The following is a 72,089-nucleotide window of genomic DNA, read 5'->3' as shown; positions in this document are numbered from 1 at the left end:
GACCCGCTGTACCCGGACGAAGCCTCGTGGCTAGCTTCCTGCATTTGTACGTCCTCTTGCCTGGGATTCGGGTCCTGGGGTCCCAGACGCTGGCGCATCTCTGGTCGGAGACGATCGAAAGCTACCGCACGGGCAACCTCCTCGGGGTCCTCCGCTTGAACGGCCTGAGCTGGTGCCTCCATCGCATCGGCACCCCCCGACCCCAACCGCGAATGAGCCGAGCGTCGAGCCCGGGAAGTGGACTGACGCTGCGGCTCTACCTGTGCGATTGGTTGTACTGGAGGGGCGGCGACTGGAGCTGTATAGGCAGGCGTATATGGTGGATAACCGACCGGGGAAGGGTAGCACATCGGTTGGCCTGGCCAATACCCGTATGGTGGAGGTGGGACCGGGTACGGGTACTGGGCGGGATACATCATCGGCTGCTGCTGGTATGGCAGACCGGGTGGTGGGTATCCCGGTTGGATGTAGTTGACCGGCTGTTGGGCGGCCGGGTAAGCATTTGACGGATGCGGTGGTGAAAGGTTGAGGTTGAGGTCCATCGTCTGACCCTGCTGTTGGGTAGCATAGTGGTCGGAGGAGCTCGCCGCATCCGCCTGGTCGTCGGCGAAGTTGTTGTGTGTCCACGGATACATGCTGGTGTGGTGATCGGGTGCTCGTCAAGACGTTGGCTTGTTGCACGGGTCCCCACAGACGGCGCCAAAATGATACTGCTAATTCTACGTAAGCAATATAAATAACACAAGACCAAGTAAAGCAAGTAAGTCTTTATTGATCAAGGTAGAGTTCCTAAGTACAATCTACTTGGTTGCTCTGAGTACCGACTGACTGCGGTCGGGAGTCTCTAATAACAACCTATCGATCGTCCAAAAGTCCTCCACACTGTAGCTACTGTGGGCATTTATAGCCGCTGTGCCGGAGACAAGATCCCAGCTGCTCGGCATGTCTTCCACGTAGCCACCACGTGCCATCCTCCTGGGTGCCCTGCCTGTCGATGTAAAGAGCCGCCACGTGTCTTTAGTCAGCTCTCTCGCCGCAGGACTACCGCTCGGGGTTGACACCCTCGCTCGGGCAACTCCCGGTCGGTTTCCGACCGGGTTTTTCTCAAGGGGCCCGGCCTGTTACCTGCAAAGACAAGGAGAAAGAGACAAAGACTCCTCGGTCGTGGTGAAGCTATGTCGGTCGGGATATTCCTTACCAGATATTATTCACACTAATCTAATATTTTCTCATTTGATATTTTGTAAATCAAATGTCTCCCTATGATTTTTTATTACTTTTTTTTTCAACAATGAATTCATTAATCAAAGTATATGTTAACAAACATGTAACACATTCTTGATATTCATTTAAGGAGTGTAGTTTTTGGGTGGAAATTGTATACGTTTTATTTAGTGTTATTGTTATTGTATAACTTAATAGGTATTTGAACAGATACTATATGTAACCGGGCCAATAGTACTAAAACAAAAAATTAATATATATTTAATATGTGAAATATTTAGCTTATATTTATGCATTTTCATTTTAATAACAAAACTTTTAAAGAATTTGGTTCAAATAGATCTTAAACCATACTTTCTCAATTTTACTACTTCTTTCACTCCTAGACTATAAAATGTTTCCTTTTAATGTATTGAACTAATTTCAAGTTGTTAAAAAAAAAAAAAAAACTAATTTCAAGTTGTAGAATGACTTATTATAGTAATAATTTAGGCTCAAAATAATGGTAATTGTTAATCATTACTAACTTTGTGCATGAATTGTACTCAGAATAATGACAATGATTTATGTTTAAAATAGTTAAAATTATATCAATGAATGAATTATGCTCAAAATAATGATAATGATTTATGTTTAAAATATTTTAAAATAGTTAAAATTATATCAATGAATGAATTATGCTCAAAATAATGATAACGATATTCCTTGTAAAGAATCTTATATTATCAATACAACCTAAAAAACATACTATTATATTATCCAGTAGATATATTGTTTAACATTTACATAGTAAAAGGAGGCTTAAGGTTTTAAGTATGCTACCAAAAGTTTAAATGATGAATAGGGATATTGTTGAATTTTAAATATCATTTTAACTTTGGTAAGTATAAATCAAAATTATTGATCAATTGAGCAATTCAGTTGATATAATTTACAATGGAGTATTATTTTTTGAAGTCAGATGATAATTTGAAATATGGTGCTTTAATCTATATATATACAATTTCTATATAACCTCTTAAAACTGTCCATGAATATATTAGTAATTGGAAACAATGTTTTGAGGATTACAAAAATCGAATAATCATATGATATTACTTATTTTTTCATTTGTTCATCTACAATATTAATTACAAAATATTCTAAATTGCTACTACATTTAAAAAAGTACACCTGCAAACTTAGTAAGTGCTAAATAAAGTAATAACTTGCCATACTAGCTTGCACTTGATGATTTTTTTTTAAAATTCAAGGAAATTTAATGAATTTTGTTATAATCCATGTTTTTTATATTTCGCCATACTACATATTTTAGATCCATAAATTCAGTTTTAGGCCCATTAGCAAGCAAATTATTGTATGGACCATGGTCCACACAATGTTATGTGGACCATAATAAAATGTACATTTTTAATATACTAAATGTACATTATTTTTGTACTGAATGTACATTATAAAATATAATGTACACTCAGAACAAAAATAATGTACATCCCCTGAATATAATGTACATTATTTTTGTATTGAATGTACATTATTTTTGTACTAAATGTACATTATTTTATAGTAGACAAAATATGATCCACACAACTTGTGTGGACCATGGTCCATACAATAATGATTGCATCACCGTTGTTATACCATGGATTAGGGTCTACCTTGCAATGTGGATCCTGGTCCTAAATTGTGTATTTTTAATATTATAATTGTAAACATCTAGAATATACATTGTGTTTCTAAATTTTGAAAATTTGTGAATATAATACAAGGTCATCACAAATTGTGAAATTTTAAAAGGTAAATTGTAAACATTTAATATGTAAATTGTGTATCTTTGGATACGGGTCTATATTGTAAGGTGGACCAGGATCCATAGAATAATATGTTGAACTCAATATAGGAGGCTTATTTGATATTTTTTCTTTTTATTTTAAGGATTAGGGGTGACAATTGTATATATTTTATCTAGGCAAAAGTGTCAAATAAGTCATGTCTTGTTCATCCAACACCATGAATTAAAATATGGTCCATCTAAGCTATTATAATCCCTATTATTTTTCATCTACCATTTTTAGCTCGTTTCTAATAAGTAACTCATCTAATTTGCTGACATGTAAAAATAAAATAAAAACAAAATGCTGACATGTTATTTATATGGATGTTTTGGATGATTTATACCCTATTTCATTACAAAATGATTGTGCACCAATCTTATTAGAAAAATACTTCATGTACTCCCAAAACTTTACTCTCAACTTTTTCTCTTACTTGTGTTCAAATTTGATTGGAGGAATAAAAAAAATATAAAAACATAATAAGTGTGAATGAAAGTTATACCCCTGATTTATGTTCGTTTTTTCCGTTAAGTTTTTTTGTACATTATGCTATAAAGGTTGTACATTAAAATATTTTGGACAAACATACCCCTACCGTTATAACTTCCGTTATCTTTTCCACTATTGTTACCATACACATGCATCCACCATATATTTTCTTATCTTCTTCATTAATAATAATATATACACATTAAATATTTGAGTTATATGTTAATTATTACATAAATATAAATATCAAATTTATAAAAATGATTTACATTATTATTATTATTATTTAGAATAATTTAAATATCTAAAATCTAAATAAATTTAAAATTTTAATATAATGTATTAATATTGGGCACCTATTTTTTGCGCATCGCGCATAAAAAATACTAGTGAATGGATAAACATCAAGGCCCCCCCTACTAAATTGAGCAATCAAAACATACCAAATCATAGGGGTAGAAAATGGATGGGAGTATGAATTGGGGATACATGTAGAACTACTCTTCTTATTATTGGATGATTGCCGACTTTGCTTGATTATTGGCTAAGCTATAATTATTACTTTTTCAGTTTGTTGGAGATGACATGTAAATGCTTCTTACTGCATTAAAATCATTCAAATAAATTGTTACACCATTGATCATTTAAATAGGTAAGCAATTAAATCACTTTATTATAGAAAAAAATATTGTAAGAGATTTTTATAGTGGAAGAACATTTTAGGTCATACTAAATTCTTTTAAAATATTTGGTAAAGTCAAATCTCATACATTGTGTCATAAAATCTAATACATTCATCCGTGAGGTTGAGACAATTTATAGGGATGAATGATGCCAATAAATAAATATATGCTAAATAAACTTTGAGGCCGGATCATAATTTTATGTGTAGTTTGATAGTAACTTTTTGTATAGGCCGGGGTGTTTAAATTTTAACATATAAGAAATGTTAATAACAAATTTTAACATATATATGTAATATTAATAACAAATAAAAATGTTTCTAAAAAGATTTCTTGATCACGAGACAAAAAAAAACCACTTGCACATTTTATCAACACTCTACAGAAATTAGGGACTTTGGTTTACATTTTATCAAGCATTTTAGCAATCACATTTTATCAAGTATTTTAACAGGGAGCAGTGGCGGAGCCACAATGGGGGCAGTGGGGGCCACTGCCCCCCTCAACCCTCTCTACTAATATATAAGTACATAGAAAAATTACTAAAGTGTTTAGTAGATCAATGGGTTGAATCTTGAATATGAAGATGGAGTGTCCAATGTTCAAAACTCACTTGTAGCATTTTATATGTTTTAGCTTCTTGTTTAAACAAATTCTTCAAACAAAATTGTGAAAGATGCAATTTTTTCTTAGAAGTGAGATCTTAAGTTTAAGTACGCCCCCACTGACATTATTTTCTGGCTCCGCCACTGACAGGGAGACTACCATCTCCTGTTAATGACACATTCTATCTAGCATTTTATAAAAAATATTTAAAAAAAAAATACTAGGTAAAAACTAATTGAGGGTATAATAGCCTATATAGACCATATTTTAATTTAGAGTGCCGGATAAACAAATAGTGGTTAGTACATGAGCCCATTTGACTATATTGCCTTTTATCTAAGGTTTCAATGTGTTAATATGCAATTATTTATACCCGTTTTTAACCAAAAAAAATCATGAAGAATCTGGTTTAAATACATCTCTTAAACCCTATACTTTCTTTTTCTCCATTCCACCGTTTCAAAGACTTCTTTCATAATGCGAGCCCTTCACTTCTTCCTCTCAGCCGAGATGCTATTCCTTGAGCTATACCGGGGCCACGTTGAATATGAATGCCGACCATCGCTGGTGGTAGCCCTAGCCATAATTTTTTTTTTTTGTTGTCCATGATTAATACCTATTTTGCTCTGGTCTGACCCAATTAAGGGGTAAAGTACTTACAGTTATTATATACAAGAAGAGGTTCGAACCCCCACCTTCTTTTATGGAGGAGAGTGCAAGACCACTAACGCCAACTTCGTGTAAATTGGTAAGAAAAGATTGAATCATAAATTATCAACCAGGGTCATGGAGAATTGAAGTATGCATGTGTTTCATCTCAATTAAAAACCTAAATTGAGAGTTGGATTGCACATTATATTTATGTTTATATATATTAGTACTAGACGTTTTTATGCGCAATGTACAAAAATATATGTCTAATATTTAAATTTGTTGAAATAATTAACAAATCTTTACTAATTAAAATTGATATGAAATCAAATATATTTATTTATTGTGTTAATTCAATATATAATAGCTACAAATTTTATTATCATTAAATAATATAAAAATATATATATATATGGTGGATAGATATGCATGGTAACAATAATGAAAAAATAACGGAAGTTATAACGGTAAGTGTATTTTTTTCTAAAAAATTATATAGTACAATTCTAAAAAAATAACGGAAGTTTGCTAATTAATGGCTGAAGCTGAATGTGGATGGAAGTTGCAAGGGGAACGGCGTGGCGGGATGCGGTGGTTTACTCAGGGACGAACACGACAACTGGTGTGGGGGGTTCATTTTTAACATAGGACGGTGCCAATCGATTGAAGCGGAAGCATGGGGGATTTTTCATGGGCTACGCGCAATGGATTACGGCGCAACAAAACTTGTAGTGGAATGTGACTCAAAGAGGCTTATCAACAACCTCCACATGGCAACAACTGAACAAGATATAGACAGTAATATCATGTGGAGATGCCGGCGAGAGGCTGTTCAAGAGATGGAATTCGTACATGTCTTAAGAGAGGGAAACAAGGCAGCGGATTGTTTGGCTATGACGGCGCTCGCCGTTGGTTTTCGTGCTCCCCGGAAGCACCCCCAGAACTAAGAGAAGTAATTAGGTACGACGGGCTGGGAGCGACGTTTCCCAGACGCTTATGATTTGCTGGGTGTACCCCTCCTTACTAATTCAAAAAAAAAAGTAATTATATTTCTTTAAATTTTCCCCATATTTGTTAACTTTATATATATATGTAAAATAATAAAATAAATTACGGAGTAAAAGATAATACAAATTCATGTCGTTTGGTTCATAGATGATTGATGGGATTAATGATCAGCATATTCTAGAGCCCTCTTGTGGATCAGAAAGTGCATTGCTGAACCCATGCGACAACTTTTCACGTAAAGGTCAGTTGAAGATAAATTTATGAGTTCGTTTACAACTTTAAAAAATAAAAGATTTTTTAAAAAATTAAAGAAATTGAGAAGTGAAAAAAATAAAAATGAGAGAAATTGTTTACTAAAATCATTTCTCCAATTGCTTATCTCCTCTTCTTTTTTCAATTTCATCTACAATTTTGGAGAACTCCTATTTGGATATTTCTAAATGGAGGAGTGGATAATGGATATGGGTGAATAATGTACATTGTGGGAGGTTGGCACTTCAACTCTATATTGATGCATAATTATTTTTGCTTCTTCACTTTTCTTAAGTTGCTTGCCTTGCTTCTTTGGCACCTCTTTTTCAAATTGTTATTGTTTTTATAGTGGAAACGCTTCTTCTTCAATTTTTGATTATTAATTGTTATTATTATTGTTGTTGTTGTTGTTATTATTATTATATTATCCAAACAAAACACGTTAGGCGCTCTTTAGGCATCGATTTTTTTTAATTAAAAAAAAATTAAAATGAAAATTTATCAAAATTCACTAATAAAACATCAGGTTTCCATAATTATTTCATACAAACTATTTACGTAAGTGGTTGTAAAATTGTACAAAAGAATGTTTAAACCATCTAAATACATTAAAAAAAAAAAAAACTAACTAAAATTAAGAGCTAAAGAATTTTTTTTTTTGAGAAATTAGTGGTCAAACTGCCTTTGGCTGTTTGAGGTGGATAGATCTAGAAAGAATACGCGATTTAATTTTTTTTTTTTGTCCAAAACGGACAATCGAGTCAAAAGTTATGCCTCAACAAAGTTTTAAACACTAAACCTAAAAAAAATAAAAATAAAAAATAAAAAATCAGCCAAACCGGCAGGCCGCGGAGGAGGCCAATTCCGGCCTTCCTCGCGGCGGCCGGGGGCTGCCTAGCGCCTAGCGCGATTTTTGCAACACTGTTATTATCATTATTATAGAAAGAGAGAAATAAGAAAATTAGAGAATTGAAAATACAAATTAGAAAATTGAAGAAATGGAAAACTGGAGAAATGGATAAAGAAAATTTGAGAAATGAAAAACTGAAAGAATGGAAAAGGAAAATTGGAGAATTCGAAAAATGAAAAACTGAAAATGGAGAAACAGATAAATGAAATAAACGACCCCTATGTCTTTCAACAATGACTTATGGTGTCGTATAAGTTGTCTCGTTTTTTCCTTTTATATATATATATATATATATATATATATATATATATATATATATATATATATATATATATAGAGAGAGAGAGAGAGAGAGAGAGAGAGAGACACACACACATACAAGTTACACTATAACTTATTTTTCTTAAACTCTCAAATTATTGGGCAAATAATCCAAACGTCCAAGAAGCATTGCATGTCGGAAAGGTTTGAGAATTACATCTACTAATATTTTATATATGAGTAAATTTTCAAAATGGTCCTTCTGTGTATGATATTTTTTAATTTGGTTTTCTTGATTTTTAATTGTACCCAATGTGGTCCTTCGACTATTGAATTTTAAATCAAAATGATCATCTTCCGTTAGCTTTGATGTTAAGTGAGTGTTAAAATGAAGGACAAAAGGGACAATTTATATTGTTTGTTGTTTTAAAATGGAAAAATTGTAATTTATGTCCTCCATAATATGTCAATTATCAATGTCACTTCTGAATTATTAGTGGTGTAAATGTTGCCCCTCAAATTTTAAAACGGTACATATAGTGCTCTCTCACAGTGTAAATGTTGCTCATCATTTTCAAAATGGTACATATATTGCCCCTGTCGTACGGTACAGGAGGGGCAATATATGTACTATTTTAAAAATTTAGGGGTAACATTTACACCACTAATAATTCATGGGTAACATTGATAATTTACATATTACGGAGGGGCATAAATTACAATTTTTCCTTTTAAAAATCATAAAAACTAGAGAAATTGCATGCAGTGACCTCTCCCATGTGATAGGTCATGAGATCGAGTTTCAGTGGGGGGGGGGGGGGGGGGGGTTGTTGACTCTTCGTGCTTCATTAGGTTGAGAAAGTATGTTTGAACATATACTACAATACAATGTAATACAATCAGTAGCATTCAAAAAATAATATGCTATAATAGCAATTGGACTTGATGATTTTTTTTATTTATTATTTTTGAAATAAAGGGTGAAATAGACCATCGAACTGCACACAAAAATGTAATTAGATCACTGAACTTAAAAACCTACAATTGGATCCCTAAAATAACCATTTTCATACAATTAATTCAATTTATAGATTTTTCAGGTTTCTAGCAGGTCACCTCTAAATTAAAATATTTTTTAAAAATTATTATTTAAAATTAAAAAAAAAAAAAATTGTCTCCGGCCATGGAGACGTCTCCATGGCCGGAGACGAAGAAACCTTCTTTTTCTCTTCGGCGAGAGACGAAGACGTCTCCATGGCCGGAGACGATTTGTTTTTTTTTTTCTTAAATTTTTTTTTTAATTTTTTAAAAATACTTTTAAATAATTATTTTAAATGTTAATTTTTTTAAAAAAAATATTTTAAATTAAAGGTGATTTTGCTAAAAATCTGGAAAAATTATCAATTGGAATTGCATGAGAATGTTTAAAGGATCCACTTGTAATTCTTTTAGGTTCAGTGGCCTAATTACATTATTATGTGTAATTTGATGGCCTATTTGACATTTTTTTTAAAAAAATTTAAGAAAATATAATGGATTTTGTTATAATTAATGTTTATCCTATTTCGCCGTACTATATTTTAAACCCATAAACTTAATTTTAGGCCCATTAGGAACTCAATGACAAATTATTATGTGGACCTGGGTCCACCTTTCAAGATAGATCCAAGTCCAAAGTACACAATTTACATACTAAATGTTTATAATTTAATTTTAAAAAATTACAATTTGTGATGATCATGTATTGTATTTACAAATTCTCAAAACTTAGAAATACAATTTATATTGAAAATATTCACAATTCAAATACAAAAAATACACAATTATAAAATGTGGACCATCATCCATGGTATAACAACTGGAACTCAATATAGGAGGCTTATTTGACTTTTTTTTTTCTTTTTATATTAAGGATTAAGGGGAGTATATTACTATATTTTATCAGAATAAGGGTCAAATAGGCCACTGAACTGCACACAAGAATGCAATTAGGCTACTGAACTTTAAAAACCTATAATTAGGTCCTTAAACTAACCAATTTCATTCAATTTGTCCATTTTTTAGGTTTCTCAAGTTACTAACAAGTTACCCCTCCACCTTGGATGCATGTGTGGCATTTAAAAAAAAATTATTTAATTTTTTTTTTGAAAACTTTAAATTAGTTTTTTTAATGTTTAATAAATAAAAATTAAAATAATTTATTTTTAAATTAAAATTTTTTAATATTTAATAAATAAAAACTAAAATAATTTTTTTTTTTGAAAATAAAATCCAAGCCATGTACGACGTCTTAACAAATTATTTTATTTTCAATTTTTTTTGTTTTTATTTATTAAATATTAAAAAAAACTAATTTAAAAATAAATTATTTTAGTTTTTATTTATTAAATATTAAAAAAACTAATTTAAAAATAAATTATTTAAAAAAAATGACACATATGCATCCTAGGTGGAGAGGTAACTTGTTAGCAACTTGAGAAACTTGAAAAATGAACAAATTGAATAAAATTGGTTAATTTAGGGACCAATTGTAGATTTTTTAAGTTCAATGGCCTAATTGCAATCTCGTGTGCAGTTCAGTGGCCTATTCGACCCTTATTCCTATTTTATCTAATGTTTCAATGTGTTATTATTATAAATAGTAAGGATTAGTATGCAATTATTTATACCCGTTTTTAACCAAAAAACCCGTGGAGAATCTGGTTCAAATACATCTCTTAAACCCTACTTTCTCTTTCTCTATTCCACCGTTTCCTCAAGACTTCTTTCAGACTGCGAGCTGTTTCCTCCTTCCCCTCAGACGAGATGCTATTCCCCGAGCTGTATCGGGGCCACGTGGAATATGAATGGCGACCATCGCCGGTGGTAGCCCTAGCCACCAGCGCCGACAACTTCCAGGTCGCCGCCGCTCGCGAGGACGGCTCTCTTGAAATATGGCTGGTCTCTCCCGGCTCCGTTGGCTGGCACTGTCAACTTGTACTGATACTTCTCTTTTATTTATTTTCAATTTTCTAAAAAAAAAAACGTAGTTTTGCTCTGGATTTGATGTATTCATCTGTTATTTGCATAGAGAATACATGGGAATCCTAATTCAAGGATTTCTTCGTTGGTTTGGTGCCGGCTGGGGTCAAGAGGCTCGCCGTCAGGAAGGTTGTTCTCGTCGAGTATTGATGGATCAGTTTCGGAGTGGGATTTATTTGATTTGAGACAGAAGGTGACCTTCGTTGCCATTTAGATTGTAGCCCTTTCTGAATGAATATTTTATATCAGATATGCAAATGTTAACAAAATATAAAGATCCAATTTTGCTTGTGTATTTATATAACCTTCATTTAATAATTTTTTTACAGTTAGTTTAGTTTGACATTTTATTCCAAGTTACAAACGTAATTAGTGATTTCTATAGGTCATTGTTTATTAGCCTATATTACTCTGTATTTTTTAGCCCAGCATTTATTTTTTCACCAATTATTTATATTTATAATCTGTTGACTTGCATGGCATTTTTATGTCTATAGCTTTCATCTCCAAGATTAACTGAATTGTTTTGTAGCACACATAAAAGCTTGCCTAAGAAAACACTATGAAGTCTAGATTTTTTAAAGATTGGCATTTTGAAGTATTTGAATTATTTAAATCATGGACTTGATATTTCTCCACTTGTTTGTTGTATCTAATATTGTTTTGTATGACTTTCTGCAGGTTGTTCTTGATTCTATAGGCGTATCTATATGGCAGATGGCTTCACAACCCTGCACTAGTCGGCAAGATAAGCCAGATTCAATACAGTATGAAAATGGCAATGCCAGTGAGAGTGAGGACAGTGAGGACAGTGAGGACGATGACAACTCTGTTGAGCTTTCTGAAGAAGAAGATCATGTTAATGAAGAAAGTCACATAGCTTTTGCATGTGATGATGGATGTGTCCGAATTTATAGTGCTTCTAGCTTAGAGGAATTAACACACAAGAAATCATTGCCAAGGATAAGCGGTGAGACAGCTGCCTGCATACACTGTCAAGAAGCTTTTTTTTTTCTTTTTTTCTTAGGGTTTATGAAAAAAACTTTACTTACTTTTGCAGGGAGAACATTAAGTGTCACTTGGAGTCCTGAAGGAAATAGGATATTTTCTGGGAGTAGTGATGGGTATGTTTTTTTACTATTAAACATGAGCATTTTTAAAAGCATGGTTCTGTTCAAGATGTCTACTTTTCAGGTTTATGAGAATTGAGTTGATATTTTGCAGGTTGATAAGGTGCTGGGATGCAAAGTTAGGTCATGAAATCTATAGGATTACAGTTGGTCTTGGAGGTTTGGGTAGTGGAACTGAACTTTGCATATGGTCCTTACTTGCTCTGAGGTAATACTGGATAGCTAGCCTGCCCAATTCTTTGTCCTTAATTCTCCCTCCTTTCTTGTGCATAAAATGGATAATAAAGGATGCATGAAAGAACACTGTTTTTGGATATGGATTTCTTTTTCTGTGTGGCTTCTGATGTTACCCTCACATATTCAGGTGTGGAACCCTTGTAAGTGCTGATAGTACTGGCAGTGTTCAGTTCTGGGACACCCAGCATGGAACACTTCTGCAGGCACATTCTTATCATAAGGGGGATGTGAATGCTTTGGCAACCTCTCCCAGCCACAACAGGGTATTTTCTGCTGGCTCAGATGGTCAGGTATATGGATCACACACCACCCTAATACTTGAGTGTGTTTGTGTTTGTGTTGATGTAGCCAGGTCCTAAACTTTTAAGTAGTATTCCATACAATGGTTTGGTATACAAGTATACCATTTAGTGCTTTTGAGTTGCACTTCACCTGTTTGACTTCTAAATTGAACACAGTATTGCATTGGGAAAATGAATTTGCCTATTTTAGTGTTAGAAGGTCAAGATAAGTGCTACACACTTCTTCGAGTGTTGAACTGAATACTGCAAGAATGTGAGACCCTCACACTATGTTTTTAGTCAAAACTCAAGTTTGCAAAATTTTAGAGATAATTTTTCTTCTGAAGTCACAAGTTTTCTTCACCTTCACTCATCTTCTCTTTGAATGTTGACGTCAAATTTCATAGCACCAGCAATATTTTCCCTTCATGATATACCCAGTTATTCTTTATTTCTTCTTACTACAGCCATACACCTAGTTGCTGCTACATGTCACATGTTGCATTTCTCTTACATAGTGCTAACTTGCATTGTTCTCCAGTGAGGTTAATTTTGTAAAAGCTATCACACATTTAGGTATAATTGCTGCTGACAGTTAAGTTGATTTCACTTGTAGGTTATCCTCTACAAGCTCTCTATTGATGGAAATGAGACTGATGAAGTAAATATTTCCCCTGTAGTGACCAAGAAGTGGGCTTATGTTGGTTATGTTAGAGCTCATACACATGACGTGAGGGCCTTGACAATTGCTGTTCCCATTAGTCGTGAAGGTTCATTTATATTGCTCTGCTTTTTCTGAATCTTTTTTTTTTTCTGGTACTCGTCAAGGTTTATTTATATTAGTTTATGTATTCTTACTTTTAACAGACACATTGCCTGAAGAAAAGGTGAAGAGGCGTCGTGGTAAGGCGAAGCCTCTTGATTTTAGTTACCATAAGTGGGCGCATATAGGTGTGCCAATGCTTATCTCAGGCAGTGATGACACTAAGCTTTTTGCATATTCGGCAAAGGAGTTTACCAAGTTTTCTCCACATGATATTTGTCCGGCACCACAGAGGCCATCTATACAGCTTGTAACCAACACTATTTTCAACCGTGCTTCATTGCTCTTGATTCAGGATTCATATCGGATAGATATTTTTAGCGTTGGTGTAAGAGATGGTGTTGTCTCCAATAGTGGATCTAACCCTTCTGGTGGGGCTGCAAAAACAGATGTAGTTGTTCGGATTAAGTGCCAGGCTTCTCGGAAGATCACATGTAGCTCTATTTCTCCTTCAGGCGCATTCTTGTCTTACTCTGACCATGTTAATCCCAAACTTCTCCAACTTAACCGAACTGGCACTGGGACACATACATGGCAAGTGAATAAACGAAAGCTTCCTTTGGAATTACCATTTGCTCATTCCATGGTATTCAGTTCTGATTCTTCACAACTGATGATTGCAGGGTGTGACAGAAGGATATATGTGAGTCCTTGCTTTACATTTTTCTTGTTTAAATTAGATAAAAAAATAACTCTTTTTTGCCTGTCCTATGGAGCTTGGTGGACTCATTTAATTCGTTTTTAAGTATTTCAGATTTTTTTCCCCCATGTAATCAAAGCTTAAACAACCTGACATTACCCGCCCTTGCCAAATCTTTATCAAAACAGGACTTGGAAAAGAATAAAGCTGTTTGATTTCTCAAATATTTTTGGGAGAAATAGGATTCTCATTTGCTTGATTGTATGTTGTGTGTTTTACTTTTATATCGAAGTGATGGTTTGTTGTTAGACCTTAACTAAAATGCTTAAAAAATAAATAAAATACCAGGAATTTGAGATTAAATTTTGAACTCTGAGATGCTTCATGTTCAGCAATCAGCAGTGAAATATGGAACTTATTAAGTTGGACTGTTGTATTGAATTTGGATTTGAGGTGCTCTTATCACCATTTTTGTCTTAGATTCACCTGATGTTTTGCTTAGACAGCTTATTAGTGTTTGGTCATATCTGAACATGTTTTTTTGAAGTCTTCACTCTAAATGCCTGCAGGTTGTTGATGTGGGAAATTTGGAAATTGTTCATGTATTCACACCTTGCAGGAAAGATTATGATGAAGAGTTGCCACCTACTGAGCCTCCGATAACCAGAATGTTCACCAGTAGTGATGGGCAGTGGCTGGCTGCTATCAATTGCTTTGGAGATGTGTATATATTCAATCTAGAAATACAGAGGTGTGCAACGTGATATGCATTCAATTTTTACATCTTTTTCCTTTACCCCCGTTTTGAATAGCTCTTTGGGTAAATAAGATCTGATATACTATCAGTCGGCCTGTGGTCATGTGTTCCTGAGACTTGTGTGTATGCCTCACCACGTGATCTATTAATCAAATTAACTTGGCGAATAAGTAAAAATGTTTGTAAATTTCAAAATTTTACTTCTTTTAGTAAATTTCTTTGCTTTACGTTATATCCTCCATTGAACCACAGGTGAGCACGGTGGTTGTAAATAACTATGGGGTTAATGAGTAGGATTATTTTATGTGCAACAGGCAACACTGGTTCATATCAAGGCTGGATGGATCATCAGTCACGGCTGGTGGGTTTACGCCCCGAAATAGCAATGTCCTTATATTATCAACATCTTCAAATCAGGTTTATGCATTTGATGTGGAAGCCAAACAGCTGGGAGAATGGTCCATGCGGCATACATTTTCTCTTCCAAAAAGTTATCAGGAGTTTCCTGGTGAGGTGATTGGCCTGTCTTTTCCACCATCAGCCAAATCCTCCACCGTTATTGTCTACAGTCCAAGGTATTGATGTCACTGTTTATGTTTGTCGGCAAATATTTTATCTGCCTGCTTTACCTTCATAGTGTTCTTTCATTTACCATCTTCTTGAGCACCACGTTCGCATTTTCAGATTCAGACTCAGCTGGAACTTGTCTAAGTTTCACGTTTTTTGTTGAACTTAATTTCTGTTTATTGAAAAAGTTTTGCGTATTTCCCTGCCCTAAAAAAAAGGGTTTGTGTATTGTTTTGTAGGGCAATGTGTGCGATTGACTTTGGGGTGCCGGTTGAAGTAGACGATAATGACCTGGCAAACAGTCAGGAGTTGCTGTTACGGAAGATACAGGGCACCCCTCTGAACGGAAAATTGAAGCGGAAGTTGAAAGGAACGGAGTTAGAGATGAGTCATCAACATTACGGTAGGAATAATTTTATATTTGGTGAATTCCGAGATCCTGTTTTATTTCTCGGACATCTATCAAAAAGTTCAGTCTTGGTCATAGACAAACGATGGATTGACGTGGTTAAAACATTAGACGCACCGCCTGTTCACAGACATATTTTTGGCACGTAGTTACATCAATACAGGCGGTGGTTCTATTAACACATCACAGTAGTAGGGAAAAGCTTGCTCTAATGAGGAAAATCAAAGTACCTTTACTCTCAGCTCTTATTCCTTGTTGTCTGTCGGGGGTGTTGGGTGAAGGGGGCATTTTTCGTTTCTTTTACAAAGCCATGTTGTGTAATGTATTCCTTTGTTAACATCTGAAATCAAATTTTTGAGTTCAATATAATTCTTTTGATTTGCAGGTTATCTGCTCTGCAAATTATTTAGATTTTATCTGTTCAATATATACACATTGATTTTGCTGTAGGTTAGGTCTTCTTCTGCTTAGGCTGTGACTCAATAATGTTCTATAATCATTAGAACATCATTGATTGGCATGATGCTTGTTTGCTGGTTTGTATGATCCACGAATTCATGCCATTGGCTAAGGTATAATGTACCTTCAAAAGCTATGGGGTCTAAAGTTAAAAGATAGAATTTCTGCATTATGGTATGATGATATTGACATTAGAATCCAGCCAAAGTTCAATTATTAAACCTAGTAGCTTGAATGATGATTCGAGTGGGCATCTCAACATCTACATTAGATTTCGTTGAGGCCTCTAGCAGTAAACTGTGCAAGTTGTTCGAAATAGTATAAATTGTTCACATGTCAATATCAAATGATTTCATTGAGGTTTTTATCGTAACCGAGCGTAATGGTATACACTTCTTAGATAGTGAGATTGATTGTTCGTATAGAGACAAAAGTCCGCCATAGTAATGGTATATATATATATGCTTGTCATATTATATTGTGAGATTGATTGGTTGAATAAAGACAAAAGAAGGCTATAGTAATTCGAGAATTCAACTGATTTTACTAAGAGGATCAAAGGTATGTCGAGAGTAATAGGATTACTCTCAAGAGATATTATGACCCGAGACTCAAGGAGTTGACCGGACCAAGGTAGTTCAGGCTAAGGAAGCCGATCCAGACCAAGGTGGTTTGGATCGACTTCCTCGAACCTGACCAATGTTATCCAAACCAAAGAGTCAACCCGAGTCCGATGAGGGTGACTCAGACTAGGCGTGGCTAGACGGCCCATTGTGGTCCGGACTGAGGCATTTTCGACCAAGTTATGGGCCCAGTCCGTGGGCTTTGACCCATTCTTGCGGCTCTTCACATTTTTAGCTAGATTAGTTGAGCTTCTATTCCATCATGTTCAATCTCAAGACAAGACATTCTATGTTTTATTATTATAGAATATTTCTTGTAATCTTCTTACATTAATTCATCCACTATCATTAAAATCCTTTACCATTTTATCTTTATATTTGATGCGAATTAAGTTGATCCACGCATATCACAGGTCAATTAATTGCATCATGAAGCATGATTCATAATGTGTATGGTGAACATTGGTCCACTATATAATGACTTGTAGAATGACAATTGTAATTGGTCCTTGGCTCCTTGCAGTTGCAGAGTTGCAGTCTTATGTGGGAGAGGCTGATTTGACTGTCTTGTCAATATCATTTGCTCACCACTATTGGTCCCTTTTCTCACGTCTTTGTTGGATGTCCACTTTTAACTCAAGTGATATCAATTAAGTACTCCGTATTTTTACAAAATTAGAAAACATACATTATAAATTTTGTGCTACTTTGAAACATCGATTCAAGTTTAGGGACAAAGTTATATTTACAATGTGACTTTAAACCATTATAGAAGTTACGGAGTATTATATTAAAGTGTAAAATAACTTATCACAAGAAAAAGAAAAAATTACTTCGTATTTGCTTTAAGAGTTTAAGGTGGTGGCTAAACATTCCTCGTACCTTTTAATATTTTGATGGAAGATAGGCCGGGGCTTTTGAGGCTAAGGCGTGTGTCGAAGTTGGTGAATTAAGTTTGTAGTTTGGGTTACCCATCCTCTTATAATTTAAAAAAAAAAACAGTAAAAATATTTGATGTAATTTTGTTTAATTAATTCAGGATAGTATTAGTAATTTGTAGCTGTAGTTAATAATATGAAAAATTATAGCACTGATAGCATATTACATATTATTTCTACTTATTAACATTCTTAGTTTAAATCGGTCAGTTATGAACAATCTAGGGTATGGATTATGGTTTACCTCACTGTGACATTTTTTTTTGGTTAGGTTTACAAGATCACCGACCTTACTCAGAGCGCATATTCGGATAGTAGTTGCGAATTTTTTTGAAAAAAAAAAAAACTAGTGCAAAAATAGTTAAAATAACATTTTTAGATGACAAATGGAAGAATACATGTAGAAAAACAACTCCCACATGCATAAAGATGATTACAATAATGAGTCTTTCCTGCTATATATTAATACAACTACTACACAAAAATTTTGTACTTGTGACTAACATTATATTGCTATTACACATACATATGTAACACATGCCTGCATTATTATATTTTAAAATTATTCTTTTCAATACAGACCATATAACATAATGTAAAACTCATATATACCACACATTTTATATATCTACTTTCATCACACTCTAAAGTGTTACTAGCTATACTAGGTTCAATTATTAAATTGGAATAGAGTTTACAAACTCCATAGATGCACAGTATATATTTTTGTTTCTTTTCAATCACTATCGGTGTCACATGAACCAAATTGGATATATTTACCAACTTAGCTTTTACACAATTTTGTAGCTAGCTGCAGATCGAAAATGTGATTACTTGTACATTTTCTCGATTTGAAAACAGGAAAAATATTATTGAAGCTTAAGTGTTGCAGTCCTTGGTGTATTATTGGGATTGAGACTAGAAACATATTCTTGTTTGTTAAATGGCTGTTAGCTGATAGCTGTTTCTGTTAGCTGATTGAGTTAATTAGAGGATATAACTAGTTGATAACATTAGCTGATTGTAGAAAAGTATTTGGTAAATTAGCTGTTAGCTGATAGTTGTTTGATATAATTTCTTTTCTCAAAAAACTAATTGAAAAAGTTGTTTTGAGTAAATTTTTGAATTTTAACATTTTGGAGTTATAAAAAGCTAATTAATCAAACACTTATATTGAATTTTTAACCAAGGCAAAGAGCTAATAGTGGTCAAATAAGTCAAAATTGACCTATAGGCTAACTATTTTACCAAACAGGGTCATTAATTTTTTTGTTGAGTGACGAAGAAAACTCACAGCTACTATTTGAGAGTGTGCAGTGGATAAATCCAGGCCCGCATTGCGATCATAGCTGGTAAAGGATCCGCCTTGTGACCCTAGCGGGCACCACAAAGAAGTAAATTAACTAGCTTATGTTACCTATAGCTGATCGGCTCAAACTAAGAAGGTTCGACCCATAAGCCATTACTGCCGGAAGTAATATTGTGATTACCAAGTTGATCAACGGCCTGAAAACTCGGGAGGTGTGAGATATAATAGAGACAGTAGTATTTAATTTGGTAGTAGTACAATACATTGAGCTGAGAGAGATGCTTCAATGAGTGAAGACTATGTTCATAGCATGAGGCTATATTATGAGGTCTGAATAACGTACTGTTTGCAATCAACGTAACGAACGTAACGGCACATGAAAACGGGTCCATTTGTCACTTTCAATAGCATCTTTACTACCAAGCATACTCTTGACTTGAACCTCATCTGTCATATACACTCTGCACCTCAACGTGCAACTTAATTGCCTGCAACAACTAACATTAACAGACCCAAAGTGATTGACCTTGACCCGTGTTAATTCCATTATAATTCAACTTATATTAAACCTGTCAAAACCCATTAGATATATATTTCCAGGTGATCTGAATGATCTGGGCTTATATATTACTGTGCATTGAACTTAATTTGATCAACTTGAATAGATAGATATAATGATATAATGCATGCCCTTTTGGGGGCCGGGATAGATAGATGGTGCAGCCAGACCTAATTAGCCGGCCTCGTACGACCAAAGATTCTTTCCATAGATTATGCAAACAGGAGGCAAAAGTTTTCCTTAAATTTTTGTTTGAGAGTAGCAAAGTTAGTCTGTAAAGTGAGGTGGTTATTCTTTATTCTCACTGCATTATATTATTGCCTTTTCCAGACAGCTTGCTACTTGTTTATACGCACTGTACTTCAACTCTTACATTCTTGCTAGCTTCCATCTGTTTTCTCACCAATAAATCAGATAATCACCATCATATCTATCATTGTTCTTAACAAAACATCCTTAATTAATTGCAGCAGATTAATTAACATGGTACACTTAGTCTTCTGCCGCAGTACGTACGTGTTGAGTGTTTTGCTTCTACGTGTGCACACACACGTGTGCGTGTGTGCAATCAATTATTGACGCCATTGGATTAATCAATATATATATATATATATATATGTATGTGGATGTTTGTTATAGCAATAATAGAGATCGACAAGGGTTTGTGTCAGCATTGGGCTAGGGTTTGACTTTTAATGGAAGAAATAAAATCAGATCAACTCAGTGCTTCACTTTGGTAAATAAGGATTTTGGGAAAATGACCCTTGCCCTAACTTTTTCATACAATTTGTCGGGTTGATGTTAAGTCGTTTCGTATTAACTGTTCGATACGTATAATCATATCGTTTCGGATTTTATTATAAATTAATCATTTTTTTTTGGTGTTCATATATAGAGTGCATATATAATTTCTATGATTCATGCATTATGAGTTAATCATTATATACCATACACTCTATGACTTAAATTTTTTGGGCACAAATTATTATTGTCACAGCTGGAGGAATTGTCCTCTTCTTAAATCCCAGTTCATTCCTCAAGTTTATTATGGGTGGGATTTCCAGTATGATAATAATAATTCATGAAACCGACCTTCCACTTGAAAACTCCAAAGAAATCCCCATTCAAACAAAACTTCAATAATAACATTATTGATATTGTTGTTATTTATTATTCTGGACCCGAGGCTTAGAGAATCAAACTCAATATTTTGCTATCGATAACTCGATAAGTGTTGCTGACTGTTATGCAAGTATATAAAAATAATGTTACGTTCTTGACTTTTTGTTACTAGCTAGCTCTAATTTTTGACGTAATGAAAAGAGTTTAATCTTAATAATTAGTATTAAAATAGATCAAATGTATTGAGTGGGGATTGTTACCCCCAAAATTATACTCTGTCTTTCCCTCTATATAACCATGACAAAGCACACCACATTGTGGAATTCTCTTATTATTAATATATGGTTCTTTCATTTTTATTATTATTTTTATTTTATTTTTTTGCATGGGCAGCTGTCAAGAGTGTGGGGTTCTTGGTTTTGGTTTTTGTTGATAGAATACGACAGCATTAGGTCTATATTTGGAAGTAGTAGATCAATTTATTAATATTAAAATAAGATTTATTTATATGTTTATGATATTATTCTTTGCTAAAATTTGAACAAAAATTGGATAACCACTTTGATTTTTGCCTTACCCTAATCATGTAACTTGTTTTGTTAGTTTGATGTTAAGCCCCACATGCAGATCAGACCTGTTGCATGCATATATTCTTCAATCATTTTTCAGAATGGAAAGTTAGTTAATCATCATCTATCATTAAATCCTTTCAAAGCATGCAACCCCTCTTCCTCATTTCTCAATAATCCATTCTTTCATTTACGAAAAAGTCCGCAATTGCTGTTCAAATGTGCAGTTTGGATGAAGCCCACAATCTCAAACCGGTTTATAAACAACATATGAGGAGGTTAAATTTGTAACTTTATAGTTATCGAATGAACTGCTCCACCAACTCAGTTAGGATTGTCCCAACCATCAATAATCCAATTTGTCAATCATTGCACACTGCTATGAGTTACTTTCTTTCCTTTTTTTTTTTTTTTGGAGTTAGAAAATATGTAAAAAGTCAAAAATATTGGGTGATGGGTAGGGAAATATATATAATTTTTGTGGTTCATTAAGAAATAATACAGATTAATATGAGATCTCTTGTGTTGAGTCTCGAACTTATGACATGGATAGGATAAAGCCTTTTGGTAGGATTCTTACTTCTTAGTTTGGCATTTATGTATTCAGGTTGTTCCCAACCTTATAGGCAGGAATTTAACAAAAGAAGACTAATGAAGAAGATTAAGAAAAAGATGAAACATAATCTTCACAAATCTAATGTTTTTAGCATTTACAATCTCACCCCCCCCTACCCCACCCCCTCCCGGCCCCAACCCACCAATCATCTCCTTTCTGGCTTTCTCTTTTCCACTGCAGCAACAGAGAATGAACATATACTGACTGAAATACCATATTTCATTGCCAGTTTCTTCCCTTCACACCATCTGCCAAGAAACGCAGGCATAAGTCAAAAACAAAATTTGTTTTTTGGGTTTTTTCAATTAGGCTTTAAAAGAATTACTGTGAATTGAAGCAGTATTTGGAACAAAATGCCAGGTTATATATAACTCACCACATTTCTTAGAAGCAGCTTTGCCAGAAGATTTCAAGAAACCAAAATGCTTCCCAAGAACAGATTTGCCCTGAAACAGTAAAGCTAGCTAATTACTTACAGAGTACTTAGACAAGATATATGGAAAAACAGGGAAGATGGTAAGATCAAGAACCTTAAAATGTGTCTCAGAGATGCCAGGAACATGTTCCTTTGAAGGTCTGTCATTATATAAACTTGCATTTTCCTGAGAAAACAAAAAACAAAAACATCAAATGTAAACTATCCGGCCAACTGGAAATCAAGAAACTGATAGATGATTTTACCAAGATTGATATTTGATTGAACGAACTTACCACGGGGAAGGTGGTGGTAGGGGAGCTAGCAGTATCATCAAGATAATAACTCTGATTTTTACTGCCTCTTTGCTCCTCACTTTTCTTTTTCTTCTGCTTTCCCTTTCTGGGCTCAAAAGCTGAAGAATAACACACATAATCAGACTGAACATAGCATTCATCAACGTCGTGGAAATGCGGCGGCCCTGAGGATGCATCAGAGACCATAGACAAGTCCTCATCTTCACCGGAAAACGCCACCTTCCCGGCGTAAACTCCGGCGCCGGCGGTGGGATTACTGTTGTATTGATCTGCAGAGCTGTTGGTGTGTTGGTCCAAATACATTGTCCACCCGGATTCGCAGCCGCTGCTGTATTGAGAGCCTGATATGTTCATTCTTCTTTCTTCTGGTTGAGGTAGTGAAAGAATTAAGCAGAAGAAGATGAGAGGATTGAATTGAAGTGAGATGAGATGAAGAGGAGAATTGTGTATTTATAAGAGGGAGAGAGGGGTGTATAAAACCAAAAGTAGCACATTCGAATCCTAGACTGGTTTTGTCCTTTGCTTTATCCTTTGGCTTTAGTTTTTATATCTCTTTTGTGAAGAATCAAAAATTGCCAGTTGGCTTGGCCATGGTGGAGAAGGAGAGTTTTGGTCTTTTTTTTTTTTTTTTTTTTTTTTTTTTTTTTTTAAATTAATTTCTCAAATACCCTTAAGTATTGTAGTGTTATATTATACATCTACTAATTTAAAATAGGCATATCTTCTGGAGGCTCTATGGACCATTCTAAAAAAATGATTGATTTTGTTAGGGTATTTTCATGGAAATTTTACATAATTTTTGCAAATCTGAGTGCATATGTGAGGAGAGATACGAAAGAGAGAGAATAGGTTGGGCGTTACAAGAGAACTTTAGTTTTTTTTTTCAGAATTGTGGGTCCCATTAAAATAAAAAGTAGTTGCTTCACTGTACCGTAAGCTGCACAGCACGCTCAGTGGGGGGCGTTAAACTTCAAAATTTTTTTTTCCTTTCCCTTCCATCTTTTCTTTCCTAGTCATACCTGCAAAAATCTACAACTATTGAGGATGCTCTAATATGCCATGTGCAGATTAGATGATGTGTTACATTACAAGTGTTTGATAAACTATCTTATAGTTGGTCTTATAAAATTTTTCTCACTGCATATTACGTACGCTAGTCAAAAAATTAAATCAAGTATTGTTTGAGGAATCAAACCCTTATCATCAACCCGACCCAACCTTAAAGATCATTGATAAAATTGTCATTAATATTTAACATTTACAATATATTTTAATCAAGGGTCACAAGTTGTCCACAATCTCTAGGCTGAATATACGGTACTTTACAAAGGATGCATTTGGGAGATTGAATGGTCAAAACTGTTCACATATCCCATTCAGTCACATTATTTCCATTTTAATTGCTCTAATCTCACTAGAAAATCTAAAAAGGCCACGTACTAATAAATAGAAACTTTGGTATGTCCATTTTTTTCCTTTACAATTACGTCTATTTGACAAGGAAAATAAAATGACATTTCATGTATACATGCACTCCACCAGCCATAAATGCATGTTTCATGAGATAGTTCTGAAAATTTGTGCAACTGCAACCTGCCCCCATCCATTACGGATACTGGGACATCATAGTACAACAACTTGTGAGAAACGAGTCAACAAATTGTTGTCCTATCTTCTGGTTCTTGTATGAAACTAAGAATTGAGTACCATATTAGTAGCAGCAAACATGGAAATGTAAAAGCATGGTTTAATGCAAATTGCTCAATGAATCCTCTAGATATTGACTTGGGAGCTCTCAACTGCAAACCATGTATGTACAGTTGAAATATTACTGGTATTACCCAACAACATTTACAAATTATTCTCGAGACTTAAATTACAAATTCGATTAAGTGTCAAATATATAGCCAGTGTTACACTACAAAGAAAAGCTAAGATACCATGTGTCTTCCAAAAATATATATAAGATTATGATTTAATTATACTACAAGAATGTCATTATCTTACCTAAGCTAACAAAAGGTTACAAACAAAATAAAAGGATAACATCAGTTATGGGACTTCAACAAAAAGAGTGTTGCAACTTAAAATTTCTTCAACAATGAAGATTTTATCTCCATGTTGGGCTCAAAGAAACACCAAATTTCAACCCAGGAGAGAAATGCAGTGCCAAAAATGTTGTCTGGCAAAGAGAATTATGGATATATGATGAAGTTCACAGTAAAGTTGATAAGTCATCTGGTCCCAGGCTCTATTATTTTCTGTGTGCACATGCACATTTTTTTTTTTTTTGTAATTATATAAATGTTTAAACATTTTTTATTTGTATAGATTATAATTGAAAATGTTAATCACCTTTATGATTATGGCTATCACTCCTTGATTACAAATATGTAATAACTAAATACCCTTACATCTACAAATATGTGACAAACTGACAATTGCATATGCGGGTAATTATTGCATGTTTGTGATGTGACACTTACTACATCACTAGTTGTTTGTGAGTAACAATTATAAGAGTTTTACTACATGTACTCCCAAATCATATTCTCTCAATTTTACTTCTTGATGTAACGGACTCTGATAAGCTTTTTTTTTTTTTTTTTTTTTTTTTTTTTTTTTTTTTTTTCATGATAGGTCCTAATACAAGTGTTAAAATCACAATTTTGTGTGTGAGGGTAAAACTTAGAAATAAAAAATAAAAGTTCAAATAGCATATTCCCAATTATAATGGTGATTAGCATTATTGTCCCTACCCAAGCATGCAATTGTCACATTAAGGAGTCACTGTCTATGAGTTACAAATGTGGATGTACGTAACATGGTGTAATGATTAATTTATTGGCCGGAGTTTAAGTAAATTAATGCAAGGGTAAAGGTTAAAGTAGAAAAAAAAAAGGGAGGGAGGGAAGGGGGGAATTAAGTGTAGTTATACACTAATACTCCTTTATAAAGTTACCTATATACTTTTTGTAAAGAAAATGTTTTTTTTTCCCTCATAATTTTTACTTCCAAGATTTTTTTCTTGATTTATCTTTCATTCATTGAATGCCAATAAAATGGTTAACTCACCACTAACTAATAAATAAATTTAACTACCAATCACATTATGACATTTAAGAGAAAAAATTTGTAGAAAGAATACATGAAAGATTTCTACACTTACTCGTTTTTCAATTTACATGCAACTTGACTAAAATTAATTAATTAAATTTAGTTTTCCCTTTAATTTTTTGTTTGATTTCTTTAATTCTCAACCCAACTTTACATTATGGGCTTTCGAGCCATGTCTTTTTAATGACCCACAAACTAGCTATCAAACAAACATGTTTTAAAATTTTTTATTTCAGAATTCATAAAAACAGTTTCTTATATGGTACAAATTTTCTTTTGGCTTATTGGTGAAAAATATTAAAAATTTATATTTTATGAAGATTATACTTAAATCTTTAAAATTTGAAAATAAAAAATCACAAATTTTAATATTTTGGGACAATTTGATTTTTTTCGAGCAGCTTTTTGAGAAACTCATTTTGCATGTATGTAATCAGTTATCAACTAACAACTAATTTATTAAACATTTTTTTTACAATCAGCTAATGTTATCAACTAGTCAAACCCACTAACTACTAACAACTATTTGCCATATACCCCATTATCCTACACTATTGTCCCATGCATGACCGTATCATTTAAGCTCATTCTCCATAAATCTAAAGGACTGTTCTCCTTGCGGTGGAGGATGATCTTTATCCCATGAGAAGAATAAATAAAAGCCTTCATCTTGTCACGGAGTAACATATCAATTAGATTATATACCAGCATTACTTAATAATGTATGTAGCAGCCGAATAAGGCTGTATACTAGGACATGATTAGTATTGTAGACGTTTTACAAATATAAATGTTCCCGTGTTCGGTGTACCCTAGAGCATTTCCCAATGCTTCCATTATTGCTCACAGTAATAATTAAAACAAATATGAATATGCTTGTGCTAACAAAATTTTATCCAAAACAAAGATACAAACACCATGTAACATAGTTAGCTTATCAACTAACTTTGACTTATTTAACAACTATTAGGACATCCCTAATAAGAGAGTTTTACACAAGAAAAAAATAAGTATGTGAAGGAAAGAGGAGAGAGAGGGTTGAGATAGTCCTGCTAATTGTGAATTTTGTCAGGGATTTTGGAAGTTTTGGGAATTTTGTCAGTTTTTTATTTTATTTTTTTTTTTCATTTTCACTCATTTCTCTTTCCTAATCACACCTCCACAAACTTCTCAAAAACTACACCAAGATCCTCACTATTGAGGATGCCCGTTGATTAACTTGGTTAAACAATCAATATGAGTGTTTCTTATAACAACTTATTGCTCCAAAATGCTAAAATTCAAAAAGTTATTTAAATTAACTTTTTCAATCAGCTTTTTAAGAAATTCATTTTGTATGTAATCAACTATAAGTAAGTTAATATTATCAATTAGTCAAACTCACCAATCCAATCAGTTAATAGCTATTTACCAAGCATATATCTTTCATATGAAACATTGATAATGAGAAAGACAAACTAAGATCGACTTCAAGACAAATATTAAGGTCATGTTTAAGCATGTGTAAGATAAGTGATTGCATAGTACGTGTCCTGAATTTTTAAAGGTCTATGGACAGACATACTAAAGGTGGCCCTATGGCTATATATGATACAAACAATATATTAAGACTTACTTGTGAATATATTATATGGGCGGGGATTTCATGGCGAAAGGGTTTGGTATCGCGGACCAGCCACTCAGCCAGCCAGCCGGTGGATCTGGGGGGCTACACCTGAACTCAACGTACGTACCATGCCACAAACATTAAAATAAGGCGGCTGCAGTCCTGTCCTGGGCTATGTTACGTAAAAGAATACTGTACAAAAGAAAATATAATACCAGAGGTCCAGAGCCCCGGCCTAGCTTGTACAAATTAAAGCTAATTAAACTGCCACGTATCTTTCACCTCAATCTGATTTTCTTAGAAACGCCTACAGAGCAAAACACGCTATTAGTTAGTTTATAAATATACAAATGACCAAAATTTAAAATTACACTTTAATCTCGAAAACTTTCACTCTTCCTGTATGGTGAAACTGAGACTTAGACAGAAGAAATAGAGCGTCCAAGTTAGTAACAATATTCTCAAGTAAATAAATTACTAGAAGTTTGAGACTGAAAATTTAAAGCCTGGCGAACTGTTCAGACCAAGTACTCCGCTCCTAGACTATGTTGGTTTGGATACTGCACGCCAGATGGAGAAAGTTAAAGAAAATGGAAATAACGTAGTACGTAATAATTAAAGAAATATTAAATTGATTGGTTGGTAGAGATGGTGATGGGGTTCGGTCACATGCCACGCGTCGCCATAGCAGGGAATCACCAACACCACTCCCTTCAATCGGTCCCAGAAACTTACTGCTCACTCCAAGCAAACCAAGAAATTTTAAAATTAAAATAAAAAGTCACTGCAGATGGAAGAGAGGGGCAGTAGTGTAAATTGGAATATTATCCAAACAAGGCATGCATAGGTGTTGGCATGCATGGAGTCCAAGTTCACACGCGTTACGGTGGAAAAGGGTCCCTTTCTTCGGTGCGATGAGATGAGCGCCCACCGCTTGATTGGTAGCCTACCCCCCTACCCAGCTTTTGCATCATTCCCATTTCTACCCTCATTTCCACAAAACAAAATTATGATAGATTTACCTAAATTTAAACCATCATTACTTGGTACAAATGACACTAATACGATCAATATAAGTGCAGACAGTACACAATATAACAAAAAAATTAATATATAATTATTTTAATACTATCAACTTTAAAAAAAAAAAAATATTGTAAATACGGAGCATATGATACATGTTTAAATTTTTGCAGAACTCTATAATGCTTATCACCCATGTTTCTTGTACTGAATTCAATCATGTATATTTTTGAAATTATACAAGGAACTATTAATTTTTGTCTATACAATTATATCAGGCACACGTTGTATGATTGACCCTTTAAAATTTTTCTTAAGTTTTTTGTAATAATTTGATTGGAACAGCCTATCCGTAATTATCATATCGAAAATTAAATTAGATTTTGATTGAGTTTTGTGTATAGGTTGGTTGTAACTTGTAATAATAGAATTAAACAATGGGGAGCTGAGGGGATGGTATTGTTGATTTGTAGATGGTATCACCGAACAGGAGGGGTGTGATAAGTGTAAGCATGCATGTATAAACCCACATGTCCCGTTTCTTTAAGGTTCTCAAACACGTACCTGCCAGAGTAGATTTCCAAGTGTCAATTCTTGGTCTCATGTTGCCTCTTTCTCATTGGTTCACCATCTCCTCTTATACCACGCCCAGCCCCCACAAACTCATTCAGACTACCTCCAACCAGATCCTACAATTCAATTACCTTTTTTTCTCTCTTCTTCCTCGGCTTCTCTGTTCTGCGCTGGTGGGGAGCTTCGAGAGAGAAAGAGAGTGATAAAGAAGAAAGAAAAGAGATTTGGAAAAAACCATTTCAGCCAAAATGATGCAAACACTGAAGCCGTATTCCACCACTGCAAAAACAGCTGAAATCATGGCTAGGTATAGGCCTATAGCCCCCAAGCCTGAGGCGTCTGGGAGTCCCTCCTCGCCGGAGAATTCTAATGCTTTGCCGCAGAGCATTAGCAAATCTCCTTTCCTTAGAAATATATGGCCTCACTTGCAGGCAAGGCCTACGAGGACTAGGAAGAGAGGGAGGTCTGCACTTGCGCCACCACCTCTGAAGAGACCCAGGGCTTGTTTGCAGGGGCTTTCTCCTCCTTATAATGTAATGGCCTCCCCTGCCAAATCCTGGTCTTTACGAGGCTTCGTTCATAATCCAAATGGGTTGCCCCAGATTCCTATACTCCCAAATCTCGCGCCCCTGAAATGTGGGTTAGATAATCCGGTTTCTACAATTCCAAACTCCATCACCGTTCCTTTTCTTTCCCGTACCTCACCACCCTCCATCCCGGCCAAACCTCTGGAACCAACATCTCCACGTAACCGTGCAGAAAACTCTAGAGCTGAGAGGGGCATAGATTTGAACATGGCCGCCGAAGTTCCTGAAGAAATTGATTTCATCTCACAATTCCGAGCACCCGCTGTTATTACCCCACGGCCTGTTCGTCCAGTCGGTTCCAACATTTATATAGGCTGTATCACCAACGATGATCGCCAACCCGGGGAAAAACTGCCCAAAAAACCAGAGGAAGTGGAGAATGAAGTCGAGACAGAGGAGTTGCCAGCCGTTGTTTCCGACTCCAACAACAAAGTCCGGCTGGCCAATTCTGCTTATAAAGAAATGGTGGGCCAGCCGGAATGTCGCTGGCTTGATTACACGGCGTATGGCGACGGAAAGGGCGGCGGCAGTGCATGCAAGAGGATCTCCGGGGAGGTTATTCTTCAGTTCTTGGATTCCTGTGATGTGCCACTATCATCAGATAGATTCACATGCTGGGTGAGGATAGAATGGAGAAGCAATGACAAGAAGAATTCAGTAAGGGCTCTCTGTGATGCTGTGAAGTTGGCTTGCCAGTCCAAGGACTACCTGTTCCAATGGAGGTTCCACACCAAAGAACACTCATCAGAATCTGCCTCCAACATCAAAAGTACCCAAGTTTAAATGCTAAGTATCTTGATCCAAAGTACATCTCAACCTTTTCTGCACAATACTAAGATGTACATAAAATAGTAGTAGAAAGGCTGTAGCAGTAGTTTTTTAAATACAGTCCTTGCAAAATTAGGGAGCCCCGGTTGAACTTTCAAGCAGTAGACCTGCGCTCTGTAATTAGTAAATAGTAATGGAATTAAAATTTTGCATGTAACTACTGTTTCTCTTCCATTTCAGTTTTTCTTCAACATTTTATTTTTCACCAAAAAAAAAACCATTCTTTTGAATAACGAAAGAAACTCGTAACCAATATCTGATGAACTTGTAGTTACCATCACAGCCATTAGTCCAAAGATTGACCTACCATACCATTCTTGTTTACTATCTACAACAAGTTGATGTTAAGGGGAGATATTGGTTGCAATAATATGATGAAGACATGATACAATGCATTTACTGTGCTTACTCTCTGACGTGCAAGTGCAACATCTCAGTACGTGGGCAATTAAAGCAGCTAGCAGCTGGACGACGTTAAAATTCCTAGGACTCTGCAGGCCCCCTCCATTCTAAGTTATCTGTCTGCATATGATTTACGGCTGCAAACAAAGCCCCAATAAAATGTTAGCGAAGAAAAATGCATATGGTGGGTGGGGCTACTGTCATTCGTCAACGATGCCGTGCTAGTAAAGCCCATAGCAAATCATGTGACTGGGTTGATTTACTTTAGAATGCATAAAACCAATCACAAATTGACAAGACTAGGAAGGAAATATCAACGGAATTTCCCTTTTCTAGAAATTGGATTTGACATCTTCTCTACAAATATGCAGACTTATATGGTTACCAAAAAAACTAATTATATCAAGAATGAAAAATCAAAAGGATATTTGGGGTCCAAACAGTTTGGTAGTGCCTGAAAATTGTGAAAAAAGTAAGGGTTTATTTGAGTTGAACCAGAACCATGAATTTCAAAAGTCCAATTACCAGAAAGCTAAGAGTAAACCAAATCTGTGAAATCACATACTTTTGTGAAGACAGAAAATTTACTTTTCCACTTCCCAACTTTTCCAGAACCCTGTTGAGTTGCTGTAGCAGGTGAATAGATTATAACCTGAAGTGTTCATAAACTAGAAAAAAGTTGCAAGCTAAAAAATATGAAGACAACTGGTCCAACTTGGTACAGAAGGTAGAAGATAGAGAGTAGTTTCCAATGCTTAAATATGACGGCCTGTTTGGTAAAATGGCTGTTAGCAGATAGCTGTTTGCTGTTAGCTGATTGTGTTAATTAGAGAGTATAAATACTTGATAACATTAGTAGCTAATTGTAGAAAAGTGTTTGGTAAATTAGCTGTTAGCTGATAGGTGTTTGGTATAATTTCTTTTCTCAAAAAGCTAATTGAAAAAGTTGCTAGGAGTAGCTTTTTTAATTTTAACCTTTTAGAGTTGCAAAAAGCTAATTAACCAAACATTTATATTAATATTTTAACTAAATCAAACAATTAATAGTGGTCAAATAAGCCAAAATTGGCCTATAGGCTAATTTTTTATCAAACAGGGCCGACATGTTTATAGAAGTGAACAGCCAGCTATGCATTTTAATAATGTTTGCTTGGTTCCATACTTCCATGCATACATAAATGTGACATGTCAATATTCAGCCATAAAGCTTCACAAATAAAGGGTCCATCCGTCCATGCAAACCAAAATTCAAAGTAGGGTCTAGAGTACTAGATGAACAGCTAAGTATAGCGACTGATCTTTTCTTTTATTTATTTATTTTTTTACGAATTAGATTTCCCAACTTTCTCAGTATATACTTAACCTCGTGAACAGACCTCTAAGGCCATGAAAAGTTAAACTAAGTCTTCCTAGCGTTGACACCCACACCATTTTCGAATATAAGAAGTCCAAACCTAGTCTAGCTATATAAATCAAAATATGAATATATGATCCTATCATCATCTAAATGTAGGAAGATCATCCTTAGTTGTGTGGTTCTAGACACATGAACCATTTATACGTCCAAAAAAGATAAACAGTATTTAATATTTAGATCTACACTCAACTGTATGTTCATGCACACAAAGAGTTCAAACTTAATCTAATTATATAAATCAAAATCTGATCCTATTATTATCTATATGTAGGAAGATCCTCTTTAGTTACCTCTAAAAAATCATATTGACCTAATCATATACAATTTAAATCAATATCTAAATACTGTATACAATTTTAACCAAAACGATTTACAATTTAAAAAGTTTTGCTGACCCTCCGGCTTTTTAATCATCTCATTTTCTAAGCTATACATTTCTACAAACATATAAACTTCAATATGGGTTGTCCTCCCATAAATGTACCAAATCTAATATAAACTTCAAAACCAGGGATAAAATTGAATCGACCAAATCAATGAATGGTGAGAGAGCGTACTCTGCGGCGGCGGTGTTCCTAGGGTATTCCCAAGATCATGCCGGAATCGCCATCGCTATGCTCTATCCGAATTTTGAATGTCTTCAGTTTTCTCGGTTCTTCTGTAATGTTGATCTGAGCGGGAAAATTGGACAGTTGTTTATATACGGGTGGAGAATAAAGCAACAGAGCTTTCGAGCTCGTTCTTTTGTTTCATATTGGGCCCACGCGTTACCCAATCCCAAATATACGGAGTTGACGGTTAGAACGATAAATGGGCCAAACAAATTGTATTTTGATAAACATGAATTTTCAGAAAATCATTAAAAATTTGGGCCTAAAACGTCTCACGTAGTGAATCTTGGCAAATTATGTTGTGGACCCGTGTTTACTTTGCAAGGTGGATCCGTGTTATATTCATAATTTTTGAACTCTATATTCATAATATTAGAATCGAATATTCATAATTTTAGATCTCAATACACAAAATTACAGAACTCAATATTCACAATTGGGTAATTCTATATTCACAATTTTAGAACTTTATATTTACAATTACAGAACTCTATTTTCACAATTTCATAACTCTATAACCACAATTACAGAACTGAATATTTACTCGCTGAGTTGTTTTTAAATTTTTTTTTAATCATTGTTTGTGAATATGTAGTTCAAAAATTGTGAATATAGAGTTTAAAAATTGTGAATATAATCCGGATTCACCTTGCAATGTGGATCCAGATCATGACATAACTATCCGTGAATCTTTGAAAATTATATTATGGATCATCATGATCTACATTGCAACTTGAACTATGAATAAATATACATTCAATATACTGAATATACATTATTTGTGTACTGAAAGTATATTATTTAGTAATATATCAAAAGATATACATTAAGTACTCAAATAATGGACATTCAAAAAATGTACCTTTAGGGTCCGTTTGGAAAGCAGGAAAATGACTTGTGGAAAATGAGTCATTTTCTGGAAAAAATTTTCCTTTCCAGTGTTTGGTTGCATTATGGAAAACTGTTTTTCTGTGTTTGGTTCATTTTCTGGAAAATGAGTAAAATTGTATAATTAAACATTTTAATTATTTTATTTAGAATATTACAACATGTATAATAATATATAATAATATAATATTAATTTTAAATATAATAAAAAATAGCTAAGTTTTTCAAAAAAAAAAATTAATAATATATCAAAATTATTATGGTGGTGGTGGTGGTGTAGGGGTAGTTGTGTTATTCGTTATATAATAATAATAATAATAATAATAATAATAATAATAATAATAATAATAATAATAATAATTGGTGGTGGTATGACGGTGGTGGTTGCGGTGGTATGGTCGTGGTGGTAGCGGCGACGGCGGTGGTTGCGGTGGTATGGTGGTGGCAGCGTCGACGGTGGTTGCGGTAGTATGGTGGTGGTGGCGGCGTCGGCGGTAGTGGTGTTGGTGTGATGGTGGTGGTAGTATGACGGTGGTGGCAGTGGTCGTGTGGTTGCGGTGGTGGTGGTGGTGGTGGCGTCGACGGTGGTTGCGGTGGTATGGTGGTGGTGGTGGCGGCGGTGGCGGTGTGATGGCAGTGGTGTGATGGTGGTGGCGGTGGTATGGTGGTGATGGCGGTGGCGGTGGTATGGTGGTAGTGGTGGCGGCGATGGTGGTGGCGGTGGTATGGTGGTGGCGGCGACGGTGGTTGTGGTGGTATGGTGGTGGTGGTGGCGGTGGCGGTATGGTGGTGGTGGCGGTATGGTGGTGGTGTTGGTGGCAGCGATGATGGTGGTGGTGGTAGTGGTTGCGGTGTTGGTGGTGGTAGTGGTGGTGGCGAGATGGTGGCGGGGGTATAGTGGTGGTGGCGGCGGCAATAGTGGTGGTGATGGTGGTATGGTGTTGATGATGTTGGTGGTGGTGTGAAGTTGGTGTAAAAGTTGGAAAATGACTTCCCCCAAAAAAAGGGGAAGTCATTTTCCTCCAAAACAAGCCTATTTTCCAAAGTCAACGAAAAATGACTTCCGTTGACTTGATTTTCCAGGCACATCCAAACACTGGAAACTTGGAAAATGATTTCCAGAACTCATTTTCCAAGTTTCCAAACACACCCTTAGTATAATAAAAATGTATCTTTATGTCAGTGATTTACCTTACAATGTAGATCATGGTCCATAATGATTGGTGAATTTTCAAATGTTATATTGTGGACTAGGCTTCGCAATGCGATAGTAAACTTTGGTCCATGATATAATTTGTGGTGAGTCTTTCACCTCCTACCTCTTTTATTTTTAATTTTTTCTTATATCTTAAAAATCCGTCTCAACATATTTCAAATCAAATATTACTTATTGAAATAGTGAGCAAAGCCTGTTTTGACAATTTTTTTTTTTGGTTACTTTGACACATTACAACCCATTTATTACTTTAATAACTAAAAATTTAACAATTGATCAGTTACAGTGAGTTAAGAAACACGAATTTCAGGTCCAACTGGAAGTATTATTGGAATGGTCAAAGTCAAAGCAGTTACAGTAGTAACCGTCTGGAGTTTGAAGTAATCCAAGCATTTAATGCAGGAACCCTTACACTTAATATAAGAACCGTTATACTCGCAAGTTAATTCAAGCAATTACTAATCTAGTATATGTACCCTGCTAATATAAGAAGTAAGGGGTACACTTAACACTCCAAATTTGTATTAAACATTATCAGCACTACAATCATCTAGTTCACTCTTAATTATTACGAATAACTTTTTAATGTTAAATCTCATTAAAGCTATCATTCTTTAAAAAAAAAATTGTATCTTCAAATATAATTCTATTATTTTCCTCGTTTCTTTTGTTAAATTAGATAATATCGAGCAACTATAAAACAATTGAAGAGGTGTGAAAATTCAGAGAAAAAAAATGTTCTGGCTTCTTGTTCGAATGATTAGTGACATATTGATACTAACTACCAAATGAATCTAAATTGTCACTAAGGAATCATTGTTGGTTTATTTAGTGACATTAATACTAAGTACCAAATGAATCTAAATTGTCACTAAGGAATCATTGTTGGTTTATTTAGTGACATATTAATACTAAGTACCAAATGAATCTAAATTGTCACCAAGGAATCATTGTTGATTGCAACAATCATTGTTGATTGCACAATGAATTTAATACAGCTGCACTACTTTTATTATTAATATTATTATTATTATATACTAATAAATTATATTAGAAAGATCATGTGTAACCAATTCAATTCAAAAGGTGTTAACAAGCACTGGACTCTTGATATTTTAATACAAGAATTATGCTCCACTTATTCTCTAATTTGGCAACTGCAGTCCGACACAATGACTAATCCCAAACACCTATTTTAGGTGGGACAGCTGACCTAGAGATTTAAGGCTGCTTCATTTTCAAAATCAAGAATTGAACCCTTAATCTTTAGTTAAGGATAGATGAGTCATTTCACTCAACCACACCCTCCAGGTCCAGGTTATACAACTGCACTGACCAAACACTTTGTGTGCCAGCCGGTTTGGATGCTGGAAGGTTCGAAAAGAACAGACAACAAACCTTGGGATTTTCCGTGCCCGTTTTGTTGCCATAGAACCTGCCATTTGTATTCCCATACGCATAGTTAACGTCGAGACTTAGTCCTTCTCGAACACTTCTCTGTGTCTTGTCTCTACCTTGGCCACATTCTTGTCCATACCTCTAAACCTCTTAAGCTCCCCTTACTTCCCCAACACAACGCCATTCACAGCTAGCTCCATCTCCAAATTAAAAGTTGATCGAGAATTGAACATGCCTAAAGAGGACTGCCTCAGCGACCATCCGACAACGTCGTCAACGGATGATGTTAAGGTTGAAGACGGCGGCGGCAATGGTGATGACGATGATCAAACACTTGCCAAGCTCCAACAGGCCTGTTCGGATCTCAAGAATCTGCTGAAAGCTTCGGCTAACATGAACGCCAGTTTAGGAGAGATGGACAAGAAGTTCGACGCCATGCGTGAAAATCTAATCATGGCGTCGAAGAGAGTGGCGCCTCTACAGTCTCTCTCCATTGCTAACAAAGCCTTGGACGCGAGAATAAACCGCGCCATCTCTCCATCCCTGGCGCTCCTCGACGGCTTCAAGCTCTCCGAGTCTCTGCAGCGCCGGCTTCTTGATTTGGCGGCGAAGATCTCCGGCGAGAAATCGGGCAAAAGGAGGCTGAGGAAGCTGATCAAGTACATGGAGTGCGTGGACGACCTAAACGAGGCGATCCGGTCCATTAGCCAAGAGTGCGAGCCGGCGATCCAGAAGTTGCAGGAAGTGGTGGAGTTTCTGAGCAGGACTAAAGCTACTGATCAGTACAGGACGCTCCGGCTGAGGGAGACTTTGGTTACCCTGAAAGCTCTCTGCGAGACGGAGGTGGATGCCATGAAGTTCGATGGATTGGTTGATGAAGCGTTGATCAATCTGCAGGATGAGTATGAGAGCTTGCTGCACAAGCTGAAGCACCAGAACATCACAGGAGTGATGCAACAGGATGATTATGGGGAGGAAGTTGACTTGGGAAGTGAACTGGAAATTCAAGTTCTCAGAAGAATTTCTGAGACCCTGGCTGCCAATGATTGCTTGGATATATGCATTGATATTTTTGTAAAGGTAAGAGTAATTAGATACATGTTAAAATGCGGACATGGCTTCCTGTGCGAACTGGAAATCAATCTGGTCAGCACTTTGTCCCTTAATTGGGTCAGTTCGGTGTGAACTTGAATTAGTCTGAACAGGCTTAAAGATGCCTCTTATAGTTAGGGTCTGCTCAGGACAAAGGTACCTCTTATAGTTAGGGTCTGCTCAGGACATCTCGTGGCCTGGTGCAGCTAGTGCAGATTGACATAAATGCACCACGTTCAGAAATGCACCAGATAAATGCAGCACAAAATGCACCACACACCCAAAAAAAATGCACCACACATAATGGTGTATTTCCAAACACTTTGTGGTGCATTTTCACATACCTAATGGTGAGCTACTGCACGGTGACACATGAAGTCCTGTTCGCATGAGAACTGATATTAAGGAAAAATTATATTTTTGGTCATCAGTTATACCCGTGGTTAACATCATAACTGTAGCTCTCCCAAATAGGAGTTGATGCATATAACTGTGCCACGGGTATAATTGAAGTTTCAAAAATGCAAAATTTCCCTTATATTAATTGCAAATTATCAGGAGAACATTCTTAAACTTGCTTTTGATTAACATTTTTTTTTTCTTTTTAACAGGTAAGATATAAAAGAGCAGCCAAGACACTGATGAGATTAAACCCTGATTACCTGAAAACTTATATTCCTGAAGACATTGATGAGATGGAGTGGGAGAGCCTGGAGATGGCAATAGGCCTTTGGACCCAACACTTTGAACTTGCTGTCAAAAATGTGTTTGTATCAGAAAAGAGACTGTGCAGCCAAGTTCTTGGAACCATTGTGGATGGAGCAATATGGGGAGAATGCTTTGTGAAGATTGCAGACAAGATAATGGCAGTCTTTTTCAGGTTTGGAGAAGGAGTAGCAAGAAGCAGGAAAGAACCCCAGAAGCTTTTCAAGCTGTTAGACATGTTTGAATCACTAGAGAATCTGAAACCACAACTCTCAGAGATTTTCGAAGGTGAACCTGGAGCAGGCATCTTTTTTAGATTCAGAGAGCTAGAAAAGCTTGTAGTCCACTCTTCTACCAAAGTTTTCTGGGAACTTGGCCTTCAGATTGAAGGAAGCCATGATGTTTTGCCTCCTCAAGATGGCTCGGTGCCAAAACTTGTTCGTTACGCGATTAACTACCTCAAATACCTTGCAACTGAAGCATACAGTGCAACAATGGCTAAAGTACTCAGAACTGAACAGATGTGGAAATCCGGGGCACTCTCGAAACCAGAAACAGATGAAAATCTACTGAGAGATGCAGTTTCCAATGTCATGGAAGCGATTCAGAGGAACGTTGAAACTAAGAAATCGAGTTACAAGGATAAAGTGCTTCCCCACATATTTGCCATGAACACTTACTGGTACATTTACATGAGGACTAGAAACTGTGAACTTGGGGTTTTATTAGGGGAGCAGTATATGAGAAAGAGGTACAAAGTTGTTGCAGAAGAGTCAGCTTATCAGTATCAGAAGCAAGCATGGGGGAGTCTAATCAAACTTCTGGAAACCGAAGAGCTGAAGAGAGTTAACAAGGAGGGGATAGGAGCAATGACAAGAGGAAGGATGGAAGCTTTCATGAAAAAATTTGAGGATATTTCACAGAGACATAAGAGCTCTTACAGAATCCCAGATTCAGATTTGAGAGAGCAAATCAGAGAGGCCACTGTGAACCTTGTTGTGCCTGCATATTCAGACTTTTTGAACAGTTTCTCATATCTTCTACAGGTGAAGGCCTACATGTCTCCTGAGTCTTTACAAAGACTGCTGGAACAGATCTTTGAGGATGACAATCAGATGGCAGGTGGCAGATCAAGGCGACGAGAATCTAGAGAGCGCTTTGAAGGAAAGAAATCATCATTTTCTGTTGAGCAATCTTATGAGAATCAAGAATTCTGATGACCCAAATCTCATATCAGGGTAGTACTATTAGACAACCACCATAGTGCATGCAATTGGTCAAAAAGCCAGAATCTTTATCCACTTTGTGGTTGTTTTATGGTATGAAATAATGTACAAGATGAACTTTGTATTTAGTGATTTGAGGTGAAAAAGATTTGATCTTTAAGGAGATTTGTGTTGTTTTGTCTTGACCCATAACCCATAATCCATAACACATGAGAATTGAACTTGAATCATCACACTTTGAACATCTCAATATAATCCCTTGATACAAAACAAGAAAGGCAAGGCAAAGTAAACAACCAATATGCATATGTAGATTATGATGATGGACAGGTACATTGAAGGAAATGCACACTGCAAAAACTCCACAATTTTAAATAATAAAGCATGACTCCATTTTTCAGGAGATGCAGATCGAAACAGGATTCGAATTAGGATTCTGCAGCAACCTCTGTGACCATAGGAGCTGAATTCTTCTCATTGTCTCCTCCCTCAAGCTGGCTCAAGTTTCCCTTCTCCTTGATGAGTTGAAGATGGTGGTGTTTGCAGTAGAGGCGGCCCTCGTGTGCAATATAGTTGGACGGGCTAATAACGCAGCCTCCATGGGTGCACTTGAAGCAGCTCTTATGGTAGGCACTCCCATTCACAGAAACCTATCAAGTTACCATTCCAACCAATCATGATTTGGGCATTTGATGTCGAAAACTCACTCAGGCATTCGATTTGGCTTTACCTTTTCGGTTGGGTACACCGTGTTCTTGCAGCCCACACATTTCTCCCTTGTCCCACCAAACATACTTGATGCTTTAGCCGCCAGTGGTTTCTGTTTCAAATGGAACATTAACCTATGAATAATGTCTTTTCACACCCATGATTCAATCAATGTCTTACCTCACTCAGGTCTGGTTTCTCTGGCTTCACAATCTTTGGTGTCCCTGAAGATATTTGTCCAGATAAATTTTTTTAACTCCAGATATTTATCAAGGTAAATTTTTTTTAAAGCTCTAGATATATATTCCTCTACCTTCAAAGCTTTTGTCCAGACTCCCAGTTCTCTTGAAGAGCTGATCAAAGTGAGGCCTGCAATACAGAACTCCCTCAAAGGAGTTGTAATTCCCAAGCTGCAAATTAAACAAACACATAAACAGTAAAAACCCATGGAACATGAAGATCCAACAACAAGAAAACTAAAGAACTGAATCAAAATTTTAAACCAAAAGTTGAAATTAAAGAGTGAACCTTGAGAGTGCCTTTGCAGTGGTGGCATCTGAAACAGGCTTTGTGGTAGACTCTATTATCTGCAGTTAACTTGTCCACCAGATACACAGTCTTGTCACAGGCCATGCACTTCTGTGTGGTTCCTGCGAACGACGCCATGATCGACTTTGAATCTCTCAAGAAAAATAGATATATAATTATGGTTGTCTGTAACTATATATATATCTCTCTCTCTTCTTCTCTTCTCTTCTGGTTTCTGCTCCAGAAATGAGGTATGGAAGATAAAGAGAGTGGGGAGATAAGGGAAGGAGGGAGAGAAACCAAATGCAGAAATATAACTAATCGAAAGAATGAAATGGACACATTCACAATTATTATCCCCAGCTTGAAAGCACCACCCTACCCATCTTAGACCTTTTCTTTTCATATATCTGCCTGCATTATTTTCATTTATTTTAAATAATTATTGATATATAATTATTAAAAAAAAAAAAAAAAAAAAAAAAACCATTTATTCCATTTTCTGGGAATAAAATATATTTCCCCAACTTGGAAAGAAAACTTTAAAAGTAAGAAACTTTGGTATGTAAGGGGGGAATCAAGAACACCTGTAAGAAGAAAGACTCATAATTGTTCCTTGCAAACTCACCAAAAGTGCACATGCGTTGTTACTTTCTTTTCACAAATTGAATTGATACCCTACTGATAGAGTTCTGTGTCATCATCACAATGGAATTGTAAAAAAAAAAGTAGAAATATAGCTAGGCATCTTAGATCGATATTCCTGGGATGTTTGAGGGACAACTAATTAACAGTGTTTTTCTTCATTAAAAATGTTTTTTAAAAAACATGGAATATAAAGTGGAGGACCATTTACAGTAATGTGCTGCTGCTGTATATGGTTTGCAGATCTAAATGCCAGTGAATCAAATTCAAAAGAAGTGGGGCATAAGGGAACATGCAAAACTGCACACAATGATGGTCAGAAAATAATCATAAACTCGAAAATTAGATTTCAAAATAATTTGAATATCGGGTTTTATGATATAGGCAGTTAACGGCTAGCCAATTCGTACGAAACAACGAAGATATAGCTAAGGAAAATTGGAAAAATATGATATTGCTTAGGTTGAAAAAAATTACAAACCTTCTTTTTGGATATTTATACAACTTAAACTACCAAGTAAAGTGATCGGACTAAATTTGAAAAGTAAATATCTAAATCAAGGATATTACTTACAAGTTGATCTTCAAAATTATAAGGGAAACAATTTTCTAAAATCGAACAAGGATCTCGAGTCTCGAATCAAAATAGACTAGGCCAGCCACTTGGGCGAGGGCGAGTGCTGGACCATCAATATTCAACTTATCAGTCACAAATTTAATAATTTGTCGTGTTATATGTGTCAATTTGTTTGAAAACAAAATTATTAAACTTGACTTATTTTGGATAAAATAAATAATTCTTTATCACCATTATTGACTGGATTACTAGGGCAAGTCACAATCTCACTATAGCAGTGATGAAACATGGATCTCTGTTTAAATGAGTTTTTATTGTTCCTGTCTGGGTACTAAACTACTAATCAAATTGAGAATAAGAAATTATGAAAAAGAAAATTTAAAAATCTTTGTTCTTTTAGAGAGTTGTTGAGAGCCCTTAATGATTCAACCATCAAATAGTTAGCTGGCAATCTATCTTGGACCACTATAATTAATATTAGTACCCACAATCGAAGGAGAAAAGTGTAATAACATAAAGTAGGTAGTTTGATTAGTGTGGGAATGAGAGAATTTTTGTGCTTTGTTCACTGTCCAGAGAAAATGTTGCAGAGGGAGAGAGATCAGAGTGCTTGCATTGAAAAGGAGTTGTGTAGTTATTGATTTACGGAAAAATCTGTAATTACTGTTGAATATCTGTTTTAAGTTAAACTTGTCTTTGCGATCTTAGTCGACAAAAGATCATAAGAAGGTAATTAGCATAAGTTGTCTATAGTTAATATGCTTAAACCAAATAGATTAATGGGCGAGTCAAACTTGAAACCTTGTGATTATAAGTTAACTGTTTGGCTATCTTAGCTGGGGGTTGTTTTGGGATTGTGTAGCTCTTGGTTGTCGTCTACTAGTTGAGAGAGGGTGTGAAGTTCCTTTTATAGTCCAATTGTGCATTGATTGATTTTAATTTTACAACTTCCCTTTCATTTGTTGGTCGCCATTTTCTAGTAATTATGTGATGGGCCACGATGTGGTCTAGTGCGGAGATTAATTCATTTGTGCTTTAATAGGTTGAGTAATTATGTGATGGTTGAGGTTTAATGCATTTATAATTGCTATCACTTCACTTAAAGTGTTGTCTCCTTGATGGAATACATCTACTATCTACTATATATATATATATATATATATATATATATATATACACTAATAAGAGCCCAAGAGAGTTAGGTCTATAATGGGTAAAAAAAATGGCGGTCACAGATTTTAATCAAATGAATGACTCAGATTAATTAAAAGATTGATCAGATTTAAATTTTACACTAAAATTTCCTAAAATACCCACACACCGTTACTAATTCCGTTAAAATTTTAAGAATTGCCGTTAGTTCACCGTTAACTTACTCATTGATTTCAATAAAAAAAAAAAAAAAAATCTTAGGTTCGAACCTCATCCCAATCAAAGTTGGCATAATTAGTACTCTATTTTACTCTTCTTAAATTATATAAATAATAATTTAGTAGTTACAACAAAAAATAATACATATGCATTTCTTTAATTTAGAATTATGTGTCCACAATGCCTTTATTCAAAAAAAAAAAATTATTCATTATCAATCAATTAAATAAGACATATAATTTTATTAGTTATATTGTCTTTATTTTTCTTCAATATAAAAATTCTTTATATTCAAATTTATTAATTGATTATATTCGCTACATTATCCTTATAATGTCTTTATTCAGTGAATTTTTTTTTATTAATTATCAATAAATTAATTAAAAGAAATATTTTTATTAGTTATATTGTCTTTATTTTTCTCAAATGTAAAAATTTTTACATTCAAATTCATCAATTGATTATATTCACTACATTATCTATTATCTTTTTTTGTGCACTATTTTTCTAATTAAATATCAAAGTTATAATACAAAATAATGCTATATATATTTATTTACCAAGTATTTTATTAATACCATGAAAAAATTAAAAAAATATAATTAATAAAGTCAACCATATTAACTACTTGAGAGATTTTTTGACAACGAGAGTATTCAAATCACACAACAAATTGAAGTGAGAACTACCTCGCAATGTTCTTGTTTGACAATCAGCAGTTAGCGGTTAACGTTAGCGGATTATACTAGCGGATTTGACCAACGAATTTATTTAATTATTAACATTGGGTAGAAAAAATGACGGCCAAATTATTAAATCAAATGAATGGTTCATATTGTTCAGGTTTTAATTTTTTCTTTTAAGATTTTCTAATTTATCCTTAATTATATGATTATCTATTTAACTTTTCCGATAATTCACCGTTAGTCTAATTCTAATATTAAAGTCTAATATAGAATTATAACTACACCATTAATCTAATTCTAATATTAAAGTCTTAATAGAACTTAACCACAAATCCTAATGTCGGAATCTCCTCAAACAATATTAGTATATATTTAATATTTTATGTCCTAATTTTTATTTGTTCTCCCTTATGTTCCGTATTTGGTTTCAACCATACCTATACAATTATTTTATTGACAATTATAATCAATCTTGACTATATTATCTTGCATTTGTAAACTTAGAATTACCTATTTAACCCGCACGGGCTTAGCTCAATGGTTTAGTGGGTAGTATTTAGGAGAAGAGACGAAGGTTTGAACCTCGGCGGCGGCAGTGCGGGAATTATGTCACAAGTGGGCAGATTCCTTGTGCGTATCAGCATTTGGCCCTGTCTGCTGAATCATTGAGTCACCATGATTTACAACTTCCCACAATGCTCTGTCGGGTCGGAGTGTGGGGCCCTTGGGGTTGGGGACTCAACCTTTGGGAGAAGAATTACTTATTTAAATACGCAAATTCAACATTCAATTATCTATGCATGAACAATTTCAATATAATCCTGTCTTAATATACTTTAAAGTACTTATTTTAAAAAAAAAAAGCATTGGGCATTATCCATCGCGCAATGCGCGTAAAAAACTAGTATATACTAATAAGAGCTCAAGAGAGTTAGGCCTATAATGGGTAGAAAAAATGGCGGTCAAATTTTTTAATCAAATGAATGGCTCAGATTTTAATTTTTCCTTAAGATTTCCTAATTTATCCTTAATGAATATGATTATCCGTTAACTTTTCCGTTAAATATTATTTTTTCCATTAACTTCTGTTAGTTCACCGTTAACTTACTCATTGATTTCAATAAGAAAGGTCTTAGGTTCGAACCTCATCCAAATCAAAGTTGGCATAATTAGTACTCTATTTTACTCTTATTAATTTAAAATAATAATTTAGTAGCTACAAAAAAAAAAAAATACATATGCATTTCTTTAATTTAGAATTATGTGTCTACAATGTCTTTATTAAAAAAAAATTAATTATCAATAAATTAAATAAGAGAAATAATTGCATTAGTTATATTGTCTTTATTTTTCTCAAATATCAAAATTCTTTACATTCAAATTCTTCAATTGATTATATTGCTATATTGTCCCTACAATGTCTTTATTAAAAAAAGTATTCATTATCAATGAATTAATTAAGAAAAATAATTTTATTAGTTATATTGTCTTTATATTTTTCCAATGTAAAAATTCTTTACATTCAAATTCATCAATTGATTATATTCACTACATTGTCTATTCTCTTTTTTGTGCATTATTTTTTAATTAAATATCAAAGTTAAAATACAAAATAATGCTATATATTTATTTACCAAGTATTTTATTAATACCATGAAAAAATTTTAAAAATAATAATTAATAAAGCCAATCATATTAACTACTTGAGGAATTTGTTGACAAAAAGAGTATTCAAATCACACAACAAATTGAAGTGAGAATTACCTCGCATTGTCCTGGTTTGACAATCAGCAATTAGCGATTAGCGTTAGCAGATTATGGCCTTGTTTAGCAATTAGCGGTTAGCAAATAGCGGATTATATTAGCAGGTTTGACCAGTAGATTGTATCAGCGGTTTGTAAAAAGATGTTAGGTAAAATTAGCTGTTTAGATTAGCGGTTAACATGTAAAATGACCAAAAGAGTATAATAATAATAATAATAATAATAATAATAATAATAATAATAATAATAATAATAATAATAATAATAATAATTTTTGAAATAATAATAATAATAAGAAAAAAAAAAAAAACAAAAATGATGTAGGATAAAAATCCCACATCGAAAGTTTTAGAAAATAAAAGGCATTGAGCTCCCTTATAAAAGGGAGCTCAACGCCAATTAGTTTCTCTTGTCCATCCCACATCGGATGGGCAAGAGAAGAGAAGTCTGAGGCTTCTTTATTTAAAGTACGGATTAGTGTAATTATTTTTTTTAAATTTTTTTTTATAAAATAGAAATAAAAATGGAGGGTGTTTTTTGGGAAGAACTTTCCTTTCCCAAAACTCCAACCCCAAATGTTGCTCCGCGTTTAGGATTTCAGCGGTTTGGAGCAAACCGCTGCTCCAAATCGTTGAGTAACCAAACATGGTTTTTGGCGTTTTGACTGAAGTCAAAACGTCAAAATGGTGGATTCGCTATTAACCAAACAAGGTCTATATTAGCGGATTTGACTAGCGAATTATATCAACGGTTGATAAAAAGATATTTGAAAAAATTAAAAAAATATAATTAAGCCAATCATATTAACTATTTGGGCGATTTATTGACAAAAAGAGTATTCAAATTACACAACAAATTGAAGTGTCCTTGTTTGACAATCAGCAGTTAGCTCTTCAATATTAGTATATATTTAATATTTTATATCCTAATTTTTATTTGCTCTCCCTTATGTCCCGTATTTGATTTCAACCATATCTATACAATTATTTTATTGACAATTATAATCAATATTGACTATATTATCTTGCATTTGTAAACTTAGAATTGCCTATTTAAATACACAAATTTAACATTCAATTATCTATGCATGAACAATTTGAATATAATCTTGTCTTGATATACCTTAAAGTACTTATTTAAAAAAAAAAAAAAAAACATTGGACATTATCTCAATCGCGCAATGCGCGTAAAAAACTAGTCATATAATAAGAGCCTAACTCATCTACCATCCAATCCGTTCTATACTTTCTTCACCCTACTCTTACCCTCAGCCCGTCGTTAGTGAATGGTTTTCAAACTCATTCAACTTCACCGAATATAGATACTCACTACTTTTTTTTATCTTATTATTTTTTTAAAAAATAATAATATTTAATTTATTTCACAAGGCATATTAAAATATAAAATAATAAAAATATTCAAATATAACAACTAATTTTTTTTCAAATAAACTTATATATTAGAACTAAAAAGGTAAAATTTTAACATGAGTTATAGTTGTAGATTTTTATAAATAATTATTAGTTTTTATTTTACTATAAATTACACACATTATATATATGTGTGTGCGCGCATTATATATGTGTGTGTTGGGGGAGGGGGGTGGTGTATTTAAAGTTCACATCCAACTCGACCTATTGCTAGTTTATTTTTTTAATTCACCTATTATTACCTAAAAAAATTTCAATACGTGCGAGATGGACTTGTTGGATATCTATAGGTCAAATTAAAATTGTTGTCCCTAAATACACATTTTTCACAGTCCAAATCTGATAATTTATATATGATGGCATAAGCATGCTAAAAATATTAAATGTTATTAATCACACCACGCATAGAGCTGCCATTGCAACACCTTAGGCAAGGCATCATGATTACTCTAATAACTCCTCGCATTTTAAGACTAAATGGATATAAATAATAAGTTTTCACATTATACTCGGATTTAGACTCTTTCAGTTCGTATTTTTAGTTTACTATTTTAGCTGTGAATAATTATATTTGGAGGTCAATTGAACACTTAAATTAATAATATTACAAACGAGTTAATTCCTACAATAGTCCTCCGACTATAACGATTTTTCAGAATTAATCCTTGACTTTTAATTTGGACAAAAAAGACATTTGACTTTCTAAACCGTTCCATTAAAGGTCCTTCCGTCTAATAAACGTTTGTTGGACGTCAGTGTAGGGGGTAATTCTGTATTTTGAGTATATTGCTTTCTTCTTCCTAGTATATCAGTACACTTGGCGTTGCCTGGCTTATTTGACGCAACGAAGCACGAAGAACTCCACTTGGAGAACAATCGCGATCCCGATCCAGCCTCGTCTATGGCAGTTCCGGCGGCCGTCCAGGCTGGCGATGGCCTCTCTCAACCTCTCAGAGACGTCGTGGAGGCTCTGCGAAGTAGGGGGTTCCGAGTCGTCCGTCGCATGTGGAGTCTTTTCCGGCGATGGAGGCTGTGCATGGCCAATCGGAGGGGGGCAACGGAGAGGGGAGTGCATCGCGATCCTTTCCCCCCAATCAATTTGACGATCGCCAACCTCCTGAAATTCTGGGGTCCGAGGGGTCGCCGAGGGAATTCCGGCAGGTTGCGGAGTCTGACGTTGTTCGGGATGGTGAGGGGAGTCGTCGTAGCGGCCTTACAAATGACGAAGGGGGATGGTCTGTGGGACTTGTTGTCAGCCGATTACTTCTCCGGCCAGGATGCACATTGACAGCCTTCGGTTGAGATTGATGGAGGCACGCCGATGGTGGCCGCTGCGGGTGGAACATTTGTGGGCCGGCTGGCGAGAGTTGGTGGTGGTGGGGATGCGATCTAGGAGCTGAGCCACTGCCCACACTCGTGGCTCAGAGTTCGCAGTTTGTGAGGAACCAAGTATTTGATGGTTGAATTTCATTTGCCTCATCATCATCAACTTCTACTGTTGATTATGTTCAACAACTTTGCTGCGCTTTCTGCTACTTCTTGCATGGTCAGATGGAGTTCATGTGAAATTTGTTCTTCATACTCTGTATCAATTGTTGTTTCAAATCTGTCATTGCAGCACCTCCACCATTGGATTCCTTGTGCAGAGATAGTTGCAAAAAAGAAAGCTTTTCCAATAAATTAGATTTGATTCCCGCTTCGTCTTTATCTTTATCATGAAGAGACTCCACTGATATTATGTACTCCATCTAATCAATTGTTTTCCTGAGTGAAGTTAAAGCATCACAAGTCACCTCCCTCCCTCACTTTCTCATGTTCTTTTTCTCTGTTGATAATCTGGAAAAACTCAGCCGCAATTTTGGCTACTTTTTGCAAGGTTTGATGGATCTTCTAGGAATTAGATTCTTCTTTGGAGGTGTGTTTGGCTAGAAGGAAGTTGCTTAGTTGTATTTCTAGGTCATGTTCAGCTTTGAGTGCGAAGATTATGATTTTGGTTACCAATTTTTTGATAGCACCACCAGAAATGGAATTCCCCTGTAATAAGCAGAGTCTCGCATAGAAGAAAGCTTTCATAAGACAACAGCTTTGTTGCATATTACACACTGAAATTATATGCAAGCAAGAGTCTCACAAGTGCTGGCTGGCCAATTGTTTTCTCTGTGTCAAATAAGCTAGGCTATGAGGAAAATGAGGAATTTCTCTGCGTCAAATAAGCTAGGATAGGAGGAAAATGGGGAAGAAGAAAGCAAGTTAAAGAAAAGACTAATTTGCCCCTAAAACTAACGGTTAAGAGATGGATGGATAACGGAAGGACCATTAGTGGAACAAATTAGAAAATTGAGTGTCTTTTTCGTTCAAATTAAAAGTCAAGGATCAATTTTGAAAAATCGTAATAGTCGGGGGACCATTGCTGGAATTAATTCTATTACAAACTATACACAATATAATCACATATTATTGGATGTAAATCATGGTGATTCAACTGAACATGAACCATAGAGAGGCTAGACCGGTGCTCACATCCGCTGGTGAGACTCAATCTCTGGTCATTCTTCCAAAGTTTCACCTCTATGACCAGTTGAGCTACCCATGCGGGCATCATTATTTAATACATGAATTGACTAATAAAGTCTTTAGTCAAATTTGCCTCCTTTCTCGTGTGACTTAGGTTTATTGGGCTGCTTTGTTTTGTTATGCATTGATGAATTTGGGCTCGCTGCCTTTCCCCAACACTGAACTTATAAAATTGTTGGGGGGAGTATTTGGAAAATCCAGTGAGAATAAAGTGTGATTAACTAGTCAACTATCATGAAGTGTCATGATACTTCTGTGTTGTTATTTTAAATGGGTGGTTATAAGATCAAATTTCAGTGGTAGGACATTATAGGTGAGATACTATCTTATAAAGAATTATGAATATTTCAAAAAGAGTGAATTCCATTTTTTGTCTTACTGTTATAGGGGCATTTCCAATTTTAGTCCACCTTAATTTTTTTTGCCACTTTATAACCACTATTATTGAATGTGTTCCACTTTTAGTCCCACCGTTAGTATTTCCATCAAGAGGCCGTGTAATCTAGGGGTATTTTGACATTTCTTCTCATCCAAGACTATGTTTGACTAAAGAAATGAGAACATTAAACCTAAAACCTAAGAAACCTCGCCGGCCCATGTTGGAACGAACGAAACGATGTAGCCACTACAAGAAAAATGCACATAGACAACGGTTAAAAACCGTTGTCGTAGGGGTAAAACTTCTGTTGTTGAAGCCGGTGTTGTTGTAGGTCACGCGCATAGACAACGGTTTTTAACCGTTGTCTTTTCTAGAAACGACAACGGTTTTTCAACCGTTGTCTATTAAGTGTTGTTGAAACCGGTGTTGTTAAAAGTCACGCACATAGACAACGGTTTTAAACCGTTGTCTTTTCAAGAAACGACAACGGTTTTCTAACCGTTGTCTATTAAGTGTTGTTGAAACCGGTGTTGTTAAAAGTCACGCACATAGACAACGGTTAAAAACCGTTGTCTTTTCCTGAAACGACAACGGTTTTCGAACCGTTGTTTATTAAGTGTTGTTGAAACCGGTGTTGTTAAAAGTCACGCACATAGACAACGGTTAAAAACCGTTGTCTTTTCTTGAAACGACAACGGTTTTCGAACCGTTGTCTATTAAGTGTTGTTGAAACCGGTGTTGTTAAAAGTCACGCACATAGACAACGGTTAAAAACCGTTGTCTTTTCTTGAAACGACAACGGTTTTCGAACCGTTGTCTATTAAGTGTTGTTGAAACCGGTGTTGTTAAAAGTCACACACATAGACAACGGTTATAAACCGTTGTCTTTTCTATCAACGACAACGGTTTTTGACCCGTTGTCTATTCAATGTTGTTGAAACCAGTGTTGTTAAAAGTGATGCACATAGACAACGGTTTTTTAACTGTTGTCTATTGTGTGTTGTTGAAATTGCTGTTGTTAAAAGTCACGCCCATAAACTGTTGTCTTTCGTAGAAAAGACAACAGTTTCAAACTGTTCTCTATTGTAAAATAGACAACGATTTTTAACCGTTGTCTCAACGGTTTTTAACCTGCTTAAATTTTAATCATATACCAAAAAACAATTTATCCATTCACCATGGCCAAGTGTAGTTACATAATTTTGCACAAGCTAAGGTTCAACATAACAAGTGTAAATACTTCCATGACCAATTCTCATCGAATCAAATATCATCCAAGTCATAATAATACAAAAAACAATTCGACGAAGTCGTACTACAACAAACAATTCCACGAAGTCTAAAAGATCACAACGTTCTAATGATCAAATCATACCTACTGTATATAACTTATACAATATCGGCCCATTCAGAACGCACCAGATCAATAACCGCTTTGTCATATTCAACTTGTTGGAACTACATGTAAAAAGTGAGTAAATAAATTAGTAATTGCAATGAAATTCGAAATAAGTTAGGAGTAATTTTCAAGAACCACTATATGGTAATAGAGTTTTAGCAGTTCTAAAGGCAAGAGCTTTTGTATTTTCTCTAATCTCTCCACTTTAAACTTTGTGAATAAAAGGATCAAATTAAAAACTAAAAAGCATTCATTCAATAAACATCAACAATAAATGGAGTACTCAAAATTATACTGGCAACAAGAATCTCAAATGCATCATATTTCCACTTTGAAACATTGAAATCAAAATAATTTTAAACACGAATTAGAAATGGAATTATTACCAGTGCTTGAACAGAATCTTTATCATCAATGTCCGACATGTTCTCAATTAAAGTCTTCAGGTAAGCCATGACATAGAAACCGCATTGGTTACTATCCGGCTGACGAGGAGCCTACAAATGTTAAATAAGATTTGCATGTGCATTACAATTTAACATATACAAACACTTATATGTAATTAGTTACAAATATTAAATTACCTTGACAATTTCCCAAGCAGTTTTACTTCGTCCTTTCTTTCCATTCCCAGAGGCCGCATGAACCATTTTAATAGCCCTTCAAATATATTGTTGATTATTCATATTATGTAATAATCATACTGATATAAATCGAAAGAAATAACAAAAAAAAAACTTACATTTCTACAACATGTTTCCAATCATCATCGCGAATGCGATGACTAAGAGGGTCCCACAAATAAACAATATCCTTACTGACGTTGATAACTGTCAGAATCCAATGGAAACTATACAGAAACACAAAATTATATTACATCAATAGAAAATAATATGCAATGGAAATTATAATTGTAACCATTCTTACCCTACATTACATGGCACCAAAAGTGATGCACTACTTGGATTGTCAATCAGTCTGTCTGCTAAAGCTCGTGCCCTACTTTCCAACTGTTTGTCTAGGAAATTTTTTCTGTTCTTGTCGTTGGCACATGACCTACATGACATGGCTGCATAAATCTGAATTTTTCAAGCTTGTTCTCTTCCATCATCTTTTTATACAAATACCTAACATTGGAATGGAAACTGAATTAGAATAACAAAGCATAGAAGTGATAAGTATATATAATTGACTCGAAATATATATTAAATCATACCATATGTACACAGCAATACATGTGTACGATATTGGCATCAATTGACAAAACGGAGTTACATCTTCGTCGTGCACATATAGAGTACATTCTTCCCCGAAGACATTTTCATCTAGCACTATTTTTAAACTCTCTCCATTCCCAAGTGCACGCTTGTAATAACAGTATAGTAGCCATTATGACTTAGGCATACTTGAGGAGTTCAACTCAAGCTTTTTGACTTCCTTGCTCGGTTTCTTCTTACATTGTTTCTAATTTGCAAAATATACACATATTAGCTAAATAAATAAATATACTAACAAAGGCATGTGAATTTTATGCATACACAAATTAACATCTCCTACAGTTTATATGAAAAATGCAAAACATTTGAAAATTGAGAGGATGAAGCAAATCTGCAAAACATTTGACAGAGGCACCAATACGTAGACAGTAATTTTTGCCTAAGAAACTAAGTAAAATGTAAACTTCAGTAAAGAGTGAATATTTACCTCCAAGACATCTTCTTTGTCAATAAACTGCAGCTCATCATCATCATCTTCGAAATCCAATTTTTGTTTCATAAAACCAATTTCTTCTTCACTCAGCTTCATCGCACCCTTTGCATCCTTTGCAGTACAACTCCCTTTTTCTTCAATCGGAGATGATTTAAAGGCAACATTTTGAAGGACCAAATTTTCTAACTTTGCAACTCTGTCTTCTACTGTTGCTTGTCGTCTTAGAAGGACATTTTTCTCATGGTTAGGAAGCATCCCTTTACCCAATCTGAAATATGTTGAGGGATTGACATGTCCACCTATAGCCCTCACCCGACCTCCATTCTCCTTAGATTCAAGAGCCTGTGTCAGGATGTCCTCATTTGGTCCTTGAAGTTGCAACAAACCATCTTGCTTTTGCTGAATATATTCATCCTGTAATTCATGACAAATGACCATGATAACCACAATCTTTCGAAATACATAAAGAGGATAGTACCAGTAAATTAAAGGTTTTGCTTACAATCTTTGTAAATTTTTTCTTCAAAACATCTCCTTCTATTTCTCCTTGCTTACTAGTTCTCCCTTTCTTCCAAAGTATAGCTCTATTCACTTCGTCATCATCACACAATTCTGTTGACTACAGCCAAGAAGATTTATCAATGTCAAACTAAGGGTTAAAAAGAGTTTAAGTTATTAGTGAAAGTGAATAGAGATAAATACTTACAATTTCACTAGCAAGACGCGCATATCCTTTACGAGCAAGCCTATGTGGATAAAGGTTTTGCTTTCTTCGTACCTTTTGCTGCTCGCTTAGTTTCTAAGACAAACATGATCAAAACTTGACATTATATTTCTGCCATAGCACCATACATTATATTTCTAAGACAAAGATGATGCTTCATGCTTGAAAGGTGAAAACAGACATGATAAAAACAGAAATGAGGAAAAGGGGGAACACTTCATCTTTTTTGATTTCTTAACTGAACTCATTAATTGGTAATATTACACTAAATCTTAATTGTTATACGGTTGGGAACAACCTGAATACATAAATGCTAGACTAAGAAGAATCCTACCTGTTTTAATACGTATTTTGAAACAATAAGTTGTTACAAAAAAGCTAATTAATCAAACACTTATATTAGTTATTTAACCAAATCAAATAAGTCAAAATAAATTAAAAAGCTACCTATTTTACCAAACATGATCAACTCTGAATTGAATTAAATTCTTTAATTTACCTAATCAAAAGAGACTTTCAAGTGAATGTTTACAGGAATTATGTACACTCTATAAAAGGGCATATTTGTTACTTAAAATTGAGGGCACTACTGATCGGTTTTATTAATTTTGATAAAATAAAATATACAAATATATTCAAATTACAATTATAGTATTTTACCACAAAGTATAAACTTCTCAACTTTATATATATATTCTAATTGAATATGCCTCATAAGCAGCATTTACCATATCTATAGGGTTTTCATCAACAAGCTTATGCTCTTCTCCCCTAATTAGACCGCCATCATCTATTGAGTTGTTTAACGTAGCCTTCTCCCCGTGCCATATCCATGACACATACGTTCCATCCATTCCATTACGGTACAAGTGTGCCCTTATAGTATCAAGAGGTTGCTTCCTTAGGTTGCCACATATTGCACATGGGCATGATATTGAATTAGGATCAACGGCATTTTTTTTAGCAAATTGTAAAAAAGATTCTACTCCAACCTCATATTCATAACATAATCTATCTTTTGACATCCATTCTTTGTCCATTGTTTATTTATACACCAATGCTACAAAACAGTCAAGTGACAAGAAAAATAAATTCATATCGCTTAAAAATAATCAAGTAACAACACAAATAAGTATGTATACCAATTTGCCCTAGTTTGGGTAAGACTTTCCATGTTGAGTGCTAATCTTTTGAATATTGAGACTTTGAGACAAGTATGTATGCCAATTGGAAAGTTCCTTAACTCAGATTATGGGACTCTGAATTTCACAAGGCCAAGATATGCTTAGAGTTAAGGTAGAGATTGACTTGTTAAAAAGTATCAATCATAACCTTAATGTGGCAGTTACCTCAGAACAAATTAAGCAATATAATTTTGTAAAAAACTAAGATTTCCTAGTGCCAATATCACATAGAATAGTTTGATCACCTCAACCTCAATAATAAACATGCCATGACAAACTCTAACCATTAAAAAAGATAACTGACCTATTGGAGCACTGGGTAACTGTCCGTCCTTCAAGGGAAGCAGCAACAACCTGCCAATTACTCTCACCAAAAACTTCCACAGCAGCTCTCACTTTATTATCCTCCTCCTCAGTCTTCCTAGTTCAACCATCTGCAGAATGTTAAAAACTAATTACATCAATTTCTATTACTCAAACAGTCAACAGAAGGATCAAATACTACAAGCTTCCTCAATTATGTACAAGGATGAGTGTTGAAGTTGACAAGTCCTGGCAAGAAAATCTACCATATCCAATGACTACCATGAAGCAAAAAATTAAAAACAAATAAAAATTAATTACATGAGAAGGAAGAGGTGCTCTGCAGATAAGGACTTTGTTCTGCACTCCCACTGCTTTTATGTGGCTATATCTCAACAGATTTAAGGTTGTGATCAACAGATTTAAGGTTTGCTTTCTCAAACTGCAACTTGTTTTCCTCCTACTCTATTCCCATCTTTTATATCAACCATGTCCAATCCAATCAATGAACTAACAGATATTACATGTCTATGAAGAGTGTACTAGTAACAAAGGGCTTGAAACATCAGGTCAAATATTCAGATTCAGGCGAGTGATACTGGATTTCATATTGCAAGTTTTGAGTAAAACAATTGTCCAGATCGGGATATCTTAGAACCTGAACAAGAAGCTGACTTGCTTACAAAAACATGAAAAACAGCATGGTTTCTATCAAAGTTTGAACACAGAGCATAGGACCAAAAGTGGAATTGGATCACGTTTTTGGGCTGAAAGAAAAAGAAACAGGACAAATGGTGCTATGAATATGATTCCCTATCAGTGTAACTATGACAAAAAGAAAGCTTGATTGGATACAAATCCATAGCCAATCATATCATCAGGGCTGAAAGAAAAAGAAACATAGAGAATCATACAAACAAAAAAAAGAATACAAAGAAAACAGACAACCATGGATGGTCCTCTTTTGCATGAATTCAAAAGACAAGCTTCATTTTTCCTCAGGAAAAAGTTCAAGACTGCAAGATTGGCCTTAACAGATGTTACCCCTACAGAGATGTAAGCTTAAAAAGATCCATTACAAATTACAAAATCTGCTTCATAAAGGCCTCTATTTCATCAACAATCACTTAATGTGGTGCATGATGATCCATTCTCTATCTTATACTCCGTATTATTATAGTAAAATAATATACCATCACTCCTTTCAACACAACACCATCACCCTTTGGCACTCAAAGTTCTGCATTTGGTGAGATTTTTAACTTATTTTCTATGTGCATGACAGATTAAGATTTTATTTTCTCAAAGCTAAAGCTCCCTGAATTGGTTGTCCCCATATACTCTTATTAACATTTACATACATAATAACATTTACTCCAGCTTTTGGAACCTCTTCTTTTTCAGGTCAACCCCGGGGATCTAGAGTGGCTCCTTACCAGCCGACACCTGAGGCAGATAGTGGTACACAGACTGCTGGGAAACTAGAGTCAATTTCAGCAATGCCAGTATATAAAGACAAAAGTCATGAGGAACTTAGGTTTGAGGATTACCAGGCAGGAGACAAAGTTACTATTTTACCTAGAAAGGTTAAAATGACTACTTCTGCATTTGTGGCCTCATCAACTTCCCCATTTGGTCAGTCATCTGCCAATCCATTTTCTAGCTCAAACAACAAACCCAACATTTGGTTCTAGCTTAAGTTTCAATACTCAATCATCACCATTATTCCAGCCAACTACACCTTCGTTTGGACAGACTACTTTTGGTCAACCAAGGTCCAAATGGCATTCCAAAATTTTGCACAACAAAACAAATACTGTACGGCATTCCAAAATATCCAAAATTTTGCACACATTGATACAATCAGACCTAGCTTGGATAAATTTGACAGATTATTACATTAAAATAGAAAAGCTAACCTTAAAAGCTAAACCTCATGGCGGCGGCAGCTGGACCGACGGCGACACAGGATGGCGGCGGCGATGGCGGAAGAGGTTGGGCTTTGGCGACGGCGTCGAAGCTTGGACGGTCGGCGGTCGGCGACACAAGATGGCGGCGGCGAGGGCAGTACGCGGTCGGCGGAGAGCACCCACTGCGGAGCAGTTACCGGAGACTGGCGAAGAGTGAAGGAGGTTAGCGGAGAGTGAATGAGGAAATTTTGAACTAGCCCTATTTTTGCGCTATTTTGTCTTAGAGGGAAGACAAAAATTTCCCAATTTTGTCTTAGAGGGAAATTTTAATTTGTATTAGCTTAAAGGGAAATTTCGTAATAAAATATTAATTTAATTACTCGAGTCGCTACATTCGGTCAATTAAAATTGAATCGGGTATATAGGTACAGAACACGAGATTCATAGATTTCTATAATGTAGATTCATAATTTCTAATTTAAATACAGTTGTATAGATTAATAATTTATATACAGTAAATTCATAATTTCTATACTACAGATTCATAATTTCTGTATTGTTGATTCACAATTTCTAAAATGTATATTTATAAACACTTGGAAATATAAACATCGCAAATTATAAACACAGCGTTCTGTAATTGTGAATATAGATCAGAGTTATTCAATCATTATGAATATGCATTTCAATTCAAAAATTATGAATATATAGTTTGGTAATTATGACATAGAGCTAATTAAGATCGCGGCGGCAAAAGAAATGGGATATAGCAAACTGTACGGCATCAATCAACTACTCTTTCATATCCATTCTCAACGTGTCTCAGGCATGCCGGGGGGGGGGGGGGGGGGTCGATTACCAACAGTTTCAACCTTGTTAGTCATGCGCTAGCCGAAACGGTCGATTACCAACATATAGCTAACCTTAGCTTGTTAGTCATGCGCTAGCCGTAAGGGTCAATTACCAACATATAGCTAACCTTGTTAGTCATGCGCTAGCCGGAATAGTCGATTACCAACCCCGGCCCCTATCATATATATACCGCCCTAAACCCCTACACATCATACCGCACAATTATGAACACCACTCCATATTGTTTTTTATACTTGATAATATATTATTATTATTATTTTGAATTCATAGATTGGTCTTTATTGTAATATAATTGAAAATAAAACTTTAATGAATTTAATTACTTTTAATTTTTGGTGAATAATTTTATATTTAAATATGAACGAAAATAGAACTATTTTGGTAATATACTAGATGTTGCGCTTGAGTACATAAGTGTTGTTGTGGCTTGGTGGGTTTAGCTTAGTTTATTATGTTAGAGGTCTTAGGTTCTATTTTTCCTGGGGGGAACTTTTTAACTATTTTCTAAAATTGTTGTCTTGGTTTTCACAAACAACACAGAAGCAACCCAGTTATATACCAGATGTTGCACCTTTAGACACAAGAGGTTGTGTTGCGTAGTTGGTAAAATCGTGTACTTATTAAGCATGAGGTCATAGGTTCAACTCTTCTAGTTAATGTTTGTGTTTTTATTTTATATACCTGTTAAATAATGTTGCGCAACGACAACGGTTGTTTAAAACCGTTGTCTTTATAGTGTTGTGTATTCAAATACACTTAAAGACAACATACCAAAGACAACGGTTAAATAAAACTGTTGTCTTAAACAAATAAAGAACATGCAAAGACAACGGTTTTATAAAACCGTTGTCGTTTTAGTGTTGTGTATTCGATTACGTTTAATGACAACACACCAACGACAACGGTTAAATAAAACCGTTGTCTTTTTAAAAAAAAAAAAGAGCGCACAAAGACAACGGTTTTAAACAACCGTTGTCTTTCTAGTGTTGTGTATTCCAGTGCGCTTAAAGACAACACACCAACGACAACAGTTAAAAAAACCGTTGTCTTATTTTAAAAAAAACGCACATAGACAACGGTTTTTAAAAACCATTGTCGTTGTGGTGTTGTCTTTTCACAAAATGCACAAAGACAACACACTTATAACAACGGTTAAGTAAAAACTGTTGTCTTTGACAAAAGTGTTGAATCAAAGACAACGGTTTTGGACCAAACTGTTGTCTTTTATACAAAAGACAACACTTTTCTTAAAAACTGTTGTCTTTCTAGTGTTGTCTATGTGCATTTTTCTTGTAGTGAGCTTTGACTTCCCATTCTCGTTGTTCGAAGAGCCATCTTCGAATATCGGAGGAGGAGGACGAAGCACCTGGATTAAAAGAGAAGAGACAAACATAAAAAGACCAAAATACCCTTTGATTATACGGCCTCTTGACGGAAATATTAACAGTGGACTAAAAGTGGAACACATTCAATAATAGTGGTTGTAAAGTGGCAAAAAAAATTAAAGTGGACTGAAATTGGAAACGCCCCTATAACAGTAGGACCAAAAATGGAATTCACTCTTTCAAAAAAAAAAGTGTTATTAGTAAACAACACAATTAATGCAGAAAATCCGGTTATTAGAATATTCTGAAAATTGACTAATTTTATGGAAAGTGTAATATGCATCTTTGTATTGTAAAAATATTGATCATTATTTATCACTTTGTCATTTGTAATGGTTGGTTTATTATTATTTTTGAATTCGTATGCATGTAGCGTTATAATGTAATACATACTTATTAAATTATTGTTATAATAATAATAATAATAATAATAATAATAATAATAATAATAATAATAATAATAATAATAATAATAATAATAATAATGTTGTAAGGTGATTGTTAGTGGAGTAGTGGTATTTGAAGTAGGTGCACTGACTGAGGTGGTTGTTAGCAAAGTAGTGGTTAATGTGTGGGTCTATATGTATATTTAGAAATTCACAATTCTAATTTTTCTTTCTACATACTATAAATAAATAGCATGTATTACGAGATATATTAATTCAATCTTTTTCTCCTCCAAAATTATATTTTAGATATATTATATTTTCCACACATATATGCTTATAAATTTGAACGTACCATTATATTATATTACCAGTAAAGTAATGTAGACCTTTTTATTATATGCTCGTGACCGGATGTGTGAAACTTGAAATTGGGTTAAGAAAATATTATATATATGTTCAGACATCAGAAGTCGGAGAACGGCGTCAGTATGGTAAGTAGCCGTCAAAACTAACGTTAAAAGTCATCGGACTTCCAGAAGCAGAGACTACACTGCACTACTTGCGGAAGAAATAATTTAAGAATGGCCGTTTACTTCCAGCTAGCAAACATGCCATGACTTCCATCTCAATGCTAACAAGCAGAGAGATTAAGAAATTAATGAAGGGATCAATTAAGAACATAATAAACTACTAGGACTATGTGGTCTAATGGTATCCGAGTTGGACTTCCAATTGGAAGATTATGAGTTCAAGCCTTAGTGGAGGCGTTATTGGTTCTTTATGTTTCAGTAGGTTGAGAAAGTATATGAACAGATACTACAATGTAATAGAACCAGTAGTTTTCAAAAAAAAAAAAAAAAAAAGAACATAATAAACTAAACTATTCTGTATTAATAAGTTTTCCGATATTACCCGATAAACACGGCATCTTCTAGAATGTCGAGATATATAGCAGCTAAATGGCCGGGAGATGACTGCTTCTAGATGGCTTAGCTTGAGCAGTGGATGTAGATCAGAGCAAAAATGACAGTGCATGTCATTTTCCCTCTGACCCACCATTCACGAGATCGATCTGAGCTCATTAATTGATGATGGAACCAGATTAAGGATTAACGAGAATGTTAAGATAGTCTGGACCACTGGACGACAGTCGACTGTCGTATTAGGTTTAATTACCAAATTTCGCACAGGTAGCTCAGTTGATTTATGGGTGGTAAATTGTATGTTAAAACGTCAAATCGAACCTTGCAACCGCAATGTGAATTGAAGGTTTCACCCTCCTTTGAGGGTAACTTCTTCTGGGCACTAGGTACGATATGATGTGGTAAATTCTACCGGATATAATATAAATATTTGTATGTTGTTATGTTAAGGTATTTGAGAAGAGTGGCTCGCGATTGAAATCTGAGGGTCGGAGGTTCCCGAGCTTGTGGTGGCTTCAGAGAATAAGAGCCAAAAGTTCTTTCTACAAGCGTCTTGTGGGTATTTATAGGGAATTCAATGGGACATAAGCCGAGGGGCCGGCATGTGTGCCACGTGCCCTCCATGCACTCGGTAATCTTGCCGGACGAGGAGAAACGTGCACGTGTAAGAATATATCTAACTAGCCAATCGCTCACGGGATCAGTTTGAGTGCTAAGTATACGCGCTCGGAGTCTCGGACGAACAAGTAGGTCAGAACCGAGCACATAAAGGTTAAGGCAGGCTTATCAAGCCACATGGAAATCCTCCATGTCGGGTCGGCCAGTTGGTTGGTTCAGGTTGAGAAATAACCCTCGCCTTGACAGGGCGTTTGGTTGGAGGGGGGAATTATGTGGGAAAGGAATTGTAATTCCATGGGAGTTAAATTACTGGGAATAAAGTGGGAATTTAAATTCCAGTGTTTGGTTGACAGGAATAGAATTACTGAGAATTTCAATTCCAATGTTTGGTATACATGGGAATTGAACGAGAATAAGTAGTATAAAGTCAAAAATGTCCATTATTGTTGTTAATTAGACATTAATTTTAGGTTAAAAAAGGAAGGGGTAATTTTGACTAATCACTATTTTTTTCCCCAGGAATTAAAATACCAGGGGGGGACATGGGATTTTAATTCCATGAAAATGGGGGAATTGCAATTTCATGGAATTGCAATTCCCTCCAACCAAACTACGGAATTTAATGGCCTTTGGAATTAGGTGGGAATTAAGTGGGAAGGGAATTTAAAATCCCTCCAACCAAACGCCATGTGAGGTGATTTGTATCCGACCAGGTTCTTGGTATAAAAAGATCGTAGATCAGGATATATTTCCTATCAGGATTGAGGGATTTTGGAGCGAGGATTTTACTTTCGTTGATAAGGTTTAATAATTACCATAATGAGATGGGTGCTTAATTAAACTACCTTAATTAGTGGCAATTTTTTTATTTTTTTTTTGAAACATTAATTTATGGCAAGTTTGAACTACTGTGATTAATGGTCAAGCCGTTAGCCGTCTGACTTAATCACACGCGATCTGTCAGTGCAGATATGCATAAGGGAAATTTCAACCCTCGATCTCTATCTGTTTTCTTCTTTAATTTGATAATTGTATGAATTATTGGATAAATTTTTAAAACTTTCAGAATGCATGGCACTATAATTCAAAATCACGTGTTTATGTTTTATTAACAATTGTTTTTTTCTTATTTTATGTTTTGGTTTGTCGTGTCCGGTCCACCAATTATCTATCTCCAGCTAACCTACACGGTGTGAATGATGATGATCCTTTCATGTGCAAAATTGTCCTGGGCGGAGGAAGTTTAATTTGAATATTTTTGTTAATTTTTAATTATTTTATTTTATTCTAATATAATTGTGCATGTATATATTCATAGCATATCTGAGCAGTATAGCTCACTTTTTTTGAATTTCATGAACTTATCATTTAACAAGCTGACAAACAAATTCATAATGGGCAGTTGGTGTTTGGTAAGTCTTTGTTATAAAAGACTCCGTGCATTACAAAATCTTGAAATAATAAAATTCCATATCAATGTTTTAAACACATGAAATATATCGTTTATATATTATCAATTAATTAAATGTTGTTGATGATGAGGTATTGGGTTGATGAAAAACTTGAAGAATATTGGTTGGGTGTAACTGAGCTGAGGTGGGATTTAAAAAAATTATTTTCTATAAATTTAGGGGGAAAAGAAGTGGAAGGCTTAAATTATTATTTTTATATTATAATTTCTTTCAAGCCATAGATTATTTAACCGAACTCCCACACGTCACAGTTGCATTGGTCCTGTTTGGTAACATAATTAGCTTATCAATTATTTTTTGACTTATTTAATCATTATTAACTGTTTGACTTGGTTAAACAGACAATATAAGTGTTTGATTAATTAACTTTTTGTAACAGCTCATTGTTCTAAAACGTTAAAATTCAAAAAGTTACTTAAAATAATTTTTTTTATCGATCAACTTTTTGAAAAAGTCTTTTTGAATGTAATCAGCTATCAGCTAACAGCTAAGTTATCAAACGTTTCTCTAGAATAAGCTAATAATATCAATTAGTCAAAACTACTAACACAATCAGCTAACAGCTATTTACCAAACACCTCCTAAATCAATCTTTCTTTTAAACAATCATATAAGGTAACTGTCACCTATGGCGAATTTGCTTTGTATGACCGTTGCAGCGCAAATGGTATTAATTTTCAGTTGTCGTGCCTCCCAAGCAGTGTAGTCTTATTTGGAAGGAAGTGCAATCATTTTTAATTTCATTTTCAACGCCTCCACATTCATATATTGCTTTTTTTTTTTTTTTTTGAATGCTCATATATTGCTTATTTAATTTATTTATTTTTATTTTAACTATTGACTTATAGAATATTAGAATTCCCTTTATTTGCAGCAACACAAATAATCACAATATATTAAAATAAGCAAATTTTTGAATTTTCATTTCAAAGTATAACCAGGATTGCACATGCTCCTTGTAGATCAATTCTATAATATTTCACAAACCACACAAAAAAAAAATAAACTAATTAAGAAAACGCTATGCAATAAATTCAAATAAGAGAGTGTTAACACTCTCAATCGCCTAGGGCTCGCTGCAGGTCCCAATAGGCCGGTCAAGGAACAATAATTGAACTTGCAACCACAACCGAGTTGGTCAAACAGTTATCTTGATAACTACAAGGTTCCGAGTTCATTCAGTTCCCTAGGGGAGTTGTCTATTAACCTTATTGGTTTGGTCGGTCAGGGCGAGGTTCACCTTACTCTTCAAGTAGAAGTTGTGGACTTTCTTGTAATCATATATTACAAAATAATATAATTAAAATTATATATATTTTTTGAATATTACTCACTTTGTTACAATGTAGTATATGCTTATATCTACTTTCTCAACCTATTGAAGTACAAAGAGTTAATAATGTCCCCAAACTCAAACTCATGACGTCCCCATTTGGTATATAAAATCAATTTATATGGTATATAATTCTTATATCATGTCTGTCTTTGTAATCTTGGTAGTATATAATTTATTTTTTTTGTATAATTAACTTTTTGATGTTTTCATTATTATATATATTGATATTTTACTAAATATCTTAAGTTGTAAATTAATTTATTGGATTGAATTTAAATTAAAATAAGCTTCGAGTATTATTATTTAGGATAATGGCTGTTAATATTTTTTTTCTCAATTGAACGTATATTTTTCATGTAATTTACTTTTTTTTTTCAAATATTAAATTTATCAACCTTCAAAGTTATGTGAAAATGTTGACTAACGTAACAACACAACTTTTACATTTTACATATAAAAAGTAGGATGGACATCATGTGCAATTAACATCTGTCAGGTTTTTCTCATTAAATCTCCCCTAATTTTCTGGTATGCATGTGTTGTTTATTTATCATGGATAATCCTGAATTGGATATTTAGCTCCGCCTAATTTCCCTTATTTGTTAATATTCAACCTAATTAACTATTTAAGCTTGTATGGCTCTAATTAATTAACTAACCTATTTCGGGTGACAAATTAATTACTCCGTATATATAATTTCCGACTCTATCTAACCAACAATAAAGTAGCCAATATTTAGAGAAAAAAAAAGTTATTTGTACTTTTTTTTGGTCACATATTTCTTTATTTGTTGAACGTATGTCATAACATTAGGTAATCAATGACACGATTCTGAATAAAATTAATCACCGGTATATCAGTTTTTCCATATCCAAGTAAGAACACATGTTCATATAAAAAGTGCAAAATTAATTTCATACATCCATCTTAGTTAATCAAAACTTAAAAATTAAATAAAAATATTGTGATATTTTTGTAATTACAATGATGCATTATAAAGCATTTGATAGTGAATTTACACATAACTAATGAGTAAATACCAATTTTAGTCCCACGAATATTAACAAAATAACAATTTTGGTCCACATGTTTTAATTTATACCAAAACTCATCCCACAACTATTGTTTTACTACCAAAATTCGTCACTCCGATCACCGGAGAAATTAGGACACGCCATATTCTTAATATAATAAGGGTATTTTTATCACTTTGTAATTAAAATCAAACTATTTTTTAAATTGTCATTAAACTTAATATTGGCCAATATCATATCTAGAGTGAATTTTGTTAAATTTATAGTGGTGTTTATTATGTGAAATTTGTTCTAGTCTTCATGTTTATTATGTGAATTTTGTTCTTTCATGTTAGAATTTTGTTCTGCTTCCTGGTGGCATATTTGTGTATTTTCTTGTAAGCAAAAATCTATACCAATTGCTCAAACAGGACAAACAGACCATTAAATTTGCCATTGATCTTATCATCATTATTCATTTGGTTTTGTGTACAACCTGTTAGCGTGTTGGTGTCCAAGGAAGGTGATTCATCAATGCATCTTGTAAAATCATCTAATTTAGCTTACTCAAAAAAGCAGTGTTAGGAGGAATACTGCATGCTCCCTATTTTGAACACTTGTTGTCTCTGTTCATAGACAATTAACGGAGAATGGGATCGCAATTAATATATTTCGCTGGTCGGAATAATTTGATTAGGTTTCTTTTGCATTGGCAGATCAGGTTTAATTACAAGGCATTGCCCAATATTAGGTTTAATGGTAATTTAGAAAATAGTTTAATTTTAATTACAAAGTGACAAAAATATCCTTATTATTTTAAGAATCCGGTGTGTCCTAACCGCTTCGGTGACCGGAGTGATGAACTTTGGTAGTAAAACAATAGTTGTAAGATGAGTTTTTTTAAAAATTAAACACGTGGACCAAAAGTATCGTTTTCTAATACTCGTGGGACTATAATTGGAATTTACTCCATAACTAATATTGCACACCCATGCACTATTATAGAGTTTTCACATGCATTATTGTAATTCCATAAATGTTTATTTCTTTTATTAACTTTTATCCCTTAGAGCAACCTGAATGGATGTATGAATTTGTTCCGCACTTTTTCACATGGGACATATCAAAAAATCACAGTTTTTATCTAAGAGTGTTCATTAAGTAAATGAATGTTAGTTGAATCAAATTCGTGACTATTCAAATACAATTAAAAAAAAAAAATTAGACCCATATACTCACACTACATACATAGACTCCCAAATCATACTCCCTAAATTTTACTCCTTCATGTGGCAGGCACTGATATGCTATTTTTTTATGTGGATCCAAATACAAGTATCTACATTAAAATTTTGTATGTGAGAGTAAAAATAAGATTACATCTAATATTTTCCTTCCATATTATGAGCATATATATAAATGTCATAAGATGTGGACCAATTCAATCATTCAAACCCCTTCCCCAAGCCATTTCTTATAAGCTATAGAGTATATTCAAATCATATACAGAGGGGTACCAAGTCAAAGAAAGATCGAAACATATAAGAAGCTTCTGATGCATTAATTATTGGATTTATTGCCATTTTTTAATATTCCCATGTTTTCAAGCCCCCCTATGCAGATTTGACTATTCTGGCTTGGATCCAGTCTAGTCTTCAATAATAATCCCTCCCCAACACTCCATTCTTCATCGTAATATAAATAGCTTTGTCTTCCTCCTCCATCTCTCTCTATTCCAATCAGAATCAGGTCAATCCAAAACTAGTTTCAATTCAGACAACCTCAACATTCTTAATTTTGTGTTTTGCGGAATACCCTTTTGGCTTTTGTCAGTTCGTTGGTTATATATATACACATGTTCAATCCGTTTATTTGCGGCAGCTCTCATCTCCATGTTGACGAAGACGACATGGATGTTCTGAGCCCATGCTCGACTCCCAGGAGATCGAAGAAATCCGGGAGAGACAGCAACAACAACAAGAACCCGTACGCTAATCGCGGCCTCGACAAGTTTTCTGCTCTCCTGGCTGATCTCGAAGGCAAGAAACAGAAAATCTACACGCAGGTTGGGGCCGAGGATATCTCCATCGTCCGCTTCGTCTTTCCGGCCAACTCCGACGACGTTAAGCCGATCGTCGTCAAGTTTAAGGGGAAGAAAGAAAGCGCGGGGAGAGATGAAAATCATGCCGCGAAAACTGGGGGCTCGCCGGAGAAGGTGGAAGTTGAGAAGCGTGTAATGCAGTCATCGTCGAATGATCAGAAAGAGGAGAAGAAGCTTTCTAAGAGCGTTTCTTGGAAAGTGGATATGAAGTGGGAGGATTTGAAGAAGCCCAGATTTTACATGCCATTGACGATAGTATTGATTCTTGTTTTCTTGGCTATTTATGGAAGGACGTTTGCGATTTTGTGCACCTCTATTGGGTGGTACGTAATCCCGACCATTAAAGGTAAAAACTCGAGTTCGAGTTCGAGTTTCAATTCCAGAAATAAGCCACAAAGAAAGAAGGAATATACAAGAAGATTCAGTGAGAAAAATATTAGTACCCCAAAGAGAGATGGTTCAACTTCTCCAAAGAGTGTGTTAACTGGACATCATGCTCATAGGAAAAGCTTTTGAATATTAGCATCAAATCCTCAGCTCATCGCGAATCCGTCACGATCTAAGAATGACAATTTCATCCGAACTTGATCCAAATGAAGATTGAATTCGAGAGATGGTGATCAAGAGTATGCACCTCGTGCTCTTACTTCGTTGTCATTCTTATCATAATCACGTTTAAGGTTTTCATTTTTTTTTCCTTAAATGAATGTAGATTCTTAGTTTTGCTCATTTGTACATGTTGAGATAGACTGGGAATTCAGTCTAATATATGTTTTTCCTTTTAATTTAATGTAAATTACTACAATATGATGTATTAGTGCTGGTTCAACTATGGTAAGTTCAATGGACTCAAGAATTGTGCTGTTTTCAGGAAATATGATTTTTGGAAAAATTCAGCTGAATTGGTTATGACGATTAACTTCATAATTATAAAGTTTGGACTTCATTTGAACTGGTCAATTATGTGTAACATATACTAATATATCTTATTATCGTCTTCATCACCTAAAATATGTTTGCACTAATTATTTATGGTTCCAATTTAATAATGGTCCTTAACTTTTTAGTTGTTCACAATATGTTATATGTATGTTAGCTAGCACGCCATATTAGATTATTTTATTTATACATAATTATAGTTATTACCAAACACTTTTAATAATTCAATATTTAGATTGATGATATATAGTGCATCCACATTGCAACTTGTCATGTGTATAGTACGTCCGTATATTCTATGCTCTTTGTAAATGACATTTAATTTTCTTCTGGTTCACAATGCAACAACCTAGAAATGTACGTACAATTGACTTGTTCAATGCTAAATTTAACTTTATTATTTTTATTTTGCCAAAACTTTTGTTTATCCAATTAAAGAAACAAAACTATATAAATCATGGTTAAATTACTTCCACACAATTAGCAATAAAAAGTGATCTACCCTCACTTCGATCAACTAAGTAATTAAGGATGGATTTGCTATGAGTGCGCGGTTGAGGAGAGTTGGGTACAATAAGCCAGTAAAAGATTGGTAAACACCAATGTTTGATAAGTTGTAAAGGTATGATAAAACTAGTTTGGTACATAAATGATGAGCGATTATCCTCATACATTTGTAATATAATCCCAAAGGCCCGCAAGTCTCTAATCCTCAAAGCTAAACCATCCAATCAACATAGTAGTTTGTCCTTATGAACATAGACTCATCGTGCAATACCAACTTTGGAATAGCTCTCTAATAGTTTGGATGATGTTCAAATGAGTCCCAACATACTTGTTCGTTCTCTGCATAACCTTCACAATGGCCACTTATAACCATTTTACCAACTCAACCAAAGAGTATATACAATAAATGGCTATAGAGATCCACTCTCAAAATAATGTGCACAATGTATTCCATTTTTAATACTCAATTTGTCTCATTTTATCCGCCATACTTATTATTCGTTGATCAAATCAATTCTTTGTTCTTTGTTTATTTTTTTTAATATTTTTTACTTATTTTTAAATTTGATTTTTTGTGTTTAATAGTAATTTTAGTGTAGTTTCTAAATATATAAATTTTGCATACTAATACTAAACTTAAGATTATGAAAAATTGGATTAAAAATAACTTCAGTCAAACCTCATTAACCAAACCAGACACATAAAATGGGACGGAGGGAGTATATTTTTATCCACTCAAAATCAAATTAATTTCATTCACCAAATTTAACTTGTATTGCATAATGGGCAATTAAAAGGTTTGCAGTTTAGTGAGATTAAAATATTTGCAGCAAAAATTATTTATTATAAATTTATATTATTATAAAGTCAGTAGTACAGTAGTATTCAAAAAAATTGCAACAAATATTAGAGAAACTATGTTAATGTAGCTAGTATATCATTTATTATAAATTGTTGTTGTTGTTGTTATTATTATTATATTTTGAGTTAGACAATTATTACACTTGTGTATTTAATTTCAACCCTTATCCACTTCTGAGGTGTTAGGCATTTAAATAGGATTAGTTTCTAGAAATGAGAGAATAATTTAACTTTTGGAAATTTAGTACTGCATTTTCAAGAAATCATTACGAAGGCTACATCTCATATTCTCATCTATATCTATAGATCAGTGCATACAGACACAAATGTGTATGCAAGTGCTCATCGAATAAAATGTATAAACAAATTACATTGGCATGGTCTCGTTGTCAATGATGTCTGATATAGTACTTACATTATCTTTGATTTTGTCAAAAAGGAAAAAACAAATCATTTTCCACAACACCATATAATACATATTGATGGATTAGTTATGGATGGTTTCCAGTTCAGTCTCAGCTCACATTAAATAATCGACTAAACACAATTCGGCCAGTCTTGTATTGTGGGACGCGTCTATCTATGTTTAGAAGAAATAGTTAGATTGTTTTTTTTTAAATTTTTTTTGGAATCTAAAGGGTTATATTTCTTTTTGTTTTAGACAATTAATTTATAATTAATAATACATGATTAGTGACATTTACTTTCATAACTTAGGTTGAATACCTTATTCAATTCGTTGAATTTTTAAATATCATGAAACAAGTCAGTGTGATTTCTTTTGATCTCCTTAACAAATTCTTTATTTTATATCGATAGTGTTAGTCAGCCTCAACCACAATGCTTGGGTCCTAAAACCAACACATATTATTTGATTTTTTTTTAGTAAAATTAGTATTTTCCCAGAAATATAGTGACTAATTTAGTTACTTGAAAATAATAAGACTATAATTTAATTATGTTCAAATCTTTTAACTTCCTAGTTTTTGACGTAAGCCGGCGCCGGCACGGCGAGGTCACTTTCCGGCTCCATCTTAATTCAATCGCTTCATTCTACATTCAAACCGCGTGTCTTTTCGAGTTATCATCACAATTACAATTCAGATTGAATAATCCACATCGGATCAGGTTTGAACATTATTATACACAGAATCAAGCAGATTAACTGATTAAGCGTCTCACCTTCTTCGCGTTCAGCAATGTATTATTATTATTATTATTATTATTATTATTATTATTACAAAATCGTTTTGTATTTTAAATAGTTAAAATTACAAATAATTTAATAATGGTTAAATAAAAAATAATAATATACTTATATAGTTATATTCTTAAAAAAAAAAAAAAAAAAAAAAAAAAAAAAAAAAAAAAAAAAAAGGAATAAGGGTCAAATAAGCCACCGAACTATACACAAAAATGCAATTAGGCCACTGAACTCAAAAAACATGCAATTGGGTCCCTGAACAACGCAAAATGTTACAATTGGATCCAAAAGTGACTTGCTTACCTGAAGTGAAGGTTATTTATTAAAATAATAATTTTTTTATTTTATTAATAATTATAAATAACAAAATTATTTAAAAAAAAAAAAAAAAAAAAAAAAAAAAAAAAAAACCTTCGACTCCTTGCCGGAGAAAAAGGGACGAAGGGATTCCATCGTCTCCAGGCCGGAGACGAAGGGGTTCCTTCGCCTCCAGGCCGGAGACGAAGGTGTTCCTTCGTCTCCAGGCCGGAGACGAAGGGGTCCCTTCACCTCCGGCAGCCTGGAGACGAAGAGGTTTCTTCGTCTCCAGGCTGCCGGAGACGAAGATCCATTCTTCGTCCGGCGACCTAGAGACGACGAAGACGTTGTTTTTTTTTTTTTTTTTTTTTTAAATAGTTAATAAATAAGAAATTATTATTTTAATTACATAACCTCTACTTCAAGTAATCAGGTCATTTTGGGTTCAATTGCATTATTTTGCGTTGTTCAGGGACCTAATTGCATGTTTTTCGAGTTCAATGGTCTTAGTGCATTTTCTAGTGTAGTTCGATGGCCAATTTGACCCTTATTCCAAAAAAAAAAATAATAATTAATGACTCAAATTTTAAAATTAATATTAAGAATTCATACCTCTTAATATATTTAAAACTTAAAATAACATAATAAACTCATACCCTTAAATGTCATTTTACATGTAAACAACCCCAATATATTTTTGAAAAGATTAAATATAACTTTTAAAATGTTAAACAAACTACAATATATTTTATTTAAAAGAAATTCTGCATTAAAATAAGCTGCTTAAATTTTTTATATTTATCATATAATTTGATGTTATGTTAGTTACCATTTCAAATTGGTGGTCATAAGTTCAAACCCCAATAGTGTAGGCTGAAA

The 72,089-nt window shown here is 34.3% G+C and overlaps 6 protein-coding genes, 1 long non-coding RNA gene and 1 pseudogene across 8 annotated transcripts; 4 read left to right on the top strand and 4 right to left on the bottom strand.

The window, feature by feature from the left end:
• Window positions 1–10,636: 10,636 nt before the first annotated feature.
• LOC109170567 (U3 small nucleolar RNA-associated protein 4-like) lies at window positions 10,637–16,198 on the top strand. Its single transcript, XM_019319734.1, has 11 exons — window positions 10,637–10,895; window positions 10,990–11,133; window positions 11,622–11,910; window positions 12,001–12,064; window positions 12,165–12,278; window positions 12,435–12,597; window positions 13,205–13,358; window positions 13,456–14,054; window positions 14,621–14,802; window positions 15,123–15,383; window positions 15,615–16,198. The coding sequence occupies exons 1-11, from the start codon at window positions 10,725–10,727 to the stop codon at window positions 15,931–15,933; spliced, it is 2,460 nt and encodes an 819-aa protein (XP_019175279.1). The 5' UTR covers window positions 10,637–10,724; the 3' UTR covers window positions 15,934–16,198.
• A 5,891-nt stretch (window positions 16,199–22,089) lies between these two features.
• LOC109169671 lies at window positions 22,090–28,421 on the bottom strand. Its single transcript, XM_019318534.1, has 6 exons — window positions 27,650–28,421; window positions 27,444–27,542; window positions 22,691–23,072; window positions 22,510–22,581; window positions 22,356–22,425; window positions 22,090–22,227 (listed from the first exon to the last, which is right to left on the bottom strand). Exons 3-6 carry the CDS (start codon window positions 23,063–23,065, stop codon window positions 22,199–22,201), a joined length of 546 nt encoding a protein of 181 aa, XP_019174079.1. The 5' UTR covers window positions 23,066–23,072; window positions 27,444–27,542; window positions 27,650–28,421; the 3' UTR covers window positions 22,090–22,198.
• Window positions 28,422–28,947: 526 nt separating this feature from the next.
• On the top strand, window positions 28,948–30,619 carry LOC109169670. The gene is made up of 2 exons (XM_019318533.1): window positions 28,948–28,961; window positions 29,221–30,619. Exon 2 carries the CDS (start codon window positions 29,279–29,281, stop codon window positions 30,398–30,400), a length of 1,122 nt encoding a protein of 373 aa, XP_019174078.1. The 5' UTR covers window positions 28,948–28,961; window positions 29,221–29,278; the 3' UTR covers window positions 30,401–30,619.
• A 51-nt stretch (window positions 30,620–30,670) lies between these two features.
• On the bottom strand, window positions 30,671–32,965 carry LOC109169672. Its single transcript, XR_002052279.1, has 3 exons — window positions 32,822–32,965; window positions 31,413–31,499; window positions 30,671–30,984 (listed from the first exon to the last, which is right to left on the bottom strand). It is a non-coding gene; the product is annotated as an uncharacterized LOC109169672 (long non-coding RNA).
• A 3,418-nt stretch (window positions 32,966–36,383) lies between these two features.
• On the top strand, window positions 36,384–51,754 carry LOC109170622 (exocyst complex component EXO70B1-like). 2 transcript variants are annotated; one of them, XM_019319817.1, is made up of 4 exons: window positions 36,384–37,457; window positions 38,081–39,413; window positions 49,041–49,047; window positions 51,744–51,754. In XM_019319817.1, the coding sequence occupies exons 1-2, from the start codon at window positions 36,609–36,611 to the stop codon at window positions 39,389–39,391; spliced, it is 2,160 nt and encodes a 719-aa protein (XP_019175362.1). In that variant the 5' UTR covers window positions 36,384–36,608; the 3' UTR covers window positions 39,392–39,413; window positions 49,041–49,047; window positions 51,744–51,754. The 2 variants fall into 2 exon arrangements, with proteins under 2 accessions (XP_019175362.1, XP_019175361.1); XM_019319816.1 differs by lacking the exons at window positions 49,041–49,047; window positions 51,744–51,754 and having other exon boundaries at window positions 38,081–39,531.
• Window positions 39,617–40,953, bottom strand: LOC109170623 (LIM domain-containing protein WLIM1-like). Its single transcript, XM_019319818.1, has 5 exons — window positions 40,637–40,953; window positions 40,422–40,518; window positions 40,289–40,332; window positions 40,131–40,220; window positions 39,617–40,050 (listed from the first exon to the last, which is right to left on the bottom strand). Exons 1-5 carry the CDS (start codon window positions 40,772–40,774, stop codon window positions 39,829–39,831), a joined length of 591 nt encoding a protein of 196 aa, XP_019175363.1. The 5' UTR covers window positions 40,775–40,953; the 3' UTR covers window positions 39,617–39,828.
• LOC109169794 lies at window positions 48,656–55,872 on the bottom strand (annotated as a pseudogene).
• An 11,338-nt stretch (window positions 55,873–67,210) lies between these two features.
• On the top strand, window positions 67,211–67,918 carry LOC109169793. Its single transcript, XM_019318684.1, has one exon. It carries the CDS (start codon window positions 67,211–67,213, stop codon window positions 67,916–67,918), a length of 708 nt encoding a protein of 235 aa, XP_019174229.1.
• Window positions 67,919–72,089: the final 4,171 nt, after the last annotated feature.

The sequence above is a fragment of the Ipomoea nil genome, unplaced genomic scaffold, assembly GCF_001879475.1.
Source record: "Ipomoea nil cultivar Tokyo-kokei standard unplaced genomic scaffold, Asagao_1.1 scaffold3321, whole genome shotgun sequence".
NCBI lineage: Eukaryota > Viridiplantae > Streptophyta > Magnoliopsida > Solanales > Convolvulaceae > Ipomoea > Ipomoea nil.
This window is presented reverse-complemented; position numbering and strand designations above follow the sequence as displayed.

What these genes read in the sequence shown, in the direction of transcription:
- LOC109170567 (XM_019319734.1), top strand. Translation starts at nt 10,725, where the DNA reads ATGCTATTCCCCGAGCTGTATCGGGGCCACGTGGAATATGAATGGCGA. An exon ending in ATCATTGCCAAGGATAAGCG is followed by an intron (nt 11,911 to 12,000) that starts GTGAGACAGCTG and finishes TTACTTTTGCAG; the next exon opens with GGAGAACATTAAGTGTCACT. An exon ending in TGGTCCTTACTTGCTCTGAG is followed by an intron (nt 12,279 to 12,434) that starts GTAATACTGGAT and finishes TCACATATTCAG; the next exon opens with GTGTGGAACCCTTGTAAGTG.
- LOC109169671 (XM_019318534.1), bottom strand. Translation starts at nt 23,065, where the DNA reads ATGAACATATCAGGCTCTCAATACAGCAGCGGCTGCGAATCCGGGTGG. An exon ending in TCTCTGAGACACATTTTAAG is followed by an intron (nt 22,426 to 22,509) that starts GTTCTTGATCTT and finishes TTACTGTTTCAG; the next exon opens with GGCAAATCTGTTCTTGGGAA. An exon ending in AGCTGCTTCTAAGAAATGTG is followed by an intron (nt 22,228 to 22,355) that starts GTGAGTTATATA and finishes GTTTCTTGGCAG; the next exon opens with ATGGTGTGAAGGGAAGAAAC.
- LOC109169670 (XM_019318533.1), top strand. Translation starts at nt 29,279, where the DNA reads ATGATGCAAACACTGAAGCCGTATTCCACCACTGCAAAAACAGCTGAA.
- LOC109170622 (XM_019319817.1), top strand. Translation starts at nt 36,609, where the DNA reads ATGCCTAAAGAGGACTGCCTCAGCGACCATCCGACAACGTCGTCAACG. An exon ending in GCATTGATATTTTTGTAAAG is followed by an intron (nt 37,458 to 38,080) that starts GTAAGAGTAATT and finishes TCTTTTTAACAG; the next exon opens with GTAAGATATAAAAGAGCAGC.
- LOC109170623 (XM_019319818.1), bottom strand. Translation starts at nt 40,774, where the DNA reads ATGGCGTCGTTCGCAGGAACCACACAGAAGTGCATGGCCTGTGACAAG. An exon ending in TCTGGACAAAAGCTTTGAAG is followed by an intron (nt 40,333 to 40,421) that starts GTAGAGGAATAT and finishes AAATATCTTCAG; the next exon opens with GGACACCAAAGATTGTGAAG. An exon ending in AGAAACCAGACCTGAGTGAG is followed by an intron (nt 40,221 to 40,288) that starts GTAAGACATTGA and finishes CATTTGAAACAG; the next exon opens with AAACCACTGGCGGCTAAAGC.
- LOC109169793 (XM_019318684.1), top strand. Translation starts at nt 67,211, where the DNA reads ATGGATGTTCTGAGCCCATGCTCGACTCCCAGGAGATCGAAGAAATCC.